This window comes from Monodelphis domestica, chromosome 7 (genome assembly GCF_027887165.1).
Source record: "Monodelphis domestica isolate mMonDom1 chromosome 7, mMonDom1.pri, whole genome shotgun sequence".
NCBI classification, from domain to species: Eukaryota; Metazoa; Chordata; class Mammalia; order Didelphimorphia; family Didelphidae; genus Monodelphis; species Monodelphis domestica.
In genome coordinates this window covers 169,628,553-169,694,601 of record NC_077233.1, presented here as the reverse complement: position 1 = coordinate 169,694,601, position 66,049 = coordinate 169,628,553, and the positions used below count along the sequence as shown (strand labels likewise).

General features: G+C 44.8%; 3 protein-coding genes and 1 long non-coding RNA gene across 11 annotated transcripts; 2 read left to right on the top strand and 2 right to left on the bottom strand.

The window, feature by feature from the left end:
• Positions 1-20,674: 20,674 nt before the first annotated feature.
• On the top strand, positions 20,675-23,424 carry LOC130455549 (uncharacterized). The gene is made up of 3 exons (XR_008913603.1): positions 20,675-21,091; positions 21,949-22,002; positions 23,385-23,424. It is a non-coding gene; the product is annotated as an uncharacterized LOC130455549 (long non-coding RNA).
• Positions 23,425-25,478: 2,054 nt separating this feature from the next.
• Positions 25,479-32,671, top strand: LOC100028763 (uncharacterized). Its single transcript, XM_056806291.1, has 8 exons — positions 25,479-25,609; positions 27,942-28,010; positions 28,242-28,301; positions 28,563-28,748; positions 31,272-31,326; positions 31,623-31,722; positions 32,002-32,134; positions 32,249-32,671. The coding sequence occupies exons 2-8, from the start codon at positions 27,964-27,966 to the stop codon at positions 32,379-32,381; spliced, it is 714 nt and encodes a 237-aa protein (XP_056662269.1). The 5' UTR covers positions 25,479-25,609; positions 27,942-27,963; the 3' UTR covers positions 32,382-32,671.
• A 136-nt stretch (positions 32,672-32,807) lies between these two features.
• On the bottom strand, positions 32,808-43,961 carry IL11RA (interleukin 11 receptor subunit alpha). 7 transcript variants are annotated; one of them, XM_056806003.1, is made up of 13 exons: positions 43,808-43,961; positions 40,403-40,502; positions 40,103-40,187; positions 39,611-39,789; positions 39,301-39,415; positions 39,062-39,094; positions 38,759-38,925; positions 36,464-36,627; positions 35,484-35,625; positions 35,190-35,351; positions 34,925-35,021; positions 34,414-34,496; positions 32,808-33,412 (listed from the first exon to the last, which is right to left on the bottom strand). In XM_056806003.1, the coding sequence occupies exons 2-13, from the start codon at positions 40,500-40,502 to the stop codon at positions 33,396-33,398; spliced, it is 1,344 nt and encodes a 447-aa protein (XP_056661981.1). In that variant the 5' UTR covers positions 43,808-43,961; the 3' UTR covers positions 32,808-33,395. The 7 variants fall into 7 exon arrangements, with proteins under 7 accessions (XP_056661981.1, XP_056661986.1, XP_016279539.1 ...); XM_056806008.1 differs by having other exon boundaries at positions 40,103-40,163; positions 43,808-43,957; XM_016424053.2 differs by lacking the exon at positions 43,808-43,961 and adding an exon at positions 41,895-42,004.
• A 1,786-nt stretch (positions 43,962-45,747) lies between these two features.
• GALT (galactose-1-phosphate uridylyltransferase) lies at positions 45,748-51,594 on the bottom strand. Of its 2 annotated transcripts, none has more exons than XM_003341640.4 (11): positions 51,367-51,594; positions 50,866-51,035; positions 50,343-50,418; positions 50,198-50,246; positions 49,847-49,976; positions 49,347-49,403; positions 48,902-49,024; positions 48,437-48,569; positions 47,344-47,427; positions 46,091-46,245; positions 45,748-45,922 (listed from the first exon to the last, which is right to left on the bottom strand). In XM_003341640.4, the coding sequence occupies exons 1-11, from the start codon at positions 51,440-51,442 to the stop codon at positions 45,857-45,859; spliced, it is 1,119 nt and encodes a 372-aa protein (XP_003341688.3). In that variant the 5' UTR covers positions 51,443-51,594; the 3' UTR covers positions 45,748-45,856. The 2 variants fall into 2 exon arrangements, with proteins under 2 accessions (XP_003341688.3, XP_016279540.2); XM_016424054.2 differs by having other exon boundaries at positions 51,512-51,569.
• Positions 51,595-66,049: the final 14,455 nt, after the last annotated feature.

Here is a 66,049-nt window from a genome sequence, read left to right as displayed (position 1 = left end):
CTTCTTTTTTTAAAAAAATGTTAAAATATAGCTTTTGTGTGTAGTAGGGGAAAAATAAAATATCATTTAAAAAATGTTCACCTTCACATGAACCCAGCTGCTGATCCTGCGCAGAGTTATTTTTCCTTTCCCCATGAATAAATAGCCATCAGAAGTTTAGCGTCTCCCTAAATATTAGAGAGAGTAGCTACAATGCAGGGGAAAGAATGGCAGTTGAAATAAACAAAAGTTCACAGAAGACAATATCTAGGAAAGAAGCCTGTTGTGTAAACCCTGGTGCTATTAGTTAGTAGCTAAACTTCTGATGGCTATCGATTCCCGGGAAAAGGAAGGCTGCAAACTTTATATTCAAGGTGTGTCTACTTTCCCACCAAAGACCACTCTCCACAATGAATGCACACATGGCTAATAGCAAAGAAACCCGTTTATTCCAATTGATAGCGAAATAGCAATCAGAGAAAGTATACCTGGGAGAGTATAGAGGGGATAATACAGAGTGGAGGTGCTCTCTCTCCCCCCCAGATCTCAACAAGAGGGGAAAGTCTCTAGGGCAGCAGCTGGGGATAGAGCCATGATGAAGACTGCCAGTTCTTTTCATGTTGAGTTCTTCCCAGAATCTTTTCTCCCTTCAGTACTGGAAGTGGGATTAGCATCTCTCTTGGCTATCATCTCTCTTGAAGCTGGAATCTAGAAGAGCCCACAGAGACTCAAGAGACCCAAGGAAAATTAAGAAAGCAGAGCTCTCAGAGGCTCTCCTCTTGCTCATTTTAATCTGCCCCTCACCAAGGTGTGGGGCATTGATGTCCATCCGGAAGAAGGAAAGCCCGTTATCATGGGCTGTGGGACTTGGGTTACACAAATAAAGCCTAGATGTGGCTCCAAAAAATGGGTAGCAGGGTCTCCAACTCCTACATAGGCATTCAAAGGACAATAATGGTTTGGATATTGGGTATGAGATAGACTAGAATAAATACAAAGAGCTATGTGACCCTGGGCAAGTCATTTTACCCCCATTGCCTAGCCCTTACTACTCATCTGCCTTAGAACCAATACACAGAATTGATTCTACGATGGAAGGTAAGGGTTTCAATATATAATATATATATAATGTATTAATTATTATTAATTAAACAAGTATATTGATTAATACATAATTAATATAAATTATACAATTAAACATATTAAATAAATATTTGTGAAGAATTTACTATATGCATCGGGCATTTTGCTTGTTGAGAATACAAATACAAGCAATAAGAAGGACAGCACCTACTGTCAAGGAAATTACAAAGTGAGGAAGACAATACTTAAAAGGGACAGGGAAAGAGTGTTGGGGAAGGGGGAATTACCTGCACAGGGGTAAGGTGGAAGAGTCCAAATGAATCAAGAGCTCACTCAAGTTAAATGAAATGAAGATTCCAGAGACAGTCTTTATTTTATCCTTTATAGAAAATACAGAAGACACAAAGGACACAAGTGCCCATGCACGTAAAACACTCAAGTAGCATATTTGATTCCTCCCTACAAGACAGAAACATTGTGGAACTGATGAACAAATAATTTTCATTCACCTCCACGTGAAAATTGAACAACTCACATTAATAATCTCAAGCAGTAATAGGGGTGGCAACAACAATTATAGGGAGAGCAAAATCTAGATCTCTTTCCTACCCAATTATATCATGGCTTTGGATTTTTAGCTGCAAGGCAATCATTTGTTAAGGATACTCTTCTTTTCCAAGAAACGTGTCAAGGAAATCTTCTCCCTTAAGGGAGTCAGTGCCTAAATTATGGAACACAGGAACTCTCCAACTTGGGATCAATTAACTATGTAGCATTGCCTATGGACAGTCCCTTCTCGAGTTATAAGACTAGATTTAGGTATCATGCCGCCTATGGAATTTGGAATTCTCTCTAATTTACCCCAACACTTTATTGTTGATGTTTAGGAACAGGGTAAAAAATGTCTACTAAAAAAAGAAAAAGAAAATATATGTACCACTGCTTCTATGTCATCACTGTTTCTCCTTGGGAAAGGGGGGAAAAGGGAGAAAGAAATCCCCTATTTCCATCTCCTTTGCTTCATTCCAGAAGAAGGCACCAGGGAAAAGACAAAGAGGGAAAGCTAGAAAGAGAGAGGGAAGGGGAGAGGGTAATGGAGAGAAAGACAGAGACAGAGAGAGATAGACAGACAGATGGAGATGGGTGGAGAGGGAGAGAGAGAGAGAGAGAGAGAGAGAGAGAGAGAGAGAGAGAGAGAGAGAGAATGTTAACTAGAACCAGCTTGCTTTTATTGACCCTAAAGAGGAGCATCTTATTACTGCCAGACAATCATTAGTTTTCTATATCACAATGGTCCAGACCTGATACTCTCATCAGATGACCAGAGAAAACTAATCATGGACTGCCCAGGTCCATCATCACCCACTCACCCCAGACTTCAAAAGAAACTTCCTAACTTCATCCAAAAATGAAATGGGCTGCCATGGAGGTAGTGAGTTAGTTCTCCTTCACTGGAGGTCTTTAAGCAGAGTCAGCCTATTTGTCAAGTATGTTATAATGTTATAATGAAGATTCCACTTCAGGTATGAACCAGACTAGATAACCACCAAAGTTCTTCCCAACCCTACAATTTTGTAAGGTCACAGAACTGGGAAATACTAGGGTTAGGGTTCAGACTTGTGCCGCCCCCCTCCCAGTCTGGCACACTTTCCTCTATGCCACCCCTAACCATATTGCCCCTCAAGAAACAGAATGGTGTACTCTCTTTCACATCAGTGTATCTGGTTTTATTTGGGGGGTTGGTTATGTGGGAGTGTGCTCTTAGAACAATGACTAATAGGGAAGTGTGTTTTGCATGTCAATAAAAATTAAATTTTAAAAAATATTATGGTGAGGAGATCATGAGGATCATGGCCTGTACTTTACAAGGAACTAGTGAAGGCAGAAGAAGAGAACTTCTTCTCAGGAGAGAACTTAGAGTTGTTTTGGAAGAGCTGAAAGAATGCCTGGTGGAAATAGATTAGAGGTGGATTTCGGCTTATCAATATGGAATCTAGAAACCCCAAACTTGTAGCCTAGTAAGATCTGATGAACCCCAAGTTTCAGGTCTAAATTGTAAATTGGAGACTCCAATGTTTGTACTTGTTCCCCGTTCCTATGAGAATCCACCCTGAAAGGAATCTCAGGTTCACAGTTTCAGACTGAATAATGGACCCTATTGTATCAGAGACCTTTTCCCAAGAAGACCCACACCTGGGCAGGGATCACCCTTTTAGTATCCACTGTAAGCAGCCCCTTCCCTAACACCCCTGCCTCGGGCTATGATTCCTTTCCCAAGCTTGATTGTATTCTGTCAGTGTAGTTTGAACATTCAGATTTCCTTTGTAGCTATAATAATGCCAATCATCTTTCCCTGCTCCTGGGTCCCCCAAATGGTATAGAGGTTCCCCAAATTCTTTTGTTCCTTGGAATTGTCCAATCTAGCATGGTTGGCTTTCCCAGTGTCCAGAGCATCCAGAGTTCAATCCTCGGACTCTGTGAGGATGTTAGTGCACAGCTCTGTGTGGAGTCCTGCTATCACACTGAACCCCTTTTCCTTAATTAAAGAGAGATTTTTCTGACTATTTAATAGTTCTGCGTTTTTGCCAAGTCAACAGGCTCCATAATATGAAAAAGAAGTTTTTAATAATTTAGAGTTGTTAGAACAAAAGGAAATTGGTTTGGTTTTAATTAAGGCAGAAAGATTCTAGGAAAGTCTTTGGGGTAGTGTGGGTGGGGCTTGGAATCAGGGCATCCTATCCCTGAATGACTCCATGTTGGCTGAGTCTGAGATGGAAAGTCCCTGAGCTCTGTTCCCTGTCCTCCTGTCCCAACTTTCTGAGGCAGGTATGTGATGGGACCTGGGAACCCCAATTGTCTCATACAGATCAGATGTCAATGATTGGGAGGGGGAAGAAGGAGAAAGAAGGGACTGGTGTCAGAATCCACTGGACTGTGACCAAAAAAACAAAAATTAATGTGAGAAAGGAGGCTCCTGCTTTCATCTTCCAGATCCAAATGTTTCTGTCTGCTAAAAGGGGCAATCAATCAACCATCCTGGGAAAACACACCACAATCACTTCTTCTCAATTGTGAGGAGAGAGCACCCTGGTCCTTCTCGGCACCCAACTTCTCAAGTTTAGTTTTATCCTCAACTTTTCACTTTCCCTAAAGTCCAAAAGACATCTTGTGGTTTAATGCCCTCCCAGTTGGCCTCCATGATTGATCTTTTCTGCTGAGAGAAGCTGAGAAAATTATTTTCCTAAAGCATGGGTTTGACCATATCATTCCTTTTCAATAAACTTTAATAGATTCCTATTTATTACCTTTAGGACCCAATACTGGTTTGGATTTTAAAACCCTTCACAATTCATCTTGTTATTCAACACTCTTCTTCCCACATCCTGCTGTCTTCCCTCCTCCCAGACTGACCTTGCTCTTCCTCTCCCAAGTTGTCCCTTCTGCTTGGAAAATTCTCCCTTCTTGCCATTTGATTGTGGACTCCATTAGTCTGAGGGAAGAGACTGTCTTTTTTTTTCCCTTTCTATTCATCTCCATATTTAGCAGAGTGGCTAGAACATAGCAGACATTTAATAAATGCTTATTGAAGTATACATGTAAGATCTTTGGGAAAGGAAAGATTTTAAGACCAAACAAGAGTTAGAAAAATCACAAAATGTAAAGTAAATAATTTTGATTACATTAAATTAAAAAGGTTTTGTACAAACAAAACCAATACAACCAAAATTAGAAGGGAAGCAACAAATTGGGAAACAATCTTCATAACAAAAACCTCTGACAAAGTTCAATTACTCAAATTTATAGAGCTAAATCACTTGTACAAAAAATCAAGCCATTCACCAATTGATAAATGGGCAAGGGACATGAATAGGCAATTTTCAGTGAAAGAAATCAAAACTATTAATAATCACATGAAAAGTGTTGTAAATCTCTTATAATCAGAGAGATGCAAATCAAAACAACTCTGAGGTATCACCTCACACCTAGCAGATTGGCTAACATGACAGCAAAGGAAAGTAATGAATGTTGGAGGGGATGTGGCAAAGTTGGGACATTAATGCATTGCTGGTGAAATTGTGAATTGATCCAACCATTCTGGAGGGCAATTTGGAACTATGCCCAAAGAGTGATAAAAGACTGTCTGCCCTTTTACCCAACCGTAGCACTGCTGGGTTTGAACCCCAGAGAGATAATAAGGAAAAAGACTTGTACAAGAATATTCATAGCTGTGCTCTTCGTGGTGGCAAAAAAAAATTGGAAAATGAGGGAATTCCCTTCAATTGGGGAATGGCTGAACAAACTGTGGCATACGTTGGCGATGGAATACTATTGTGCTCAAAAGAATAATAAAGTGGAGGAATTCCATGGCGACTGGAACAACCTCCAGGAATTGATGCAGAGTGAGAGGAGCAGAACCAGGAAAACATTGTACACAGAGACTGATACACTGTGGCACAATCGAATGTAATGGATTTCTCCACTAGTGGCAATGCAGTGATCCTGAACAATCTGGACAGATCTACGAGAAAGAGCACTATCCACATTCAGAGGAAACACTGTGGAGGTAGAAACACTGAAGAAAAACAACTGCTTGAATACATGGGTCAATGGGAATATGATTGGGGATGTAGACTCTAAACTATCACCCTAATGCAAACATCAACAACATGGAAATGGGTTTTGATCAAGGACACATGTAAAACCCAGTGAAATTGCACATGGGCTTTGGGAAGGGTGGGGAGAGGAGAGGGAGGGAAAGAATGTGATTCTTGTAACCAAGGAATAATGCTCTAAATTGACTAAATAAAATTTTAAAATAAAATAAATAAATGCTTACTGACTTGACCTCCACACCCCTTTAAAATCCCGTGTTTCTTTCAAAATTCAGCTTAGGTACCACTTAACCCTATTTGCCTTAGTTTTTTTCATCTTTAAAATGAACTGGGAGGGCAACTAGATGGCTCAGTGGATTGAGAACCAGGTACAGAAATGGGAGGTCCTGGGTTCAATTCTGGTATCCCATACTTCCTAGCTGTGTGACCCTGGGTAACTCACTTAACCCCCATTGCCTAGCCCTTACCACTCTTCTGCCTTGGAACCAATACAAAGTATTGATTCTAAGAAGGAAGGTAATGGTTTAAAAAAAAGAAATGAGCTGAAAAGAAAATGGCAAACCACTCTAGTATCTCTGCCAAGAAAACTCCAGACATGGTCTCCTGATCCATCCTGTCTTTTGTGCCTTTCCACCCCAAAATTGAGTCAGCTACGTATCAAAGTGGATAGATTGCTGAGTTTGGAATCAGGAAGACATCTTCCTAAGTTCAGTTCTAACCTTGCACACTAACAATGAGACCTTGGACAAGTCTCTTCACTCTGTTCACTTTAGTTTTTTATCTATAAAATAAACCAGAGAAGGAAATGGCAAACCAATTGAATGTCGTTCCAAGAAAACCTCAAATGAGATCATGAAGAGTCAGACACAATTGAAATGACTGAACAACCCCAGAAATTACCTTTATTTTGGATAGATAGATACATAGATGGATGAATGGATATAGATAGGTGGATGGATAGATGGATGGATACATGTCTTCTCTGATTTTATAAGCTCCTTGAAGATTAGGATTGTTTCATTTTCACCTTTCAGTACCTAGTACATTGGTGTAGTACCTAGCTGATTGGTGCATAGTACTACAAAATAAGTGCTAGCTGATTGATCAAATACTACAACTACCACTTTTAAAAATAATAACAGCTACCTCTCCAATTTAAAAAATGAAATAAAACCCCTTCCCTTCCATCTTGGAATCAATATTGTGTATTGTTTCCAAGGCAGATGAGCAGTAAGGGTTAGACAAAGGGGGGATTAAGTGACTTGCCCAGGATCACCCAGCTAGGAAGTGTCTGGGGCTAGATTTGAACCCAGGACCTCCCATCTCTGGGCCTGGCTCTCAATCCACTGAGCCACCTAGTTGTCCCCAATTACTTTTAAAGGTACCACAATCTTCTGAATCACACCAGTCTTGCAACTTCAATATCAGCTTCATCTCACTCCTCATTTGCTCTCATACCAAGTTTCCTTTCAGTTGTTGTCTTAACATGTCTACCTTTTTTTCATCTCTCATATACATTACTTCCTCTTTTCTTGAACAGCCACTGTCCTTACACGGGCTTTTATCACCTCTTGACTAGACTATTACTAAAAAGGTCTTTTAAAAAAATCCACTTTATTTCATTTGCCATTCAGAAATCTCTCCTTTCCCTCTCCCCCTCACTTATCCATTGAGAAATCAAGGAAAATAAATCATTACAAATATGTATAGTCATGCCCATTATCACCTCTACTATTTGACATTGTACTAGAAACACTAGCAGTAGCAATTAGAGAAGAAAAAGAAATTGAAGGCATCAAAATAGGCAAGGAGGAGACCAAGTTATCACTCTTTGCGGATGACATGATGGTCTACTTCAAGAATCCTAGAGATTCAACCAAAAAGCTAATTGAAATAATCAACAACTTTAGCAAAGTTGCAGGATACAAAATAAACCCACATAAATCATCAGCTTTTCTATATATTTCCAACACAGCTCAGCAGCAAGAACTAGAAAGAGAAATCCCTTTCAAAATCACCTTAGACAAAATAAAATACCTAGGAATCTGCATCCCGAGACAAACACAGGAACTGTATGAATACAACTACAAAACACTCGCCACACAACTAAAACTAGACTTGAGCAATTGGAAAAACATTAACTGCTCGTGGATAGGACGAGCCAATATAATAAAAATGACCATCCTACCCAAACTCATCTATCTATTTAGTGCCATACCCATGGAACTCCCAAAAAATTTCTATACTGATTTAGAAAAAAACCATAACAAAGTTCATTTGGAATAACAAAAGATCAAGGATATCCAGGGAAATAATGAAAAAAAACACAAATGAGGGGGGCCTTGCAGTCCCAGACCTCAAACTATATTACAAAGCAGCAGTCATCGAAACAATTTGGTACTGGCTAAGAGACAGAAAGGAGGATCAGTGGAATAGACTGGGGACAAGCGACCTCAGCAAGACAGTATACGATAAACCCAAAGATCCCAGGTCTTGGGACAAAAATCCACTATTCGATAAAAACTGCTGGGAAAATTGGAAGACAGTGTGGTAAAGATTAGGAATAGATCAACACCTCACACCCTACACCAAGATAAATTCAAAATGGGTGAATGACTTAAACATAAAGAAGGAAACCATAAGTAAATTGGGTAAACACAGAATAGTATACATGTCAGACCTTTGGGAGGGGAAAGACTTTAAAACCAAGCAAGACATAGAAAGAATCACAAAATGTAAAATAAATAATTTTGACTACATCAAATTAAAAAGCTTTTGTACAAACAAAACCAATGTAACTAAAATCAGAAGGAAAACAACAAATTGGGAAACAATCTTCATAAAAACCTCTGACAAAGGTTTAATTAATCAAATTTATAAAGAGCTAAATCAATTGTACAAAAAACCAAGCCATTCACCAATTGATAAATGGGCAAGGGACATGGATAGGCAGTTCTCAGATAAAGAAATCAAAACTATTAATAAGCACGTGAAGAAGTGTTCTACATCTCTTATAATCAGAGAGATGCAAATCAAAACAACTCTGAGGTATCACCTCACACCTAGCAGATTGGCTAACATGACAGCAAAGGAAAGTAATGAATGCTGGAGGGGATGTGGCAAAGTAGGGACATTAATTCATTGCTGGTGGAGTTGTGAATTGATCCAACCATTCTGGAGGGCAATATGGAACTACATCCAAAGGGTGATAAAAGACTGTCTGCCCTTTGATCCAGCCATAGCACTGCTGGGTCTGTACCCCAAAGAGATAATGGACGAAAAGACTTGTACAAGAATATTCGTAGCTGCGCTCTTTGTGGTGGACAAAAACTGGAAAATGAGGGGATGCCCTTCAATTGGAGAATGGCTGAACAAACTGTGGTATATGTTGGTGATGGAATACTATTGTGCTAAAAGGAATAATAAAGTGGAGGAGTTCCATGGAGACTGGAACAACCTCCAGGAAGTGATGCAGAGCGAGAGGAGCAGAACCAGGAGAACATTGTATACAGAGACTAATACACTGTGGTATAATCGAACGTAATGGATGTCTCCATTGGTGGTGTAATGTCCCTGAACAATCTGCAGGGATCTGGGAGAAAAAACACTATCCACAAGCAGAGGACAAACTGTGGGAGTAGAAACACCGAGGAAAAGCAACTGTCTGACTATAGCAGTTGAGGGGACATGACAGAGGAGAGACTCTAAATGAACACTCTAATGCAAATATTAACAACATGGCAATGGGTTCGAATCAAGAACACATGTGATACCCAGTGGAATCATGCGTCGACTACAGGGGTTGGGGGGGGAGGAAAAGAAAATGATCTTTGTCTTTAATGAATAATGCATGGAAATGATCAAATAAAATATTATAAAATAAAAAAAAAGAAAATAGAAGAAAAAAAAGAAAATTCATGTTCAGGTGCAAAATGAAAAAAAAACTTGGAAAGAACTACATGAGATAATGAAGAGTGAAATGAACTAAGAGAACATTATATACAGCTACAGGCTTAATACTTGAAGAATAACGTGTGTGTGTTCACCTCCAGAGAATGACCTGAGAAATAGAAACATGAAATAATCTATATATACACATCTATATTTGCAGGATGATGCCTTCTATGGAGTAGGGAGGGGAGCGAGAGGCTGAGATACCTGGAAATAAATTCTATTAATAAAAAAAGTTTGCCTCAAAAAAAAATGTATAGTCAAACAAGACAAATTACTGCAAATGACTGTAATATAGTATTGTTGTTTAGTCATTTTCAGTCACGTCTGAATCTTCATGGCCCCGTTTAGAGTTTTCTTGGCAAAGATACTAGAGTGCTTTGCCATTTCCTTCTCCAGCTCATTTTTCAAATAAGAAAACTGAGGCAAACAAGGTTAGGTGGTTTGCCCAAAGCCACTCAGCTAGTAAGTGTCAGAGGTAAGACTGAAATCATGAAAATCAGTCTTCCTGGACTCAGCACTCTATCCCCTCTCTTCCTCCCTCTGTGTTTGTCTGTCTATCTATCTATCTATCTTTTTGCCTGTCTACTTATACACACACACACACACACTGTGTGTGTGTGTGTGTGTGTCTGAGGCTGGATTTGAACTCATGAAGTTGAGTCTTCCTAACTCAAGCCCCAGCACTCTGTCTCCTGCACCACTTAGCTGCCATGCATACATATACACTGGACATACATATACATGCCATTTGTTCCCTATTACCTTCAGAATCAAATGTAAAAATCTTCTATTTGTCCTTTAAAGCCCCACATAAATGGTTCTGTCTCTTTCCAGTCTTCTTATACTTTACTGTCTTCCATGAACTCTACCACCCTCACTTACTCGCCGCACACAAGACGCTCCATCTCCAGAGCCTATCCCTCTGCTCTGGCTGTCCCCCAGCCCGTGATGCTCTCCCTCCACCCCTTTGCCTCCTGGATGCCCTGGAAATCTTTCATTCCCACCCTCTATATTTGATATGTAATATGTACATAGTTTTGTCTGAGTGTTGTTTCCACTACTAAAATGCCAGCTCCTTGAGGACAAGAACCATGGTTTTGCCTCATGGTACACAGCAAGCATTTTTAAAATCCCTTTTGAAGGGGCAGCTGGGTGACTCAGTGGATTGAGAGCCAGGCCTAGAGATGGGAGGTCCTGGGTTCAAATCTGGCCTCAGACACTTCCCAGCTGTGTGACCCTGGGCAAGTCACTTAACCCCCACTGCCTAGCCCTTATGGTTCTTCAGTCTTGGAATCAATACACAGAATTGATTCTAAAATAGAAAGTAAGAATCTTTTGGTCAACTGGCTGACTTTGTACCACCAGGGCCCAACACAGTGACTGGCACAGAATAGGGGCTTCATAAAAGTATATTGATTGGCTGATTGATTTATTTCTGCCACCATCAGTATGATTAGTAATGATAACGACAAAAGCGACAATAATGATAGCAATCATCTATAGCACTTGATGTGCTATATATTTCTATTTCTATATTTATTATTAACTTTTAAATATTTTACATAATTATATCACAGCTGTAATTCTTTATTCTATTTCTATAGTTATTTGCTGTTTTCACAAAGTGCTCCCATATCCATTGATCTTACCTGAAGTTCATAGGATAGGAATTATCACTATCACCTCCCCTCTGCAGTTTGTCTTGGTTTCAGTCCATGGAATAAGATGCCCCTGGATAAAGGAGTCTAATTTAATCTCATTTCTGATCTCACCAATTATTGTTTAGTCATTTTTTTTCAGTTGTGCTGACTCTTCCTTTTCCCATTTGGGGTTTTCTTGGCAAAGATACTGGAGTGGCTTGCAATTGCTTTTTCCAGCTCATTTTACAGATGAATAAACTGAGGCAAAGAGGATGAAATGACTGGCCTAGGGACATACCGGGGATAAGTGAAGCCAGATCTGAACCTAGGAAGATGAGGCTCCCTGACTTCAGGCTGGAGCTCTGTGCACTCTGGCGCCACCTAGTGGCCCTAATCCTGTCCCCATGCTGCTCACTTAACCTTGGCTACTCAGACACTTTCCCACCTGTATCCCTTGGTGTCCCTCCTCCCTTTGACAGCTTCCTTTTGTGTGTTGTCTTCCCCTCTTAGAGTGTAAATTTCTTGAGGCTGAAGATTGTCTTTCTTCTTATTATTTGTATCCTCAGATACAAATGGCCGAAACCTAGTAATAAAAAAAAAAAAACCTTAATAAATGCTTATTGAATTAAACTGAATCCCCATTTTACAGATGGAGAACCTGAGGCTTAGAGAGATTAAATGATTTGCTAAAAGTCATAGGGAAGAGCAGAACCCCAAACCCAGTTTAAATTCCCAAGCCAGTCTTTTTTGCCTATACTCATAGTGCTACAATATGCCATAATCCTGGGATTCTCCGGCGCAGGGTATGTGACTTCACACAATCCAAGACACACTCAGAAAAACTTTTGTGTGCTGACACATCCTTAGAGAACCATTGCCTAGCCCTGGCTTTCAAATCATTTTTATCCCCCCCCCTTTTTTTGTTTTGTTTTGTCTTAAACCCTTACCTTCTGTCTTGGAGTCAATATTGTGTTGGCTCCAAGGCAGAAGAGCAGTAAGGGCTAGGCAATGGGAGTCAAGTGACTTGCCCAGGGTCACACAGCTGGGAAGTGTCTGAGGCCAGATTTGAACCTAGGACCTCCCGTCTCTAGGCCTGGCTCTCAATCCACTGAGCCACCCAGCTGCCCTCTTATTCCCCCCTTTGTAAAGAATTTCATGCAAAGAACTATTCTGGGTATATTCCTTAGGTCTCTCTTCTCTCTCTCTTCCCAGGAGAATATCCAGGCCAGATGAAGTTCTGCCTCTGGAATTAATGAAGCTTCCTGGGTCTCCCAATTACTCACATCTAAGCAGGTTGTGTAGTGGAAGTGGAGGGAAAGGGAGGAAGGGAAAGTGTTTTACTAAATCTTTCATTCACATCCCTAAATATTAGATGCATTTGAGCTCTACTGGGTTGTTAGAACCCTTACATGTTGAGAGGGAAGCTAGGGGGCACTTTGAATGAGTGTGTTGGGCTTGAAGTCAGAAAGATCTGAGTTCAAATTCTACCTCACCTTTTTACTAGCCCTAGGACTTTGGGCAAATCACTTATCCTTCTCTGGCCCTCAATATCCTCATCTATAAAATGGAGATAATAATAGCAGCTACCTCTCCTTGTGGTTGGTAATGCTCTTTTTTGGAGAAACCCAGAAGACACTCCCATCATCACAAATTACTTCAATTCTTCCTCTACAGAATGAGACTCCTGTGAGTTTATCAAGCCACAGTGGTCAGACAGTACAGAAACAGGACAGTGTAAAGGAAAGAAGTCCCAAGACTGGGAGTCAGAAGTCCTTGGCTCTAGTCCTAGCTATGTGACCTTGGACAACTCACTTCCCTTCTTTGGAACTAGATTTCCTGCCTTGTAAAAAAAAAATAAGAAAAATCTTTTGGGTGGGGCCGGAGTGATAAACTAGATTTGTTTATTTTATTTTTATTGTCATGCAAAACACACTTCCATATTGGTCATTGTTGTAAGAACACACTCATACTTAACTCAAACCCCAAAATAGAAACAAAGATACACTGATATGAAAGACAACTCCAAAAGTTCTTTCTCTGGAGGTGGATAGCATTCTCCATAACTCTTCCAGAATTGTTCCAGATCAGTTTATTGTTGAGAGTAGCCAAGTTTTCACAGATAATCATCTTCCAACATTGCTGTTACTGTGCCCAGTGTTCTTCCAGTTCTGCTTATTTCATTTTGCATCAGTTCCCATAGTTCTTTCCAGCTTTTTCTGAAATTATCGAGCTCATCGTTTATGATAGCACAATCGTATTCCATCACTTATGTATACCAGAGTTTGTTCAGTCATTCCCCAGGTGATAGACATAGCTTTAATTTCCAACTCCTTGCCACCAATACACGGTATTGATTCCAAGACGGAAGGTAAGGGTTTTAATTTTTTTTTAAAGAGCAGCTATAAATATTTTTGTACAAGAAGGACCTTTCCCCTTTTTCATTATTTCTTTGGGATACAAGATAGAGTAGATTTCCAGGGTCTTTTCCTGCTCTAATTTCCAGGAGCCTATGATTTGTTCATTCATTTTTAGTAGTGCTCAATTCTTTGTGACCCCATTTGGGGTTTTCTTGGCAAAGATACTAGATAATGATTTGCCTTTTGCTTCTTCAGTTCATTTTACCAATGTGGAAACTGAGGCAAAAATGTTAAGTCATTTGCACGGGGTCACTCAACTAGTTATTAAAGTCACAAAGTTGTCTTCCTGACTTCCAAACCAGTAATCTCTCCACTGTGCCCTCTAGCCACCCAGGAACCTGTGATTAGGTGATCTCTAGTGATGACTGGAAGGATGATGGAAATAACCAGAGACATCATTGTGATGGGTTAGTTCAGCACGACTGCCCTTCATCACATTCAACCAGTCTCTCCTGGAACAAGTCTCTCAATATACTTGGCCACTATGTCAGATTATAAATTACAGAGCAGTGTGAATATGAGCAAGTCAATTCATTTCTCATGCTCCTAGGCATTTCTGTAAGTCTTCAGGCTGCACTTTTTTGTGGTGGCAAAAAATTGGAAATTGAGGAACGGCTGAACAAATTGTGGTACATGTTGGTGATGGAATACTACTGTGCTATAAGAAAAGATAAGATGATTTCAGAAAAAGCTGGACAGAGCTGTGGGAACTGATGCAAAGTGAAATAAACAGAACTGGACGAACATTGTACACAGTAACAGCAATACTGGATGATGATTATCTGTGAAAACGTGGCTCCTCTCAGCAATGCACTGATCTGGGACAATCCTGAAAGGCTTATGATGGGGAATGCTCTGCACCTCCAGAGAAAGAACTGTTGGAGTCAGCTTTCACATCAGTGCATTTCTGGTTTTATTGGGGGATTTTGGTTGTGGATGAGTGTGCTTTTGCAACAATAACCAATATGGAAGTGTGTTTTGCATGACAATTTAAAAAAAGACAGTAGGCTACAGAGGAGTTACCAATCTATATCTAGGAGGGAGTTTCCACATAGAAGTCCCCCTAAAACCTCTTTCTAAAAAAAAAATAAGAAAGAAAAAGACAGAAGGACCTAATCTCTAAATCTTTGGATTTACTGACAAAATGTCAACATGGTCTCCCTCCTCAATTCCTCAAACAATAAATCTGCAGTCAATATAGAAATTAGGTTCTAGTCCAGAGAATACAGTGATTTTGAAAGACTTGAGCCAGGGCCCCACTGAGAGAAACAAGGTGTGTAGGGAGAGAGATCAGTTTCCATGTTTAGCTGCCTGGCGTCAAGAAAGAAAGAAATGTGCTGAGAGAACTTTTTTCAAGACCAGGGACCATGTCAGTTCACATAGGAAGTTGGAAGGAAGAGGGGGAAAGAAGTGGTTTTTTTCTGCTTGACTAAAGAGAATTATTTTCTCTTTCCTCGATGTCCCATCACCTGTCAGACACCCTCAGAGAAGAGATCAAGGTCTGCATGCCCAGACATTCTTGCTTTAGACACCATTAGTCCATCTGGTCTGGTTTGGCAGTTCTTCAAAAGGATCCATTAGGGAAGATGAGCCTGGAGAAGGACAGATTCTGAGATAAAATTCAGGAGATGTTGTAGTGTAATCTAGGAATGCTAGATCAGGGCTAGGAGACCTAGGCGGTCTTGGGGACCACCACCAGTCTCTCTGACAAATCATCCCAACAAGTCATTTCTTTATCCAATACCTCAGCATCCTTGACTGTATGTAATCTATAGATATAGGTATCAATATAGAACAATATAGATATGTTGTTCAGCAGAACAAACTGCTGAAGTTACATGAACTAACTGCGTTTCATTAGAGGAGTTAGAAGTGGGGGGAAATTCTCAAAAATTAAGTTCGTGCTCCCCCATACAGGGGAATATCAGAATTTGGCTCATTTTGCCTCCACCCATGGTTTCCACTAGGAAAATCAGAATTTGGCATATATCTAAGTTCCCACCAAATGACAGTTCCACAAAGATCATATGTAGTGAATAGCAAAAAAAAATCCCTCATTCATCCAAGCCAACAGCAAACAGAAATCAGAGCCGGTATCCAGATGAGGAAATACCAAATAACCCAGAGAGTGAATGAGCTCTTGAGCTCTCCCACTAAAAGTGGACTATCTCTCAGCTCAGCTAAGAGTTCAGGACAGAAAAAGAGAGAGGAGAGATTGAGAGGGAAGGGAGAGGTATCGAGGGGGGGGGGGGGAGAGAGAGAGAGAGAGAGAGAGAGAGAGAGAGAGAGAGAGAGAGAGAGAGAGAGAGAGAGAGAGAGAGAGAGAGAGAGAGAAAGGGTGAGGAAGGGGGAGAGAGAGAGAGAAATTTTAGATACTCAACAGGAAATCTCTAAAATCTCTAGTGTAGTAATCTGGGAATAGGAACATGATGCCAGCTTTTTCCCAGGGTCTTTTCTTTTCTCTCAGCTTCAGGGACTTCAAGAAAATATGGGAACATGTCTTCTCTTTCAAAGCTAGACAAACAAAATCTCTCTTCTCTCTGGTTATCAATAACTCTTCCCCTACTGAATAATTTACCTATGAGAAGAATATTTGTTAGTGGGTTTTGAGCAGGGGATTCTATTCATTCTACCATGTTTGTATCCTCTCAAAGAGGAAGGAACTTGAAGCTGAGAGAGTCAAGCTCCCTTTTTCCACAACCCCTATCAGCACAATCTGAACAATTACAGGACTAATAAAGAGCAAAGTACAAGTTTGTTTCTCTACGTGTAGTTCCTGTTTAGTCCTCATTTGATCTGGGGACTAGGATTTGTCCAGAAATATCTCCTCTTCTCTTCAGGAGTCTAGGAACTCCTCCTCCTCTCTGTCCAGGAGGACCAGCCCCAGAATTTCTCTTTGTTCAGAAAAGTTCCTCCATAACTTACCATTCCTACTCCATTGCTTGCTGATTTGAAATCCTAATGCTTTGAGTCATTTCTCACACACTGTTCTGCTGATGCTTTATTTATAATTGTCTCTTGGCCTATATAGCGCTCTCCTTTCCTGGAGGAGTTTATTGACACACTTCATTCCATGGACTGGCCAGTTGGTCACACAGGCTTCTTGGGAAGTGGAACCAGTCAACCGTTCTCTAACCATCTCTTGTTCTCTTCTAACTATAGCATTCCCTAACTTAATTGAATTACTTGCCATGATTCAATCAATAATCTCTCATGTATGATTCAAAGAGTGTCCAGTGCAAGGAGTGAACCTTGACAAAAAAACTAACCCTGGAGGTCAGATAGGTAGCTCAGTGGATAGAGAGCTAGAGAGCCAGAGTTGGAGATGGGAGATCCTGATCCTGTGTCCAAGTTTGACTTCAGACACTTCCTGACTGTGTGACACTGGGCAAGTCACTTGACCCTCATTACCCAACTCTTATCACTCTTCTGCCTTGGAACCAATACTTAGTTTTGATTCTAAAATGGAAGGTAAGTGTTTAAAAGGAAAAAAGAGCTGATCATATCAAGAGAAATTCAGAGAAAAGCCTTGAGGAAGTTGAACTTAATAATCTCCAAGATCTTTTCCAGCTCCAGCTGGAAGCTTTTCATCTTTCAAGTGAAGGGCTGGAGTGGGAGTAGAGGGTAGTGGTGGACAAGTAGGCAACACAGTGGATAGAGTACCACTGGAGTTGAGGACCTGAGTTGAAATTTGACCTCAGACATTTCCTAGCTATGTGACCCTGGGCAAGTCACTTAACCTCAATTGCTTAGCCCTTACCACACACTTCTATCTTGAAATTGATATGAACTACTGATTCTAAGACAGAAAATGTTTTTTTTATTAAAATTAAAAAACAAAGTGAGGTGTTGAACTCACTGAACTCTTAAGGTCTCTTCTAGTTTTATCTCCTAAAAAGGAAGACAAAATTAAGATACATTCTCTGATTTTAGGAGTCCTGGTCTATTGCAGGTCTGTGGAGAAACTGAGTCCAAGAGCAAAGTTCCAATGAAGCAGGGGGAAACACCCATCACTTTGTTCCTAGGAAACTCCACCCAAGTCCTTTTTCTGGCCTCCTCAAAAACATCAGGAAACCCCAAAAGCATTCTGGAACTCCCTGGAAGTGATAATATCAGAAAGGAGTGGAACTTGCCCAATGGGGGTTTTCCTGTTAAGGATCTGTCTCTTTGTTTTTACATCTGTCTTCACCTCTATCTGTAGCAATAAAGGCCAGTTCCCTGGATGGAAGATTAAATCATGTGCTCTCTCCCTAAGGGGCTGGCATTAGGACTCATCATATCTAGCACAGAGACATCTCCACGTCTGCTCTGTGAAGGAGAAGACTTCAGAATTCTGTACAGCAGCACAGTGATCAATTATGACTTCAGAAGGCTGGGGGTGAAGCGTGCTTCCTCCCTCCCAGCAGAGAGGTGATGGATTGAACTAGAGGGACAGAAGGTGGCTTATATCTTCAGATATAGTCAACTGATTTGCTTTGCTTGATTAGAACTTGTTAAACTTTGTTACAGCAAAGGACTTCTTTGGGAAAGCATAGAGGGAAGGAAGGAATACAGATTTAAGGGAAAAAAGAAAAGAATAAAGCAATACAAATGGCACGGGGAAAAAAAGTTCAGGAAGGAGACACAAACAAGAAGGGTAATAATTTTATTCCTATTCTTTTAATTTAATTCTTTTAAACTGGACATGTCATGGATGTATCGAGCTTTTTGTAACAATGAGACTGACACCTTCTCTGTGACTTGGAGTCTGAGTTTCCTTGGGCATTAAGGGATGAAATGACTTACCCAGTCACACTGCTCAAATCTAGCAACAGATGGACTTTGGGTCCAAGGTTTCCTGATTCTGAGATCAGCCCTTTATCCATTAAGCTGCATTCCTTTTAATAAATACCCTTTTTAAAAAGCCACCAATACATAAAATCATGACTTTATGAGGCTTTTTTGGGCTTTCCTTTATGGACTGAATTGTCAGTGTTTTTGATGATTTAAATTTGCAATTAAAAAAAATAAGCTCTTGGGGGCTGCTGGATAGCTCAGTGTGGAATGAGGGCCAGACCCAGAGATGGGAGGTCCTGGGTTCAAATTTGGCCTCAGACACTTCCCAGCTGTGTGACCATGGGCAAGTCACTTGACCCCCATGGCCTAGCCCTTACCACTCTTCTGCCTTAGAACCACTACACAGTATTGATTCTAAGACAGAAGGTAAGGGTTAAAAATTGCAAGTGCAATCACCATAGAGGGCAATTCTGTTCAGAAAAGGGATTGGACTAGATGAGGCCTCAGATCCCTTCTAACTCTGAGATCCTATGATTTTAGCTGGCAGCTACCCTTAAATATTTTATATGAAGAGGCAGCTGGATGGCTCAGTGGATAGAGAACCAGGCCTGGAGCCAGGAGAACCTGGGTTCAAATCTGGTCTCAGATACTAGCTGTGTAATCCTGGGCAAGTTCACTTAACCCTGTTTGCCTAGCCCTTGCCCTTCTGTCTTGGAGTTGTTACAAAAACAGAAAGTAAGGGTTGTTTGGGTTTTTTTAAAAGCAGGGGGGGGCCTCAGGGAAATAATGTGGCATCCTCCTTTAAAAAGAATAGGAGATCTAAGCTCTCAGTGAAGAACTGGGTCCTGGGGCTTAACATAGACTGTTCCAGGGATGTATCAGCCTGATGACCTGGGATGCTGTAAGAAGGCTGGACCATCAAGAAGGTCTTGCTCTGCCTTTGTGTAGTTTTGTGAAGAGGAACTCCTAGTCTTAGCTCCTCATATAGCTTTGGGAAATTTTAAAAACTTTTTTTGGCCTCAGTGTTCATATCTATAAAATGAGGGGTTTCAAGAATGTCAACATTTTTGAGTTAGAAGAGTCTCAGTAGCAATCTGGTCCAACCAATGGCCAAAAAGGGATTCCTTCTATGACACATTTTGACCAGTGGTCATCCAGACCTCATCTGAAGAGATTATTTCATTCTTTGTACTTATTATGTGCCTGGCACATTCTAAGCACCTAATAAATACTTGATTGATTGGGGAACCCGCTGTCTTTATAGGCAGCCCATTCCACTTTGAGATAGTTCTGTTTTTTAAGTCTTATTTTCTGTCTTAGTAACAACTCTAAGACAGAAGGGCAAAGAGTAGGCAAACAAAGTTAATTAAGCCCAGGGTCACACAGCTAAAAGGTGTCTGGCCCAGATTTTAACTCAGGTACTCCCAATTCCAGGTCTGGCACTCTATCCACTGTTCTACCTAGCTGCCTCTTTGGGATTGTTCTAATGGATAAGATTTTCCTTATTTTAAGCTTAAATTTCCCTATCTAGAACTTCCACCCATTGGCTCCTAGTTCTGCTTTATAGAGCCAAAATGAACAACTCTGAACCATCTTTTGAATAACATTCCTCCAGTTACTTGAATATATAAATCATGGGGGCAGTTAGGTGGTTTAATGGATAGAAAATCAGACCTGGAGGTGGGAGATCCTGGGTCCAATTCTGACCTCAGGCACTTCCTAACTGTATCACCCCGGGGCAAGTCACTTAACCCCATTGCCTAGCCCTTACCACTCTTCTGTCTTGGAACCAAGACTTAGTATCCATTCTAAGATAGAAGGTAAGAGTTTCAAAATATATGCAGCCATTAAACCAATTCAAAATCCATCTAAGGCTACCATCTCTCCACATTTTCCAGAAAAGTAGCATTGAGAGACTTTATCAATGCTTTGCTAAAATTTAGGTAAATTGTATCCACAGCTTTTTCTTGATATACATCAGTGATAACATGGCCTCCAAAGATGGTACTCAGAGCACTCTCTGTGGGCAAACGTTTGCCCTCCCCCACTCAGAGTTTGTTACTAGAAAGGCAGAGAGACTCAGGCAGAGCTGCTCCCCTCCCTCTCACTGCCTCTCTGCCCAGCAGCCCAATGGGAGCACTTTCTCCCTCCCCTGTGTGAGGTATGGGGGGGGAGCAGGATATTCCGGACATTCAGTGGGAGGACAGTAGGGCACTCAGTGGGGGGGGGGGGGCTGGCATTTCATCTCTAAAAGGTTCACCATCACTGATATATACGTAACTTAAGTCCTAAAGCCCACTGGTGTGGGACCCTCTCCTTTCATGGTGAAGATCAATGCCCTGTGTCTGCTTTGAAGAAGAGAGCATAGTTAGTGAGAGCAGGAGAAAAGACTCTCTTCATTCACTTCTAGCTTTCTCGTCTCTTCAAATCTTTTTAGACTCTTTATATTGCTTTGAGTCTCTTTAGGTTCTTTAGAATCTGCAGTAGCTTCAGGCATTTCAGATTTGCAGCTTCCAGAGAAAAGAGAGAAGTTATTAGTCCCCCTTCAGTTTGCTGAAGGGAAAGTAAGACTTTGAGCAAAACCTGGCATGAGAGAAGCTGGCTGTCTCCACCATGTTCCTGTCTCCAGGTTGTTATGCTGGAAACAGGGGAATTTCTCCTTGGATGAGATCTGAGACTCTACTCTTTCTCTTGACCGAACTTGAGTTGTCTTGCTCCCAATGGGAGAGTTCCTTTACTCTCTGTATTGTCTGGTATATGTTCTCCTATGTGTATTTTCTCTGACTTCGGTTTTGCTATGGAATTGGAAAAATGGGTTTTCTTTGCTAATTTCTAATTGTGTTCATCATGGAACTGGTATTTGGTGAGAAAGAATGAAGTATTGGATATAAATCTTGGGTTCTTGCTTCCCCCCATTACTATAACAGTGATTGGAAGTTAGCCTGAACCTGAAAACCACATCCTCTAGAGTAACAATGTGTAAAGAGTAGATAGATATCATTCCAGCCTAGTATCTCATCTATCTGAGGAGAACAGAATGAACATAAAAAAAACAAGTGACCTCAATATCTTACTTCCCCACCCCCCCCACAGAAATTTTATTCTATTCTGCCTTTCTTTGAGCACACCCCATTATTCCTGTTACATATGGGGTTCATTTTTAGTATAATTAAGACAATTTTAGTGACTTTGCCAAATGATAAAATAAGATTGTCTTAGCCTGATCTGTTCTTGAAAAAGTCTTGCTGGCTGTTATCGTTACCTCTTTTTTTTTTTAGATATTTAAGAATCTCTTCTTTAATAATCTATTTTACAATTTTGCCATCAGTCTAAGACAAGTTCACTGGCCTATAGTTTACTAATTTTACTTTCTCCTTTTTTTGAATTTGGGGTCTTTTTCTTTCACTAGTCTTCCAGTAACTTTCCTTTTCTCCATAATCTTTCAAAAACCACTATCTCAGGCATTACATCTACCATTTCTTTCAGTATTCTAAGTTGTGGTTTATCTCGACCAGGGGACTTTAGTTTATCAATGTGCAGGTAAGTACTATATTATTGATGTTGGCTATCTCTGTTAGTCATTTTTGTTCAGTTCCTTCCAATCCAAAGATCAGAGCAGAGGAGCAGAAAACAAAAGCAAAATTAGAATTGAGGGCCTTCTCTTTGTCATCCGTTCTCATTGTCCTATCCATCTTGAACAACAGTCCTCTATTCTTTGTGATCCCCTTCTTTATTTCAATATGAAACTCTTTTTGCCGGCCTTAGCTTTCCTCATCAACTTCAGTCCATTCTGAATTTTTGCACTTTGGACACTATTCTTATAGTACCACATCAAGCTTTTGTATTTATTCATCATTTGCTTCTTGACCTTGCTTCCATCCTCAAGTTTCTGACTTTTAAAAATCTAAATTGATTCATGAGTTGCTTGTGCATCCACTTTGACTTATACAAATAGTTCTCTTTCCCCACTCATCATTTAATATATTTCTCTTAGTGCCTTTAGAATTTCAATCTTGAAAGTTTAACCAAATGTTTTAGGTTAATTTCCCCTACAGAATTTTAGAATTACTATATTTCCTTTGAGTTCTGTAAAATCTACTCTCCTAAAATCTGTGTGTGTGTCACACTATTCTTGGCTTTCTTCTTTCCTTCTATCACAAATTCTAAGATGGAGTTGTTGCTTCTTCCCAAGATTCCCATCATTTCCAAACCAACAACTAGTTTTCTTCCTCTGTGAGAATCAAACCTAGAATAGAATTCCCCTTGTTGGTTCCTCTGCCTTCTGGAGATAATTATAATTAAGGCAAGTCAAGACATCATTAGCCGTTCTGCTTTGGACAGAGAGGGCTCTAGCAGATATTTGAATAATTGAAATTCTCTCATCTCTTCTATTTTATGCCTCTCTGCCAGGCTTGTAATCCCTTTCTCAAACTCATCTTTTTCCTCTTTCTGTACAGGCACTCCAGGGTATACTAAGAAGGCAATCTTATTTCTGTACTTGTTCTGTTGCTCTCTACTATTCTTCCCCTTCTTGTTCCCAGATCTCCTCAAATGAGTATATCATCTTAATATACAATGCCTCATACATCCTCTCATTACCATCCTCTGGTCTTTTGGTTTTGTTTTGTTTTGTTTCCATTCCAGAGCCATATCCCTGTCTGGGTCTTATTCTACCAAGTCTCAATGATACCTATGAGGTCAAATTTGCTTCCTTGCATTAGGAACTTGCTTGTTTATCCTCTGTGCATTTGTAAACAAATATCTAAGACTGGTTTTTGCATCAGGGTCCCATCTTAGATATTGTCTTCTGTGATCTTTTGATTATTTCAACTACCATTCTTTATCCCACATTGCTGCTACTCTCTATAATATTTACCTTAACAAATAAATATAGGCACTTTTTCTCCTCTCTTCCTTTTCAGCTTAAAGCCTTTTAAATTTGATTTGCAAGACACCAGGCAAGTACAATTTTATCATCCCTTGTTGATGTTGTAGAGACTAAGTTAGAATTAGACACTTCCAAAGGTCCCTTTCAACTCTGAAATGCTATATCTATGACTATAGGAGACAAGCATAGCTCATCCTCCCTTCTTAGACACTAGGAATCTGAACCTGGGATTACCTCTTAGTGAGTCACATCCAAAATAAAGCCCTTAGAAGGGTAAACTCAGTGCAGTACATTTCATGATTGTGGAAACTAGGAGGCCAGGAAAGGGACATGGTCAAAGTCTATGATAGCATGCATGAGTTGGAGGGGGAGGGACAGGCTTTATTCTTCAGATCCTGAACACTTGGAATCTGATTTGCCTTTGAGGCTGAGAGAATGGAATGTGAAAATAGCAGCCCAGAAGAAATAACTATGAGGGCTTCATCTGCTTGGTACAAAGGGAAGAGATGGGAGAGAGAGAGAGAGGAGGCTAGGAGAAAAAAAAAAGGATACAGGAAGGAGATAGGGAATTCTTAGGAAAGGATGGGAAATGGGTTGAAAACAAACAGATTTGGTGATTTGGAGAAATGCTTGTGGTCAGGATTCCTGACAGGAAAATTGGGAGGAGTTGGGGTACACGCCTGAAAGCACCTAGGACTGCAGTCTTGCCTTCTCTCAAATTGCAAATGCTTGCATTTTAACTAGGATCTAAGACTAAAAAGATTTCAAGGAAGATCTGCCCACTGGGTGGGTGGTGTGGGGACTCTGTGTTCTTTGTGTTTTCTCTTTCTATCTATCTCTATCCCCCTCCTCTTTTCTCATCTGTCTCCCTGTCTCCATCTTGTTCCATCTGACTTTTTTTTTCTGTCTTTTTCAATTGGAGTATGAAAAATTCCAGAATAACCAACAGCCCCTCCCTTAGTCTTTTGTTTTGGAACTAGTACATTCTGTTCCTCCAGTCCTCCATTTTCTTCCTCTGCTCCTGCCCAACGCCTCTAGTAATCTTAACCCTCCCAGTACCCTGCTGTAAGGAGCCCAAGGGTCCCTCTGATTTGGGGAATCATCCCCTGAAATATGCCTCTTTTGGGCTTGAGTCCATCATTAATGCTTCTCAGCCAACAATTGCTGGGCAGCGCCTTGTGTGGGAAAAGAAGGAAAATCTGGTGGGGAATTTGAGGGAGAATGAAAGTAGAAGTGGGGGAGTGGATTTTCGGAGATAGAAGGAAAAGGGAAAACACAGAGGGGATGGATTTGAATCCTCATAGGTCCCTTGGGAGGCTGATAAAGGGGAACTTGAAAGCAGACTTGGAACTGTGCTTTGGAAGAGTTATCAGGTTAGTGAGAGACCAGAGAAGTGGAAGCAACTTCACTGTTTCTTCTGTTCAAATACCTAAATGAGTCTATAATCTCATCGATTTGGAAATTCCTTTTAACGAAGTAGACTGTAACCCATCCCTATTTGTTCTTCTTGTGCCACTTTTATCCATATCCTCCAGTAAACTACACTTAGGGGTTCAACTGAAATGGATTTGAAATCACTCAAGAACTTCGAATACCCTCTAGGTAGCATGGCTAGTAGAGATTGGTAGCATAAGGGGAAAGTGACTGAGGGAGGGGAACCAGAGAGATACACGTGATGCTAGTAGGATGCCTATCTGGGTCATTTTCCCAACTCTGGCAATGACCAAACTCTTCCTATATGTATATATTCCCTCTTGTATGTACATACATAGAATAGACTCTTTCGCTATCTGCACCCTCCCTGGGCTGAGGGCCCAGGTCTTCCTTATAACGATGAGCCTGAGGGAGGAAGCGAGCCAGCTCCCTGGGTCTAACTCTCCTGGATTCCGAGGGCATCTTGCCCCCTAACTGGGACATTTCTGCTGCTTGGAACCACTGCTCCCCAATGCCCTCTGTTGAATAGCACCTCCTCCTTCTCCTTCTCCTTTTCCCCCTTCCCCCTTCCACTGCCTGCAGGAAATTGAAGTGACACACACACTCCTGGTCCCTCTGATACGCAGTGGGCACAGCTTCGGAACCCCGAGCCCGCCCACGTGAGAACCCAGAGACGCATCCCTGGTGAGTGTCAGGTTCCGCCCCGCCCCCCGCTCTCCAGCCAACCCCTGTGACGTCTCCGTCACTGTGTAACGGTCTCTAGGGCGAAGCTAGGGAGGGCGGGAGCTCAGGCTGCTGCGCAGGCCCTCAGGCCCCTCCTCCCAGGTGACTCCCCTCCTCCTTCATCTCTACCCTCGCCCTCTAGCCGAGCCTTACATTCGTCACCCCACTCATCCCCTTCCCTCCTAATTTTCCAGCCCCCTCCCCATTCAATGATCACCAACCCCCTCCTTCCTTGTAATTGCTCATCCTTCTCATCCCCAGCCCTTCAGGGCTCATCTCCCATCATCCCTCTCGCTGCCCATCCTACCCCATCGCCCCCCCAATCCATCCACCGCCACCACCCCTCACTGATCAGCCTCCTCTTTCCCCTAATTTTTCATCCTCCCTTCTTTCCCACACCCTGTTCCCCATCACGCCTCACTGCTGATCCTCCATTCGCCATTACTTTTTTGAATCTTCCCCATCATCCCCTTGATCTTCATTCTTCAATCCCCTCCTAAAATCACATCATCCCAACTCCATTCCACCTCAACCTTCACCTTCCCCTCTCCTCATCATAACCATTCCTCTCATTCCTAAACCTCCCATCATTCCCTGAGCATCCCTGATCAGTACCCAAATCTTCCCACCCCCACCCACTTCACTTTAGTTCTCATTTCACCTCCTCATCCCCCCCCCCTTTTTTATTTCTGGGCTCTTCCTTTATTCTTAATTCTCATCACTTTCCATCAATTCCCAACTTCAGTCGTCCTCCTCTTTCCTAACCCTCACTCCTCTCAGCTCCCTCACTCCTTATCCGCTACTTCCCTTCTCATCCCCATTTATTTCACTCTTCATCTCTACCATCTCTCTCACATCCCTCCTTCACTTAATTCATTCCACCTCTCACTGTTCTCACTGTTCAGCCTCCATTTATTCTACTCATTCTCCATCATTCTCCAGTCTTTATCCTTTCTGTTCCCCTTCTAACCATCCATTATTCCCATCTCATCATCGAATTTCTTTCACTCCAAAACCCTCCCATTATCCTCTCCTCTTACCCCAATTCCTTCATATCTGATCTCTCTTCACTTCTCATTTATTACCTTCATTTCCTGTTCCACATCCCCCTTTTTGTCCCTCAAGTCTAAACCTTTCATTTTTTATTCCCCATCACCATTAGCCCACTCTCTCTTCCATCTTCCAGCTGCCTTAATTGCTCATATCCTCCCTTTTATCCTTTATTCTCCCACTCTCCTATCTACCTCTCCCCACCTCCCCATCCCACTATACCCTTTCACTTGAAGCCACTTCATTCTCCCTTATCACACCCAAGTTCCTCTTATCCTATCACATCCTTTCTCAACCTCTCCCATTCCCTGCTCCCCCCTCATTTCTTTCTTTAATCTACCTCATACTTTCCATCTCTAGTTCCTATGCATCTGTTTCCCTCAGACTTCATCCTCTCTCTGTCTCTTGTTTCTGGCTCTCTATACTGTACCTTATCCTCATTTTCTCACTGCTCATCCTCCTCTCTTCATTGTCCTTTATCTCCAACCACTCATTGTTCTTGGGTCCTGCCCTTTCAGTGTATGGACCCTCATTATCTTTCATAAGTCCTCATCTTCTACCTTTAACTGTTCCTCATTTTAAATCCAAAATCTCTCAAAACCAGTTATTCCATGCCCTCTCGTTATGCCTCAGTCCATTTTACTTCACTGTTCTCTCAGGTCTTACTCCTTCCCTAACCCTCCCTGCCCATCTCTTCATTATATTCATCTCTCATTTCTTCACTTGTCCCTTATCCCTATCTCCTTGTTCTTCAGTTCCATCCCTTCAATATCCCTTACATTTCGTTCTCTTAACTCTCATGTTCATCTTCTTACCTGCCTTTCCCAGTGCTTCTCATCTTCACCCTCCCTCTCCATCAAACTCCATCCCCTGATTTGTCTCACAGTCTAATCCTTCCACTGTGCATCAACTCCTCTTCTCACTACTTCACAGCCATCATCTCCTCATAGGACGATTTCTGTGAGGGGCATTTGGGGTGTTGGTGGGTAGGATGCAGTCCTGGCTAGGATTTCTCCTCGAGGCTACAGTTATAGACGCTCCTTCACCCCAGGCTTAGCTCCTTGGAACCACCTATAAAAGCTTCCTCTCGCCGTGGGCACCTCCTCTCTTCTGGGCCTCTCGGTTTTACCTAATTGAGAACCCGCCAGAGGCGTCTGAGCAAGGAGGTGGGGAAGTGCCGGTGGGGCCCCGGCCGAGGACCCTCCCTCCCTTCTCCTGTTTTCAGGGCAACTGCCGTTGGACCTCGGTGAGGTGTGGGACGCAGTAAGGGCCCGATTCATAGAAAAGGAGGGGGAAGGGAAAGGAAAAAAAAGGAAAAGGGAGGGGGGAAGGCAAGGGGCCTTGGGACCCCCAAAGGCCCCATCCAACGATGTCACATCCTTAGGACTACGGCTGGAGCCGAGGACATGCCGGGGTTGAAGAGATACGAAGTGGCGCTGGAGGCAGAAGAGGAGTGAGTTGGGGGTACTGGGCAAATGGGCGGCGGCAGCGGCGGCGACGAAGGGGGAATAGTGGAGAAGGGGGCATGGGAATGAAAAGAGGTAAGGCGAGTCTCTGGACTATGAGACGGTGTGAGGAGAAATGGCAGGAGGGTGGATAAAAGGACCGACCCCAAGGGTCGAGGGGCTGGGCCTTGCTGCCCCTCCCCCAATCCCTTCTTTTCCCGTCTTGGCTTCCTCTTTAGGATCTATTGGGGCTGTTTTTACTTCTTCCCCTGGTTGCGGATGTGGCGGAGGGAAAAGAGGTGAGGTGGGTCTGGGAAGAGCCTGGAAAGGGGCTGGGGGCGGTTCTCAGAGGTGAGGACTCCCTGGGACGCAGTCCGCCTACACCTCTGGAGTGGAGGCGCTGCCTCATTTTCTCCCAAGATTCAGAGGTGGCTGGGGTGGGGATTGTGGGAGGAGGACTGAATGTTGCCTGCACCCCGCCCCTCTCTACCTCACTGCCCCCTCCCCCAGTCCCCTTCCAGCCCCAGGCCTCTGGAGCCTTGCCCGTGAACCCTCCACAGCGCAGCACCCCCCCCGGGGCAGAAGCTGGAACCCCTTCCCCGCCTAGTGAGCTGCCTGTCCAGGGGCTTGGGCCCCCACCCCTCCAGGCGAAGCAGTCCCCGCCGTCCGGCAGTGCCGCCCCGGGGCACCCAGCAAGCATCGGTCTATCGGGCCGGGGCCCAACCGCTCCCCAGCAGTACCGTGGAGTAAAGGATTTAACCTGGATCCTGACTCTGCCAGCCAGTCTCTGCCGCTGCCGCTGCCGCTGCCGCTGTTGGGTGGGGGGAGGGAAGAGGAAGGGAACCGGCATGTATGCGGACTGGGTTTGGTGCTTACGTTTCCCTTACCCCAAGGGGAAGGCTGTGGGTTTGGAAGGATCGCTACCCCTCTTCATTCACTCTTCTCCTACCCTTTTGAGCCGCAGCAGTCCCCCGTCCCTCCCAAACCAATATCATTGACCCTCCCCGTCAGGGACTCCTCTTCAGTATCAGGAATCCCCCATTAAGGGAGGGGGCCACCGATCAGTATCAGCTACCGCCCTCATCCGTGATCCCCAGTTAGTACCAGCAGCCCATCAGTGACACTCATCAGGAACACCCCATCTGTGAACCAGCATCAGGGACTTCCAATAGCAAATAGCCAGTCATGGAATCCCTGAGTGAGGAACTTCCGTTGACCTCAGTTTCATCATCAATAAAAAAAAGGGGGTTGAATTAGACTATCTTTAAGGGCCCTTCCAGTTCTAAATCCTATAATTATATAAAACGGGGGGGGGGGGGATGAAACACGTCTACACCCGACTGGTACCACATTTCTATCCATTCTCTAGCCCCGGTATTGGCAACTTGCAACCACTACCAGCAATGGCCACAAGGAGCAAACCAACCTTTTTTCTACTCAGTTCCTGGAAAACTATTTTTGTTTAAAGTTTTTTTTTTTTTTAAGCGACCATTACTTTAAGAAGCTAAAGTAAAACAGATGAAAAAAGCCAAAATACACAAAACTTACTTTAAAATTCATGGTTCTGAATTGTTCAAGTTCTAATCCAGACTATGTTGAAACCCTGGTTACTGGGCTTAATGCATCTCTCCTCAACCTTAATGGATCTCCTCAACCCATCCCAAGGGTCCAGATGCACTGTCCTACCTTAGTTATCCTCATTCAATACCCTGTAGGGCTGGTCATTAAGCCCATTCAGATAAGGAACCTAAATCTTACTACCATACGAATTCCTGTTTTCATTGTTGTTCCTGCCTGCTTAATCATCTCTATTGATAAAAGTTATATCAGAAGGCAATCCTACTTTATCAAAAACTGTAATTGTTAGAAATTTATTGAGCAGAAACCTGCCTTTAATTTTCATCCATTTGTCCTGGTTTTGCCTGGAGCCATACACTGTCTTAATTCCAGCCCCTTCCCATTCTTTCAAGCTATTAAAATGTTTTTCTAAGTGTTATCTTTTCCAAGTTAAACAATCCCAGGCCTTTCAACCATTCCTCTTAGAAATGGAGATATATCGGTTGTACTTGAGCTCTGGAGTCCTAGGTTTTGTCCTTACAGGTAGGTGACTTGGGTCAGAGTTGGGGTTGTTCCCAATTCCTTTTAGAAACCTCATATCTCCTTGTTCAGGCTGACACATTCCAGGGACAAGAACCTCATATTTTCCTAGAGTGTGTACTTCTATGATTTACCTGGCATCAACTTGGCCCTCATCTCTTCTTGGACCTACCCTCTTTGCTACATCAAGAACTCAGTTGTCCCCAAAATGCCAAGCCATAGGCTTCCCAGGTTTAGATTCCTGCTACTTTTGCCCTGATTCCGGAAAAGGGACCAAATCGGGCTCTATCCCTCAACGTTACCAAGAATAAATTACTGGCATTTCCCTTAAAGCTCTTAACCCCCCAACATGGAGAATCAAGGAGGCAAGTTTAGTTAGCTTTCCACATTTTGAGGAAAGACAAGAGGATCTTCAGGGCTATTGGAGGAGGGGATAGGGTTGGAGCTCAGAAACAAGGCAAAAGAACCACCATATTCAATCCTCTAGAAAATAATCTTTAAGACGAAGTTCTATCTTGTCTGTCCCCTCTTCCCATTCGCTCTACTATTTTGAAAGGGAGAGAAGGGTGGGAATTAGCTCAAGTCTGTGCCTTGTTACTATGATAGTCACTTTTTCCTGATAAGAGACATGCTGGGGCAAGAAATAAAGGGTGGAAAGGAAAGATCTGCCAGATCTGCTATCAGTCTCGGTTTGCATCCACTTATGAGGGTATTTCCCATCCAGAGGCTCTTCTCATAAGGGCTTATGAATGCAAGTGTGTGAGTGACTGTCACTTTCTGTGATGAAATGCAGTTTTTAAATGCACTAATGGAAGTGACAGTGATGAGAAGTGTCACAAAATGTCACTGTGTAGGAATCCTCATTTTTGCCTCTTAGTGTGTTCAATCATAGGCTAACCTCTCATCAGGGAATAAAGAAAAGAGAAATCCAATAATCTGGGAAGAAGCTAGAAGTAGGTCAGGTCATAGGAGGAAAGTTTTGCCCAGAAAACAGTAACACATCCAGGACTAAAAGGCCTCTCTTCTCCTAGCCCTAGGATTCAAGTCCCTACTAAAAGGGAGAACCTACAGTTAGACAAAGAATAGGTGCACATGGGGATAGGGACTTAGGATAGCCATTTAACCTTCTGGAGGAACTATATGGAAACACAAGGACACAATGACCTCTGAAGATCGTCATCCATTGGTTGTTTTGAAGGAACTGGGATGGGAGAAATGGACTACCAGGTGACTATACTGGTCAGGGAGGTCACATTTGGTCACAGGACCATAAAGGAAAGAGCCCGAGTCCCACCTGTTCATGACTCATCTGAAGCCCAGGGGCCCCTCTTCCCACTCCACCACTGAAGGGGTGGTGAAGAGGAGTCCTGGGGAATGAGAACTTCCACACCCCTACCAAGAAGAGAGGGAGGGTGGAGCCTCCAAGAAATGCCTTCACTCAGACCTTGGGTACAGGGGAACCTCACTCCTCCCCTAAACCAGTCCCAATTTAAAAGGCTGGGCCACACGGCATGTGTTTTCAGAGGCTCCCTGCACAGCCTAAGCTCCCTAGAAGCAGCATGAAGGGGATGGAGCTAATCCTAATTCTGACCCTGGTGCTATTCAACTTCAGCCCCAGGAAAGGTGAGATGAGTGATCTGGGTAAAGACTGAGGTATGGAGGAGGGTTTGAGAACACAGTTGGGAGGGGAGTTGTCCTCTTGGATTGGGGGAGAATGAAGTTGTCTTTTAGGTTGTCAAATTCAAGTGTCTGCTGAAGTCTCTTAGATTGTAGGAAGAGGTCCCTCAGACTTGTGGGGAGAGAGGTTCTCAATTCTTAGACTGGAAGGACATGGGTTCTTGGGTTGAAGGTCTCCAGTCCCCTAAGATTACTCAGCACATTTCTATTCTTTACTTCTCTCAGCACTACCCCCAGACCCCAGCATCTCATGCTGCACCCAAGTCTATCGAAAGAATCTCCCCAATAAATTACTACGGAATGTCATCCGGGTAGACCTTCAAGAAGCCAATGGTGACTGTCATATAAAGGCTTATGTGTGAGTCCAAGTCAGACCCCTGAGATCCCTGACCTCACCTTTAAGACTCATCACTCAGTCCCCTCTTCATCATTGGCTTGCTCTCCCAACTAATCCCTTATCCTGTCCCCTCAGGCTACACCGAAATCATCATCGAAGACCTGTTTGTGTTCACCCAAACAACCGTTCTCTAGCAAGGTGGTTGTACCGAAACAACATGAGGCCGAAGGATCTTGGTCCCAGCCCTGGGCTCAACCCAACTCCCTAAACCACCTTGCCCCCTCCATTCTTCCAGTCTCCTGTAAGAACTGATACATTTCAGTTCAGGTCTTTTTCCTAAAAAACCCAACCCAATCTACAGCCTGACCTTCTGGGAGTGGAGTGTTGGTCATTTCCTTAGAGGCCCAAGGTGGGGGGGGGAGAGATCAAATGGACCTATGGTTGAACTCTGCACAGGAAACGGGAATTTGGCCCTGAGGATCAGACCTGATGGAAAGCAGCCCCCTTCCCATTGCCTTCAGGTAACTTTTTCCCCTAATAAAGCTGAGCTGGACAGAAGCCTTTGGTAGCATAGCTCAAAACATCAAGGAGGGAAACTGGGATGAGTTGGAAAAAACCAGGAAATAACTTTCTCCATTGATCTCCAACACCTTCAGACTTTCCTTCTCTTTCAGAAGAATTTATGTAGAAGGAATGACAACTCCTAATTCCCTTTATTCACATAGATACATGGCAATAATACCCTACTCTCCTCCAAGCTTCCTCTCTCACCAATGTCCACTGTACACATACATGCACACACACACACACACACACACACACACACACACACACACACACACACACAAATTAGGAGGCTTATATAGGTACGTGTCCAAACAACCACAGTGGTGCAGTCATCAGAAGGACTCATATTCCTACACATAGGCACACAAACACACATGTACACAGAAACACCTCACCTTGCCTTGGGTGTATTTCAATGTATGTCCCTTATGGCCCCAGATGTTTCAGAGGGAAGTCTGTTCCCCTTATGCAAAGCCAGGTTGGGGTGGGAAAGGGAGGATGTTGCATGAACTCCATAACTAAGGAGTCGCTCATCCACACACTGAAAAGCAAATGGTAGCGATACTGCGAGTCCCACAAAAATGGACCCTAAACAATAGCCCCTCAGAATGGTAGAGTTCGAGGGGGGTTATTGTCTTTCCAGAAACTCCAGCTGCCTCTCCACACTGGTGCTGATTGTAAAGATCTTACTAAGAGTAAGATCATCCAAAGTTCACTACAGGATTTGAGCCACTGTAAGGAAGCAAAAGAAAAGGGAAGTAATTGGAGGAAGGGTCTCTGCAGGCACCCCTGGCCCATCTTTGGACTCCTTGGCCACATCCCAAAGGAAAATATCTTAAATGTTACAGCAAAGAAGACCAAAGCTGGAAGAGAGGGAGGGGAGCTAAGTATTTTTCTCCTCCCACCCCAAGCCCCAAATGCTTGAGGTCCTGTCTGCTGCTCTTCCCTATTTATCTCCTGCTCTTAGCTAAATCATTCTCCCCTCTTTCCCCACTTCACACTATGCTTGAACTATTCTCCCAGAAGAGAATGCCTTACCTAATCCTTTTCACCAATCCACATCTTACCATTCCCACCAGGTCCTGCTTAAATTCACCATTAAAGCTTCCCTGACTATTCCAGCTCACATTGACCTTAACCTTTCCCAGCTTCTCCACTCTGAACCACACATTCACCCTTGATCACACACTGTCCCATCCTGTTCTCTGTTCAAATTCTTTTCATTTTCCCAAGCAAATTCTATTTCCTTCTTGCGATAGCCCAGCACAAGGCTAGGTATGCAGAATTCCAAACATACTTGTTTGATCACAGGAATGATCTTCAGAGTCCTCTTCCCAATCTCCTGACCCTCCCCTAATACCACAGGTGACTATGAAGCCCAACCAAAAAGCTGAGGCAAAAGAGGAAATGTTAAGGGGACAGAGCTGGGATCCTGAAAGGGGAAGAGTTTGGATAGTGGAGATATTTACAGCCTCACTGTATGAGCCCCCAACCTGGGAAATAAGGGAAAGAGCCAGAGGTCAGGGGTGGACTGAATGAGATTGCCTAGGAGGATAGGAACTTGGAACCGAAAACCCAAGGGAAAGACCTGAATAGGGGAGATGTGATAAGGAGAATGGTGAGTCACAAGATTAGAGATCAAGGAGGTGACTTGGATGGGAATAAAGATACAGATGAGGAGCAGGAGGTTCCCTCTTAGTTTTCCCACCCATGGAACCATCCATGGCACTCACCAGGCATGGTCTTCACTTGCACCATAGGAGCCAAGAAACCAGGCTTCGGGGCGGCCCCTTTTCTGTTTCCTCTTAGTCTTAGCCTGTCATGAGCACAATGAATGAGTTTTCCCAAGTCTAGGATATCTCAGTCCTCCACAAGGGTCAGAGTAGTTGGGTCAGTTAGTAGAGGGGTCAGTAGGTCTCAGAACCCCCGAAGAAATGGGGAGGTTGGTCTAGAAATGATCTCTAAGGTGCCTTTGATCATAGATTAAGAGCCAGAAGGCTCTTACCCTTCATTCTATAATTAAAGCTCAGGGTATGACTTGAACTCAGGAGTCTTCTAACTCCAGAACCAGTGTTCTTCCACCTATACCATAAACCAATATTTTGTAAAAGGGAAAAGTCCAAAGGGAGTCTGTGGCTAGATAAGCTATAAGAAGGGAGTCAGTGGAGTGAGAGAGGCACCTCGAAGGTATTTGACGGTGAGGAGATGGTGTGCTGACCTAACCCTGGGGCTGGGGTCACTCACCAGAGCAGGAGTACAAGGGCCCCAGCAGCCAGACCCACGAAAGAGAAGACACCCAGAGATGTTACCACGGCCACCTGCTCCAGAGGATCCCTGTGGTCTGGTGGTGGAAGGAGAACCCTCCTGAGAAACAGCTTGGCCCCACCGCAGCAGGTGGAGGTCCTGGGGGCGTTTGGGGCAGCCCCCCACAACTTACTGCCTCTTTGGGGGTTGTCTATCCCCAGGGGGCAGCAGTCTGTGACCTCCCTGCCACACCCAGCCCGCTCACCCATTAGCGGCTGAGAGTCGGGCTGCAGGGAAGGCTCAGGGAGAACGTGTCTCTCTGGCTTCATTTCGGTCTGCGCCTGCACCTTGGTGTGCACCTGCGTCTGCGTCTCTGTCTCCGCAGGCCTCTCGATGGGTCTGGTGCTTGGGCCAGAGGTCACCAATACTAACGGAGCAAGAGCAGCCTCTGAAGGGCAGGCCCCACGCGCTGGGCTGCTCCCCAGATCTCCTAGGGCAGGACTTGGTTCCTCCTTCCCCTCCATCCTCCTGCACCCAGACATTCCCCCTTTCCCCTCACCAGGGCTTGGGGTCCCCCAGGCCTCCTCGCTCCAGTCGCTCCAGGTGCCAGCATCAAGGAAGTCTCGAGCACTCACACGCACCGCATGGGGCAGCCCAGCCACAGCGTCCGTGATCACTTCCTCTAGCCCGGAGGGCTCCACCTGTGGGGTCACAGGGAGGGACCTGGGGACATGGGGTGCTTTGGCAGGAACAATCCATGAGGTGGGGAGGAGGAGCACAGGGAAAGAAGCCCTGTCCTACACCAGGAAATGTCTGCACGTAGCTCTGACATCTGATCCGGGCCTGGATGGCTCAGAGTGGGCGGCTTTCCTGCTCCAGCATCACTGGGGGCACGGGATGCCCAGACATTCCCCTGGGGCCCATAAAATAGATGGTGTCTGCGGCCAGGCCTGACATTAGCTTAGGAGCTGCAAGTCTCCAATGTTAGTGGTAGAAGGGAGTGAAGAACGTGCCTCAGGGAGCCCGTGGTAGAGGCCACTCCCCTCCCTTTACAGATTGGGAAACTGATTCCCAGAGAAGTGATTTGCCTAAGGAAACAGAACATTGTTGGTCAAGCCCAGATTCCATCTGGCAATTGACCTGCAAATCGACACCCCTGATTCTTTCTTGGCATCATTCTATGTTGGGGTGGAGGTGGGTAGGGCAGGTGCTCAGCTGGCCTAGCAAATATTGTAGCAATTCAGTAGCGGCGAGAAGCCACCATCTACTTGTAAACTCCAGAGAGGGGAGCAAACTAAAGAGCTGAGAAACGGAGACTGAATCGGGTGGGAGGACCAAAAGCCGGGGTACACCCGATAGGCTGAGCCCACGGGGACAGGAGGTTCACTGGGAAGATAAGAATCCTTAGCCATAAAGACCCCCAGAGCGGAGGGCACCCATCCTGTGGAAAAGGCTCAAGTGTCTGCCTCCATTCCATTCCTTCACCAGGTCCCCCTTAGCCTGGCCTGACTAAGCCCTCCATCCCACGTTTTCTCTTACCATGGACCAGGTCAGGTGGCGCACAGGGCGGTATTGCAGTCGGAACTTGAGCAGAAAATGGGGTTGGAGAGGCCAAGAGTTTGGATAGGCCCAGCGGACCAGTAGGCGTCGGGGAGCCCCAGGAACCGGTTCCACTCGAAGTCCCTGGGGTGGGTCTGGCCTTACTGTGAACATGGAGGATGGGCTCAGGGTGAGGGGGTGGAAGGGGGTGGGAGGATGTGTCAGAGGTAAGGGTAGGATGACGTTCCCCATACACGACCGGCATGCTGGGAGAGGTCCGCTTGTGTGTGGGGGCACTGCCACGTAGGCTTGAGAATTGGGCCACAGCTCTCTACCTAGTTGGGCGTTGTAATAGGTATCTATGTACGTAATATATATCAATGGTATAGACGTGTGACTCACTTCACTGTGACTTTCACGTCTTGGGGTGAGCACAGAGCGGGTGCCCCCCAAGGCTTTGGCCTTCACCCTCTATACTACTTGACTTGGTGAATCCGCTCTCATGGATCCCACTATCCTCCATCAGTGCAGATGAGTCTTTAATCTACCTGTACAGCCCTAACCTCTCTCCTGACCTCCAACTGCCGTCTAGACAGCTCAAATGGGATGCCACATAGAAATCGTAAACTCAACAGATCCAGACCGGAAGGACTCTTTCCCTGGAAGCTCTCCTCTCTTCCTAACTTCCCTACAAGTATCAAGGGCAACACTGTACTGGCAGTATGAGGACATCCTAAGCCTCACTCTGGACGCCTTCCTGTCTGGCCTTCCCATATTCAATCAGTTGTCAAGTCCCGTAGATCCATCTTCATGTCGCCTCTTGCATAACCCTTCTCTCTTCTGAAGAGAGGCCTTGTGCAGGTCATCACCTCATACCCGAATTGCTGCAGTAGCCTGATGGTTACTCTCTTTGCCTCTCTTTGTCTTTCCCCTTTCCAGTCCATCTTCCATTCATTTGTCAAACGATTTTTAAATTCAGGTCTGTCCTTTGGGGTAAGCTCTGGTGGCTTTCTAGTACTTCCAGGATCAAATAGAAGAGTCTTTTTGACTTGTAAAGCCTAACTTGACCCTTTACTACCTTTCCAGTCTCCTTATTCTCCTCCCACTGCAATTCAGTAATACCTCCTTGCTGCTTCTCATGTATAAAATTCCATTTCCCTTTGGCAAAAAGAAATAACTCCAAATAGCTAGGTGGCTCAGCGGTTAGCCAGGCTTGGAGATGGGAGATCTTGGGTTCAAATCTGACCAAAGACACTTCCTAGCTGGGTTACCCTGCCTAGGCAAGTCATTTGACCCCAATTGCCAAGCTCTTACTGCTCTTCTGCCTAGGAGCTGATGCTTGGTGTTGATTCCAAGACAGAAGGTAAGGTTTAAAAAAATCAAAACAAAAAGCTCTTTTCCCAGTCCTCCTTAATCTAATATGGAGGTCAGAGAAGAATTATCCAAAAACACTCTACCCTGATATGGTCAGTTTTTGCAAGGAGGCGTCCTAGGGGCCCCTTGTGGGTGGGTATTGGTAATCTAGTCTCCATGTAAGAAAGGCTGGTGGGAAGTCTGATGACATTTTCTGCAGAATAATTGGTTAGTGTGCCTGCAGTGTCTGTCTTTTTGTGGGAACAGTATGGAAGGTGACAGATACATTGGGACAGGGCGATGTTGAGACGATTCTTAATAGAAGTCAGTGCAGGGGGAGCAGCTAGGTAGCACAATGGATAGCATACCAGGCCTAGAGTCAGAAGAACCTGGGTTCAAATCTGACATCAAGACACTTCCTAGCTGTGTGACCCCTGGCAAGTCACACAACCCCAGTCGCCTAGCCCTTATTGCCTTGGAACCAATTCTTGGTATCCATTCTAAGACAGAAGGTAAGGGTTAAAAAAAATCAATGCTAGGGGATCATGGACAGGAGACCGTGTGATGACAGAGTTAAGACAATTAGATATCAGCAGAGTGCTGGATTGGGACTTAGGAAGACCCGACTTCGAATACTGTCACTGGTACTTCCTCGCTGGGGAACCCTAAAAAAGAGCATTTATCCCCTCTTAGTCTCAGTTTCCTCACCTGTAAAATGAGGGGTTGTACTCAATGGCGTCTGAGGCCCGCGCTAGCTTTAAATCTATCAATCTGGGAGTGTCAGTTTCTGAGGGAATCGCATGAGGTCACTCCATGTTCTAGTAGTCACTGAGGCCATTCTTAAATGGACTTCCTTGGCCAGGGTCAGCATTTGGGGTGTCATTCACAGATGTTTCGTGATAGAAGTCAGTATTTTAGGTGGCATCCAAGGGGCTTACTCACAGATACTTTGCATGCTCACATCCAGGAGGCGGGCACTGGCCCCCAGGGGGTTCACCTCAGTCACATTAATCCGATACTGGCTCCAGAACTCTGAACCATGGACCACACACCGGGTAGCCCCAGGAAGTTCTGGTAAGCACGGTCGGGGCTCTGCAGATAGCGCTGGTCTAAATATTAGGGGGAAGAGCACAGTGGGCATCAGGAACACCAGTCATACTGTGGACCCCACATCATGAAACTCTGCCCACATCACCCTTCTCCACAGAGTCCACCAGGGAATAAGGGAGGATTGGGGCTTCTTACCTTCCTCTTTCTGTTCCAAGAATGATTTTCTTCCTGTGCAAGAAGGAAGGAGAGAAGGGCTGCCTTGGGCTGCCTGTGGGCTGCCAAAGGAAGGGATATCTCCCCAATCACTACAACCTCCCAGTTGGCATTTCCCTACCTGGAGACCTTTCATAAGGAGGTCCCAGGGGTAGTCTGTCTACCCCCAATTTTCCCTTCTCCCCATATCCCCTGTGCCCATTCCATCCATGTTCACGCACCTGTAGGAAGTAATGTATCGTGTGGGGAGCCCACTGACCCGGCTGGGGCTCCAAGAACAGGAGAAATTCTCATAGTCTGATGCCCGACAGGAAACCATGGGACGAGATGGGGGGTCTGTGGGGATGGGACAGGAGCTGGGGACGCCAGGGAGGCATCAATTACTCTACTCCAAGTTTCTTCCTTGCTATGGTCCCACCTCTTTCCAGTGCTTCACAGTCCCACTCAACTCCATCCCCACCTCCCCATCAAGGTCACTCATGCCATCCCTTAGGTTATTACAATTACCCTCAACCCCCAAACACCACTCACGGCCTAGTTGAAGCGTCACAGAGCCTCTGGTATCCCCATCCTGGGATTGACAGATATAGGTGCCCTCGTCTTGGCTATCTACCCGCTCCAGGACCAATTCCTGTTGTCCCAACCCTAATTCTGACCTCGATGTCTCCAGGAGTGCATGGCCTTCTGCTCGGTGCCAGGAAACCAGTGTCCTGAAGATATAAGGTATGGGTGAGGATGGGTTAAAGATGGAGCAGGACGGAGTTGGAGAAGGAGCATGGTTGAAGTTAGGAGAATCAATCTAGAAACATTAATCCCCTACTATGTGCCAGGCACCATGCTAGGTGCCAGACAAGGGATAAAAGGTCAAGTGCAGAAGTCAGTGCATCCTCCACCCAAGCCCACCCTGCTCCCTCAGCTCCTGACTCCAAATCCCACCTCTTCACTCCCTGAAGATGAGAAAGTTATGATGAAAGCTGGAGGACAGTCAGGATTAACAAGAGATAAGTGAGTTGAGATACTTACCCAGGAGCCACTCCTGGACACAAAAGCACAATGGTCTCTCCAAGTTGCCCGTACTGGACCCCTGCCAGTGGGGATGGTATGAATTCTGAGGAGAAAGCCTCCCCATGCTGACTCCTGAACCCTCCCCCAAATCCCTCCCATATCAGAGAATGGTGGTTGCTGGGGATTCCAAGAGTTGAGCATCAGCCCTTAGGTCCTAGGGAACACAGGTTGGGGGCCCCTGTGTCATCCTAACTCAAAGGTCAGGTAACTCCCTTAGGTCAGTAGTTGGGGACCCTGATCTGAGCCATGCTTTCTCACCTGGGGGACCCCAAGACTCAGAGTCAGTGGTAGAGACAGACACTAGGGCTGCAGCCACAGTCACCAGGACCCTGCCCAGCCCAGAGCAACCGTTGCTCATCTGGAAAGAGAAAGAGGTACATGGTCATCTCCAGGGAAGGGACTCTCTAGGACCCCAGACACCAGGAGTGCCATTTTCTCCTAGGTATCTTTCCTTCCTCCTTGCCTCCCTTCCAGGGATCTGTCCAGGATCTGATCTGTTCCCAGGAGGGAAACTAAGGTTGAAAGTAGAAAACTGAAAGGAACTTTCATTTTCTGGGGCAAGGGGACAAAGCATACAAAGGAACTGGCATACATGCAATGACACACACAAGACTACTGCCACACTCACATATATAAACAAAGGCAGAAATACAAATTCACAAAAATACACATATGCATACTTGATGTTAATACTAATATATATACTGAGGCAGACTCATATACTCATAGTAGTCCTACCTCCTCTTCACCACCACCCCTACCCCCCAACCTAGCCCCTAGGAGCCCCAGTTCTGGGCTTGGGGCCGAGAACAAAAGCCGGAGGCGTTGGGGTCCGTGCCAGACCCTTGCCTCCTCCTGACAACCCTTGGCACTGGGGCTAGCTCAGAATTTGGCACTGCTATGGCAGTGCCCCCCCCCCCCCCCGCACTCTCACTTGGCCCAGCTCCACTGTTAACCCTTTTCTTCTTGATGCCTGGACCCCCAAAAAAACCAGACCCACTTAGGAAAGAATGGATATATGAACCCTTCAGCCTAGGAAACTAATGTCTTTGGGAATCAGTCTGGACACCCAGGCATCTCCACCCCCCATCCCCAGCCCATGGTCTGTCATAGAGAAAAGGAGTGTCTACAGATAGGACGGAGAGCATCAGGGTGCAGTCACATTCTGACCCCAATACAACCCAAGCCAACCATCATGGGTGCTTCATCCTCTCCCATCCTGGGCCAAGTGGGCTGAAAGGGGACTATCTGGTTCTAAACAGACCCTGGGCCACCGTCCCCCTCTTTTCTTAGTTTGCTTCAGGATCCACCGAAGGAAGGAGCCTTAGAGGCTTAGGGAGAGGGAGGGGAAGCAGGGGAGGTAAAGGACTAACCAGATCCAGATGCAACAGCTGCTGCCAGAGGCCCAGAGACAAAAGGGCGTTTGGGGGAAGGAAGGGGGTACCCTAAGGAAAGAGGAATGCAGAATGGAGACTGGGAAGCAGGATCTGGGAAATATAGCAGAAAGGTGAATTGAGGGTGCTAGAGATGAGTGGGGAAGGGGGGGTAGAGAAGAGAGAAGTCCAGAGGAAAGACAGTTTCAAATATAGGGCACTGGACACATGTAAATGCATGTTTCTCTCTACATGTGTATACAAGTCTATGTATTTGTATTTGACTGTGTGTGTATGCAGATCCCTTCCCCATAGAGTGGGATATAGGACTTCCATCACATTGCACCCCCTCACCCCTGCTTTTTATTCCCCCCTACCTTAGGTCCTGGAGCTCTCTGTGTCCATAATCCTGCCTCCTCCCTCCAGCCCTCAGCCAGCTCCTGCTCTGCTTCTGTTCTCAGCTCTGAGCTCTGGGAGTTTAAGGCAGCCCCCCTCTCTCCACTTCCCCTAGCCTGGCTCCTCCAATTCCCACCCCTCTTCTCCCCCCCATTCCCTGGCAGAAAGTAACTGCCCCTCAGCCAGGCCCCCTTCCCTCCCCCTTCCTCCTACTCCTAGCCCTGGAGGTAAGGCCAGAGCTAAGGAATGGGCCAATTCCACAGCCAGGACACCCCCAACCCCCAACCCAATCCTACAGGCTGGAATGGAAGCCTCAGGTCTACCCTTTCCCTAACCCCCATTCCTCTCCCTCAAGAATGTTGGGCATGGGTCTGTGAATATAATCTAGTAAAGGTGCACTGAGGCTTTCTGTGTGCCCACATGGATGGGTTCATGCATGTGTCTGTCATATGTATGTGTGTACTAAGGGGGAATGTAAAACAGTTCACATGCTGTATCACCCTCCCCCCAAAACAGATGGGACGTTGGCTTGTCACACTGGATTTCCGAGAGGGCAGTGCACAAACAGATCTGCACAAACTAAAGCAGGCACACAAATGCACAGACACAAAGATGTGTATAGACAAGTCACCAATATCCATAAGCCCTTGGTTACATAGAAACAAACAAGCATGTGCATAGATACATATTCATAGAGACTGCCCCGGCACTCAAAAGAACAGACAACAGAGAAACAAATAAGCAATTCCAGGCAGCCAAGCCCCTCCTTCCACATAGATAGCCCGGCATAAACAAATGCAGGCATGCACTGTTTCTATGCAGATAGAGATCTGATCACAGAGAGAGACAAAGAGACACATACAGATTCCCCCCAAAACCTCCCCTTTCCCTCTCCCCAGTTCTCCAACTCCAGATGTTTCTCCACAACTGGGCAGGGCTGCTCCCCAGAGGGTGAGAGCGAAGGGGGAAGGCCTGAGGCTGAGAAAAGTGGACGGAGAGTTCTGGTTTGGCTGATAATCCATCCCCTAAACTCCTCCCTCAGGAAACTCTGGCTAGTCGCAGCCCCGCCCTCCCACCGAACCCCTCTTCAGGCCCCTCAGTTCTAGCTCAAGCCCTTCTCCCTCCTTTCCTAGTCCCCAGTTGACTCTTCCCTCCTCCTCCCCAGATTTCTAGCCCCCTACTCCCACCCTCTTCTCCCGGCTTCAGTCTCTCCTCCCGCCTCTACTTTTCTCCACTCTTCCTAGAGGCTCTTCTTCCCTCGATCAGGTCTCCCATATCCATCATTTTGTCTCTGTCTCTCTCCCTACTCCTGGAAAGCAGAGTGGTGTGTGGGGCGCAGAGAGGGGGTCCAGGTTCAGAAAACGTCGTTGGCGCACCAATCTGGACCCACACACATATACTCGCGCAGAGCCAGCTCACCCACTCATCCCCACTGGCACACTCTCCAACGGGCACATTTACGCCTAACATAGTTTGGCACCCATCTCCCATCGCAGCCCCCTCGCCAGTTGGGGTTCCAGGCTTCCCATTTCCCCCATCATAAACTAAGATCCTCTCTCCTTTCCCCAGTGTCCTTCAAATGTCAATTGGCAAGCTCAGGTCCTAGGGAATCAGACACAGGGGGGAGGAAGTGACCGAATAGACGCGGAGAGACACCGAGAAGAGACAAGCGTGCACAGAGAGAGACATTTAAGAGTCAGCTCGAAGGGGGCCTGGGACTCGGGGCTGGGTGGGAAGACAGACCCGCGCTCTAACACACCAAACACATTCTCCAGACAGGACTAGAGACACGCAGACACTTGCACTCTCCACCCAGCCGAGAGAACAGCGCAACAGGGCCCGAGGGGCGGCCGCGTTTACCCCGCCCCCCCTACCCCACCAGACCGTTCCTCACCTTACGCGGCCTCGCCGCCAGCCCGCCCGCTCCCTACTCCGCTACACACTCTCCGGCCCCCCGCCCCCCAGGGCAGAGCGGGGCCGGCTCGAGCCCTCCGGTCCCAGCGGAGTTGGGGAATGGGGGTAAAGGGGTGGGCTCTGAGGCCCATTGGAGTCCCGTACTGCCAATCACCGGCCTCCACCCAGGCCCCCACCCCTGCCCGGACACTTCCTGTCCTTGGAGCGGGAGAGGCAACCGACTGGTGGGAGGGCGGGAGCCTGGTCATTGACACTAGGGAAAGGAAAGGGGCTGCCCAGGGAGGGAATGGTGCGAGGCTCAGAGGGTCACGTGGGTTCGGAAAGTTGATTCCAGACTCAGATATGGGGATGGAGTTGGAACTCTAAATGTTCGGGAGACTTCTGGTCTTAGCCAGAAGAAGGTATGTGCCTTGATTAGAGACCACGGGAAGGATGAAGGGACTATCTATCCGATGTTCCCTTTCATACCGAGGGGCCCCAATGGGGTGTTATATCAACCTATGACTGCTGGCAAGATGGGGAGAGTGGGAAGACTTAAATATTCCTGTGGGTTGATGAGGGAACTGCTACTTAAGATAATGAAGTGGCTGGCCCTTCCCGGTTCAGAAGTGTAGTGAGGCAGGGGTATTTGAAGGGATTCAGTTCCAACCCAAAGAAAAGCGCTTTGAGCTTCCGGCTCTCATAGGTCCTACTATCTCCATATTCCTCCCATGTCCTAACCCCTCTACTTTATGGTAGGACACACAAGTAAAGAGTGCCCCACAAAGAAATGAGGCAAATATGGTGCAGGAGAGAAGTGGTCCCAGAATCCATCCTTGGATGTCAAAGCTGAAAAGAACCCTAGATACCATCTATAAAGGGGGGGGGGGACTTATTTTATATTCTGGACCCCTCTGGCAATCTGGTTGTGACTGTGGACCCCAACCTGTCCACATTCATAATTAAGGGAAATTCTAAATTTCATTTGAAATTGATGGACATAAATGTATCTTTCCTCCCAAGTTCAGACCCCCTGAAATCTATCTAGAGTCCATGTTAAGAACCCCCAATTTAGCACAAGAAACTCATTTTACATGAGGAAACCAAGAACTAAGGAGGTGAAATTCCTTTCCTGAAGTCTGAGTTGAGTTGGCTCCTGAAGCAGAGCCAGAACTTGAGACTTGGAAAAGGCTCATAGTATAGCGGGAACAAATCATATGATTTACAGCTGAAAGGGTCTTAAAAGATATAATCACTTCCTCAAAACCCCTCCCCATTTTACAGATGAGGAAAAGCAAACCAAACCCCCCTTTCTGCATGAATTACTACTGCTAAGTGGCAAGGTTGGGATTCAGACTTTTGCCTAATCCAAGGATTTTTTTCCTTCCACCACCCTCCCTGCCCCACAAATCAGAAGTTTGAGCCCTGGACTGGCGATTTGTGTAAATGCACACTCATATTTCCTTTCCTCCCTTCCTCACCAAGCTGTCCTAAGGATTCAGTGAAGTTAGTGTGAAAGTGCTTTGTAAAAGTCTGGAATCCTTCCCCACCCCAGCCCCCCATACCCCCTTTCCAGGCACGCTGCCAGAGAGACACAGCAGGGCATGTGGCTCCCTTCAGGCTCATAACTGATCTCTGTATCAGTATGCCTACAGCACGTGGGAGGGCGGGAGTAGCTCTGAACCATGTGAACACCCATGTGAAGTGTCTGCCAGCAGAACTGCACCGCCGCCGGCTTGTCTGGGCCCCCTCCCTGAAGGGCTGATACAGGGCCAAGATTTAAAAGAACCTGGCTCCAGCATGGCTACGATTTGACTACTGTCCACCAAAGCTGAGGTGAGGTTGGCCCCCAAGATACCGGGTTCCCCTCAACTCCAGCCAATCCTCAGACCAGAGGAAGCGCCAACAGCCCTCCCCCAACTCTCCAGAGCAGCCTTGAGAGACAGGGACAAAGGATTTATTTGCCAGTTCAAGACCCCTCCTCCCTCCTTCGAGATAAAGGGAGGACAGTTTGGAAGCACTTCTAATTTCAACTCCTTCTGAGGGCCAGTCAGGAAGCATCCTTCGGTCGAAGCCTATAATGATCTTCTGGTAGCGCCCTCAATCGCTGTGCAGCCTAAGAGGGAAAGAGTCAAGGAGGGGGGCACAAGCACAAAAGAGCCCTTCCCAACCTCCCGAGATCCTCTTCTTCCCTTCTCTATTACTGCCCCCCCCCCCCAAGTAATTTCACGGACTGACCCTTGAAGTGATGGAAGAGGCTGTTATTAAATTATTGGAGGCTAACCTGTTCTGGGGTCAGGTCCCTCTGAGACTGAGCCAGCATCTCATAACCAACCATGAACTTTCGGATAGTGGCTGATCTCAGTAGTGGTGGATAGTAGTGGGCATGGAGCTGCCAGTGACTGCAGTCAGCCTCAGCCTCGGGCCCTGTAGGAGCACCTGGGAAGAGAGGGAAATAGGCTAGGTGTGAGCCATTTTCATTCTCTCCTGACCAGTCAGAAGTTTACTCCTCTGCAGCATCAAAGCAGTCTGCTCCAGGACTTAGATGAATTAATGTGCAATGAAGAAAGCAGATCCAGGAAAACAACACACTTAATGACAATACAAATGGAAAACCCAAAAACCCACATTGAATGGGACACAATTATGATGAAGCAGCTTAGTCCTAGAGAAACTAGAAAACTATATCCTCCTCTTCTTTGCAAAGGGAAGAACTATCATAGGGCATGGTAATGATATACACTCTATCAAACTCAGTTTTTGTATTAGTTAGCTGTTTACTAAATGAACTTTCTTTCAAAATTCTTTTCTTTATAAATCATATACATAACATATATAAATATATAAAATATGAATTAATTAAAACAAATTTTAAAAATAAAAATAGTAATAATTCTTTATAAACAAAATGACTTGCTAAGAAAATAAGATATTACCCTGTTTTTAAAATATTAAATTTTTAAAAGCCCTGACCTCCTGTCTTAGAATTGATACAAGTATTGGTTCCAAAGCAGAAGGGCAGTAAGGGCTAGGTAACAGGTTAAGTGACTTGCCCTGGGTCATAGAGCTAGGAAGTATCTGAGGCTACATTCGAACCAAGACCATCTATCTAAGAGGTCTATTTACTAAGCTAGCTGTCTCTAAAAAAAAAATTTTTTTTAAACATGCACTGCCATGGAAAGCTTAGGATTGCTTTTCTGAGCATATCTTACAGAACTAAACCTCATCTCAGAACTCCCACATGTTTTATATCAGCAAATAGGATGCAGGACAGGATGATGGGAAATGTAGTGAGATAATTACATCCAAAGACCACAACTCCCAGCATGCATGTCCTGCTCTGCAATACCCAGCTGAAGTATTGGGCCCAGCAGAGACCACAACTCCCAGTATGCCTTGAAAGGTTTGATGGGAGATGTGGTCCTTGCTGGACAAAACTCAACAGGACTCAAAAGGCAGCTAGAGCTAACACCCAGATTTCAGTTCTCTCTGGGGTTTAGGTGCCCCTCATGTTCTTGGAGTGAGGATAAACCTTACCATGCCAGCCCATGGAGTAGGGGAAAGATGTCTCAAACAGATTGTCATATTTGGTCAGGAGCTTCTTCATGATGCAGGCCAGATCTAGAACAGAGTTCTTGTTAATACCAGAAACTCAGAACCTAGGACCCATAGAGCCTAGAATTATAAATTCAGAATCTAAGACATTTAAAACTCAGAATCCAAGGAGGCAGCTGGGTGGCTCCGTGGATTGAGAGTCAGGCCTAGAGATGGTGGGTTCAAATCTGGCCTTAGAGACTTCCTAGCTGTGTGACCCTGGGCAAGTCACTTGATCTCCATTTCCTAGCCCTTACCAATCTACCTTGGAACCAATACATGGTATTGGTTCCAAGGTAGAAGGTAAGGGTTTAAAAAAACAACAACTCAGAATCCAAGCTCTAATTGCTCTGCTCCTTGCCTAGAAGACAGGACCCCATCCCCCAAAGTCAAAGGCCTACAACAATACTTTTTATTGTTTCAGTTGTGTCAGACTTTGTGACCCATTCATTAGGGGTTTTCCTGGCAAAGATAATGGAGTGGTTTGTTGTTTCCTACTCCAGCTCATTTACAGATGTGGAAGCTGAAGCAAAGATGGTTAAGTAACTTGTCCAGGTTCATACAGCTAGTAGTACCTGAGAACATATTTGAACTCGGGAAGATAAGTCTTTCTAGCCCAGGCTTGGTATTCTATATCCACTACACATTTAGCTTTTCTACTACAATGCTACTACTACTTCCCTTTGGGTGTTTTTCAACCATGTCCAACTCTGACCCAGAGAACCATACCATCAATGGGGTTTTCTTGGCAAAGATACAGGAGTTGTTTATCATTTCCTCCTCCAGTGAATCAAGGCAAAATGAAATTAAGTCCAAACTTGACCAGGGTCATACAGCTGGAAGTGTTTTGAGGCCAAATTTGAACTCAGGTCTCCCTGTCTCTAGGCCCAGCACTGTATCCACTGAGTCATCCATCCAGCTGCTCCTAACCACCTCTCTAAGCCCCTCCAAATAATCAAAGGGGCAGAGGAAAGTTCCAGAGGAATAGACCAGGGGGAATAGGTAGGGCTCATCTGAGGAAGTCAAGTCTTCTCACCATCCCGCTCCGCAGAACTCAGTTCAGGAAGTCTCTTCACATGTCTTCGTGGCAGCAACAAGGTCTGGAAAGGCCAGACCGCCCAGAAGGGAACCAGCACCAGCCAGTGTTCACTTTCTAGGACCACTCGCTCCTGGGGATAGGGAAAGGAGTTGTTGGAGGCCAAGTAGGAGCTAGGGTTCTTAGAAATCAGGAGAAAGTAGGCGTCTTGGGAGCTAGGGACAGGGATATGCTTCCTGGTCGGGGAAAGGGGAAAGGGGCCCAAAGCTGGTCCTGCCTTTGCTTCGTTTTCCTGGCATTCATAATCTACCAGCAGAGTTAGGGGTGGAGGGGAAAAAGAAGGAATCATGTACTCATAAGTGTTAGGCTCAGTTTCTGACATGCGGCATGAAGATATGTCCTAAATGAGCCACTCCTAAAGTTTGGGACAAGAGGTGCACCTCAGGTTCCCAACTCTTAACTCACCCTTCTCTCAGCTTCCTGACGCCCGTACTCCAGAAGCATGGGGCTTCCATGCTGCTTCTGATAGGCCTGCTGGCTTCGTTCCTCCCGTCGAGCCACATCTGGCAAGAAGCTACTGGCCCACACCTGGAAAGTGGTGCACCTCTTCACTATGCAATCCCCACTATTTTATTACAGCCCTTCTCCCCCTGTCTTTCCTCTACCGGAGGCTACATCTCGGAATCTCTGCACCTCTCTCTCAGGCCCTTAATTTAAAGGGACAATAAAATAGGTTAGAGTAAGATAGAGCAGAGGGATAAAGGACAAACACTCATCAAGCATTTAATAAGTATCTGCAATGGGCCAAGAACTGTATCAGGCCTCAGACACAACCCCCTCACCCAACAAAACCATTTTGACCTCAAGGAGTTTACATTCCACCTGAGGACAATGATAATGAGAAAATTACCTGACAGTGGGGGTGGGGGTTGGAACAACCCATCATAGCTCCTTTGTTCTCAAAGATCTGGGGGGCAAGGAGAAGAGTTTAGAAGCTGGTGGATCACAGAGATAACATATGCATTAATGGAAGGGACCTCGGAGACCATCTAGTCTAAAAGTGGTATTCTGGCTACCTTGAGGAAGACCCTCAATGAGGAGGACTCCACTACCTCCCAAACAGAAAGTTTGTATCTAATCGAGCCTTAATGTGCCTTTCTGGCCCTTTGATTCTGAGACCTACCAACCAGACCCTCTTCCACCTTACAGCCCTTCCAATACTTCCAAGACCAGGGTACCATGTTCCCCACTAGGAGAGGGACCCACAAACCAATCCTAATCTGCAATGAGTCAAGTACCTCCAGAACTAACCACCCAAAGCTGTTCCCCTACTACTAGAGTCAAATCATCTCATCTCTGGACCCCACCCTCCTTTCTCCTGGGACTGTGATAAGTAATGACCTTACTGACCTGGACCCAGGGGTACTTGGAACCCAACTCCTCCGTGACTGAGGCCCATGTATCAATGACAGCTCGGATCTCAGGTATAGACATGAGCGGCAGTGTGATATCAGACCAGGGATGGAAACACAGGACCTTACTAATGGGACGGAGGGAGATGACACAGGGTGCCTTACTTGGGAGAAAGGAGGAAGGGGAGGGACACACGTGGAGGGGGAAAGGGAGACTCACACTTAAGGCCTTATGGGGGGGGGTTGGGGGGTATGTGTGAAAGGCAGAGAACCAGCCTGAAGAACAGGATTGAGGACACCCTCCTCCCAAACTCAGCCCAATACAGGAGATTCTGAGGAGTGCCATTACCAAACTCCTCGAGCAGCTTCAGCTTGGAATAGGGGATGATCACTGGGTCCTAGGGAGGATGTGAGAAAGAAAAGTCTAAGTCTAAGAAGGAAAAATTATTCCCACCCCCAAACCATTTTCCCCAGGGGGTAGGGTATCTATTTACCAGGGCTGGGGGCATCAGGCTGCAGGGCAGGGAAGTCATTGTTGAATAGGAAGGTGCCCTCATAGTGGGGATTGACCTGAAAGAGGCAGGGAAGGGAATAAGCATTCGTAGAGCACCCCTATGTGCTAGGCACTCCAGGAGATGCATTATAAATACGATAGCATTTGATTCTCACAATTCCGGGTGGTAGATGCTATTATTATTCTCCATTTTACAAATGAAGAAACTAAGTCAGAGCTAAGCTAGTGTCTGAAGTCACATTTAAACTCCTGTCTTCTTGACTGCTGACCCAGCTATTCTATTCACTGGGTGGGGCTGACCCAAGGCTCTTGTTCTCCCCTACCCACAAGCCAATTTGGGGATTTATGAAAGAGGACCAGAAAAGAATCTCAGGAGGGAGCTGAGGTGAAAGTGGGAGGAGGGAAAGAGCTATCTAAGAAGTGCCCTAGGAAATCCTAAACTATTATGAGGAAATCAGGACAAGCAGCACAGGCATGGGGGGGAGGGGGGGAGGTCAGATTACCTCTCCATTGCCCCGAGTTGCCCCGGGACAGAGGGGGTTTCGGGGATCATGGCGAGGCACGTCATCAGGGGGAAGGGGGTCCACCTGCCCCTGCCAGGGGCGCTTCATTCGGTGAGCAGATACCAGTACCCACTCATCCTGCAGTGGGTTATATCTGATGTGCTGATGCTCTGGAGCAACCGGAAAGGAAATCAGTCAGTAACTCCTCCAGGAAGCCCTCCCGGAGTGAGCTCCTCCACCGCAACCCAAAGCTTTCTCCACTAACCCTAACCGGGGGTGGTGGGGAAGGGTCCCTAAGTAACCCCAGGTCTCGCCCTAGCATGCCCGCCTAGCCACGGGGTTGTCCTCGTCCCCATCCCTAGGGCAGGGTTCACTTGTCCGCCTCCCAGTCCCGAGGACTAGGGACTTTGAGGGCGAGGGAGGGGCCCCTACGACCGCGGGGCCCCAGACTCCCCCAGCTTCCGCCCCGGCACCGGTCCCAGGCCGCAGCTCCGCCCCTACCGCTCGCCTGGAAGGCCACCTCCTCCGGCGGCCGCCTCTCCTCGGAGTCCCCACCGGGGCCCACGCTTGCGGCCATACCACCACACCAACTAGCCGAGCACCACTGCCCCACGCAGACTGAGGAACCTGCACGCCCGAGTCGTACCTGCAATCGGGAGCCCACCGGCCCCGCCCCTCCCTCTGCCCATTGGACCCGCGCCAGCACGTGACACGTGACAGCCCCCTGGACAAACCCGATTGGATTCTGCCTTGAGGCTGGTTCAGACCAGTTCAATTCGATTCAATTACCTTTGGCAGATTACGAAATTAAAGTCTCTAGACTAGAATTTGTTGAGAGACAGGCTGGTGTAGAAATAAGTAATATACCACCAGCCTTCAGCCTCGTAGATCTTATGGAGGCCAAAGGCAGAGGACGAAGTCTCATACTGACAAAAATAATTATAGCATCACTTCTCTTAACAACTGGTAATTTTTCTCCCCATTCTTCATTCGATGGGCATCCTACCCTGTTTACTTTTCTTTGCTAGAACAGAGTTTATAGGAAGACTTCAGTCCAGGTTTTCCTGGAAGACCAACCCTCTTATTTCCTGCCATGCTATATAAATTATTTCAATTTTTATTTATTTATGGATTACTAAATTTGTTATATATACTTATATACCTATATCTTGATGTACATCTGATATATCTATCCATGATATATGTATATATAATTTATCCATGACATGTCATGTCTGTCCATTATATGTAAAACCTATCATGAATGTATAGCTATCCATGATATATGTATCATATCTATCCATTTGTGTGTGTGTGTATATAATACATATTATATATACATATATGAGTTCACTAGGGAAGAGCTTACTTAGAAGTGAAAAAGACCAAATCCGTTCTAAAGATAGAGAGATATAACATATTTTGCCTTTTTTTTTTATTTTCCCAGCTGCTAGTGCATTCCCTTCTAAAGTTACCTTATATGGACTCTATACATCTCATACATATCTATTTATGCATATGTTATTTCCTCCATTACAGTATAAACTGCTTGAAAGCAGGAATGTTTTCAGTTTTTCTTTGTAAAAAAAGGATTTAGCAGGAAGCAAAGCACAAGCACATAATATGGGGTTGTTGACTGATTGACCTCAAGGCGCTCATAATCTAATAAGAAAAAGACATATGCACAAGTGAAGATGACCCAAAGGATAATTTGATGTGCACAGAAGAGGGATTTAGAAAAAATGCTATTTTAAAAAGTTGAGTTCAGACAGAGGATGTCAGAAAAGGATTGTGCCAGATAGAGACTTTGAAGAAAGGGAAGGGCTTTTAAAAAGATAGAGAAGGGGTCAGCTAGTTGGCATTGTGAATAAGGTGCCAGGCCTGAGTTGGGCAGATCTAAGTTCAAATTTGGCCTCAGACACTTCCTAGCTGTGTGACTTTGGTCAAGTAACTTAATTTGCTTAGCCCTGTATGGTGAACCTATGACAAGCATGTCAGCCCTGACATATGTAGCCATTTTCAATGACAACGTGGCCACATGCAGTCTCAGAGGCTCTCAGGGGCCCAGGAGCCACCATACCCCGGCCCAGTGGGGAAGGCTGCTCCACAGGATGACCTCAGAGGCTGGGGGGCGGGGGTCAAGCATCGGGCACACGTGCCAGGCAGCTGGGGTATGTGAGACTCCCACAGGGGCCAGGAGGAAGAGCTTGCGCAGAAAGAGTATGCACAGAAGGAGCATGCACAGGCAATTAAATAATATCAAAACCAACAAAAGAAACAGATTGATGGATGAATTTAGTTGTGCTTGCTTGGGCTTGAAGTGTACAAAATACCAACCTTCAATTGAAGATTTAGCCAATGAAATTCAGCAACAAAAAAGTCACTAATAGGAAGATTAGTTAAAGAATTCCCCCTCTTCCTCACTTATCTTAGTTCATGGCACCCTACACAAATTAAATAATATCAAGATTAGCAAAAGAAACTGACTGGCAGATGAATAAAAAAGTCACTAAGCAGGTAAGTTAAATAATTCATTTTTGGTTTATTAAATATATTACAATTAAATTAAATATATTACAATTATATATTTTTGTTATTTAACTATAAATATCATGAAATTATGTTTTTGTTGTTTTTTTTTCTCAAAGTGACACACCACCTGAGTTATGTTCAGTCTTTTGGCGAATTTTGACACACCAAACTCAAAAGGTTGCCCATCACTGGCTTAGCCCTTGTCCTTCTGTCTTAGAAATGTTACAAAGACAGAAAGTAAGGGTTAAAAAAAAAAGACAGGGAAAGAATCCATCTCAAGTATAGAGGATGTTGTAAACAAAAAAGAAGTGTAAAATGAGAAACTTTAGGAGGAGTCTAGAGGTTATCAAGTAGACCAATTTGGCTGGAATGCAGAATAAGTGAACAAATGAAAAGGTATGTTGGAACTAAATTATAGAGGGTTTTGCATGCCAGAATCTAGCATGTATACTTTATGCCAGGGGTCCCCAAACTACGGCCCATGGACCACATGCACCCCGCAAAGTCATTTATCTGGCCCCCACCACACTTCCGGAAGGGGCACCTCTTTCATTGGTGGTCAGTGAGAGGAGTACTATATGTGATGGTGCCACAAAGCGCAGTGTCACTCACATACAGTACTACTTCTGGTGACATAATCCTTTGTGCAGTGCCTTGTTCTGTGAGAGTAACTGAACGAGAACAAGGCACCAAGCGAAGGATTATGTGACTGCCCAGTGGAAGGCGTCAGCAGGGTGAGGGGCGATCTGGGGGAGGGGATTCTGCACTGTGTATACTGCTGCCCAGTATTGTAGTGGTGGTGATGGGCCTGTGCAAGATGTGACAGGCTCATCACAGCCAGCACTACAGCCTCCATTATCCCAGACAGCGGTATACAGATTTGTTCATAGTTTTTTTATAGTCCGGCCCTCCAACAGTTTGAGGGACAGTGAACTGGCCCCCTGTGTAAAAAGTATGGGGACCCCTGCTTTATTCAGTTAGAAATAGGGAGCTGCTAGAAAGTTTTTTGAGCAAAGGAGCAAAGTGGTCCAAACAGGGAGTTAGAGAAATTACTTGGGCATCTGGGAAAGAGGAAATATAGATCAGAGAAGGTAGAGATTGGATATGGGAAGACCAATTAGGATTTTTTTTAACAATGAAGGAAAAGGTAATAAAGTGATTTTTCTTTCATAACATCATAGTGTAAGGATAATTTTAAGGTTGTGACCTAATCTAAATTAATTTGGTTGCCAGAGAAAATCCCAAATACAATACCCAAGTCAGTTTGAAAATTTATGGTGATTTAATTAATATAGGGGGAAGAAATTAAAGAGAAGAGAGAGGGAAAGGGTAGAGGATTTCTCCCACCTGGCCTGTGCCAGGGGGAGTTCAAAGACCTTCAAAGACCAAAGGTCTTTGAAGAAGATTAGAGGCTTTTCTAAGAGGATAGCGTTTGATAGGTAAAGGAGAAAAGAATCCGCCTAAACCCCAAGAAAGCTCAGTGACGATGCCTCACCTGAACTAGGCTACTAAGCTTCTCCCAGTATAGTATCAAGGAAAACTCACCACCAAACCTGGACAATAGCTTCCAGCACACCAAGATGCTGAAATGCAAGCTGCTGCCAGAGCCACCTCTCCATGGAAAAAGCCAGAGAGAGGAAGTGATGTGAAATATATAGACGGTTTTTATATCACTTTCTTGCATCTCACATGTACCAATGGTAGCTTAAGCTTGACTTAGGACAGCCCAGGGGTCTGTCAATTGTTTCTGATTTGTCATTTGCTAACACATGTCTATCATAGGCCATCCTCCTAAATACTTAATTCTTAAGTATGGGTGTAGACATTCCTGTTTTTGTTAGACTAAGTGGGGTGGAGTAATCTAAAGTTCACAATAGATTTAGAGTTAGTAGGGACCTGAGAGGGCTCCTAGTTCAGCTCCTTCATTTTATTGATAAAGAAACTGAAGATCAAGAAGCCATTTTTAAGGCTATGCAACTGGTATTAGAGATGAGGCTTAAAAGTCAGATTTTCCTTTCTCCAAACCGATCACTCATTCCTCTGTTCCATACTGCCTTGTTTTGGTGATGGGTAAAACTAAAACTGGAAAGGAATGGGCAGGTTCAAGAGATTTTGCCAAGCTAGCACCAATAGGACTTAGAAGCTGTTTGGAGAAGAGATTAATGGAAGGAGGAGTTAAATATACTCCAAGTGCTGGAGTAACCAAAATATTGAAATAGAAAAATTAGGGGAAAGGTAGGTTTTAGAGAGTAAATTATGAATTCAACATTGGACACTTTGTATTTGAGGTATTGGTGGGTTTTCCAGGTAGACATATTCATCATGTAATTAGGGAACCCTGGGAAAAGGAATTCAGGGAGTAGAAATATTTGATTTGTTATTTGAAAGTTATTTATTGGGGTTAATTGAAATCATGGGAATAGATGAGCTCACTGAGGGAAAGATTATTTAAGAGAAGTGTAAAGAGGACCAAGAAGAGAACTTCTGGGAAATACCAGTTCTTTAAGGGACTGTAAGAGGATGAAAAACCAATTAAAGAGCCAAAGAAGGAATGGTCAGAGAAAAAGAACCATGAAAGCATTGTGTCACAGAAGTTCAGGGATTGAGAGTATCTTTTCAACAACAATAACAATTCAAGAATATTTTTTAAAAGTGGCTCATGAATAGCATTAACTGCTCTAGAGAGCTCCAAGAGAAAGAGAACAGATTTACAATCCTTAATAACTAGGAAAAGATTGCATACAGTTTACTCCCAGGCTGAGGAAGGTCCTTAGGGGAAAATTCCAAGATTCTCTGAGCTGGGCATCAGAAGGAAGTGGTATGCCAAGTAGAGCTGGAACTTTAAAGTTGTTCCATTAATAGAAAAGTCTCAATTGGTCAACTGGGGGTACATTATGTCATTCCCAAAAAGCTAAAATCTGAGCCCCAGATTAAAATTAAGAAAGGCAGAAACATGCTCATAAACTATTAGAGCCAGGAAAAAAACCTTGAAAATAATCTAATCCAGCCCTTTCATTTTATAGAAGAGAAAGTTGAGGCCCATAAGAAAGGAACTAACTTGTCCAAAGTCTTGTTGGTAGCTCATATCTGGGCCAGATCTAAAATTCAAATCAGGATCTCTTCTTATACATTTTTATAAAGGAAACAAAAAAAGAATGAGGATGCCGTGGGGTCACTGGGAAAGAAAAGTGGATGAAATTTATTTGTTCTTCTCTTCCCACCCCCTCAGCCCCTACAATCAAAGATACAAGGTTATATCTGAGCATATATTTACTTGATCTTTGTCCACAAGCTCTCAGCCCCACTATTGCTCCTGGGGCCCTGAGGCCCATGTTAGGGTTGCTAGAGGACTTCTGAGAAGAAGCCAGCCAATTGTTTTTAGTCTATTGCTAAGTGGAGAAGAGGTATTCTCTCCAGAGCTATGCTAAAGACTATACTAGAAACTTATTGTGGTGTGGACTAAGTGCTGCGGTTCAAATACTACCTCAGACAATTACCATTTTTGTGTTCCATGGGCAATTGAAAACTCCGTTTTATCACCTCTAAAATGAGGGGGCTAGACTTGCTGACCTCTAAATAGCTTTCCAGTTCCATATCTGTTCTGTGTCCAGTTCTGATTCAATGAAACTATCCTGGAAGACAAAGGGGTAAAAAGAAATTTAGTTACCTTAAGGCTGCTAGATGGTGCAGTGGTTAGAGTAAGTGGCATTGGAGTCAGGAATGTCTGAGATTGAATCTCACTTCAGACTCTTAACAGCTATGTAATCCTGGGCAAGTCACTTAACTTCTATTTACCTCAATTTCTTCCATGTGAAATAATTAAAATAGCATTTTTATGAGACTTTAAGATTTGAAAAGCACTTTGCAAATATGATCTTATTTGATCCTCACAACAATCCTAGAAAATAGGTACTATTATTATTTATCCTCATTTTATAGATGAGGATATTGAGGCAACTGAAATAGAGATAATAATAGCACTTGCCTCACAGGGTTGTTATGAAGACCACATGAAATAATAGATGTGAAGCACTTTGCAAACCTTAAAGCACTATACAAATGTTTGTTATTCTGTCATTTTTCAACCATGTCTGGCTCTTCATGACCTATTTGGGGTTTTCTTGGCAAAGGTACCAGAGTGGTTTGCCATTTACAGATAAGGAAACTGAAACAAATGGGGTTAAGTGATTTATCTAGCATCACCTAGCTAGTACATGTCTGAGGCTGGATTTGAACTTAGGAAGCCTCCTCTTCCTGACTCCAGACCCAGGATTCTATCCGCTGAGCTATCTAGCTCCCCATTTATATAAACACAAAGAAACTGGCGACCTTTCTGTGAGGGGAAGAAACGCAAGCAAGGGCTTGAGATTTGCCTGAATTCCTCTGGTGGGTCAGCCATATGGAGTGTAGCCCCGACTACTAAAACAACTTAAAATGAGCAGCTTAACTCCCAAGAATGTCATTGAGGGTGGTCTCAAGTATGGGTGATAACATCCGCCGTAAGGCCACATCAAGATGGTTATGCAAGGGGGGCAGCTGGGTAGCTCAATGGATTGAGAGTCAGGCCTAGAGATGGTGGGTTCAAATCTGGCCTCAGACACTTCCCAGCTGTGTGGCCCTGGGCAAGTCACTTAACCCCCATTGCCTAGCCCTTACCACTCTTCGGAACCAATACACAGTATTGATTCCAAGATGGAAGGTAAGGGTTAAAAAAAAAAGATTATTATGCAAGGTGAAACCAAGAAAAGGCAAGGCCCAGCTGATCACAGGAAGATGGAGCCTCTGAGGCACACCAGATACTGTTCCTAGCCTTAGAGTACTCACTTCTCTCCTGACATGGAAATCTGTGGGAAATGGTACCCTTTTGTATATGGGGAGAAGGGGCTGAGAATTATTCCACGGATTTTCTCTGAGTTACTTTACTATTCTCTCCTCATATAAATGTTTTACTATTTTATGGAGGGTTCCTACTTGGTTTATTAATGAACTTGGTTAAAAAATGAACTGGATGGCAATTCATGTCACTTTTGCATCATGACGTGTAGGAAGGTTGTTTCCCCCCCGCATCCCCCATGTCACGTGCAGCTTGAAGAGAAGCAAGTTTAGACACCTCTAATATTTCCTCTCTCCAGCTCCCTTTTTCAAGGAAGTTTTTAATTTCTACCTGGAGGAGAAGTAGGAGCCTGGGGCCAGATTCCATTCTGCTTCCCAGGCTAGAATGTCATCTATCTGCTCCTTTAAATGTTATGCCTAGGGGAAGCAATTTTTAGGTTCAAACTGAACTCTCCCTCACTAGTCTTTTCATTTAAAAAAAATCATACTTTCTATCTTTGTAATAATTCTAAGGTCAAAGAGTGGCACGGGCTAGGCGATCAGGTATTCCGGGTAAGTGATTCGCCCAGTCATACAGCTAGGAAGTGTCCGAGGCCAGATTTGAAAGCAGGTGCTCATACCTCCAGGACTGACACTATCCACTGTGTTACAGCTGTCCTGTTCACTCTTCTTAATGGAGAAGGGGATCCTCTGGCTCTGTATCCAAGCCTGGTCCCCTTCCCACCAAACACTAGTTCTCTAAGAAACACACAAATAGTAAACAGCAAAGAAATCCAAGTTGCTAGCAAAACAGAAATCAGAAAGAGCACACATCTGAGAACCGATATGAGACAAGACAGAATGAAAACGATCTGATCTCACCAACAGGAAGTCTCTAGTGTAGTAAGCTAAGAATAGGGATGACAGGACTGCCTGCCGGCTCTGCTCATGTTGCCTTCTTTCCAGAATCCTTTTCTCCCTTCTTGGATGTGAAGAGAGGGTATAATCCTAACCAGAAGAGGAAAATTATTGGGCAATGCCAACTTTGGGAGTTACCTTTAGGGTAGCCCTAAGTTTGAAACTTCCTGACTTAAACCTGGAAGCCAGCAGAACCAAAGAAAGTGAAGAGAAGGGGGGTTAGGGTTCTCCTTTCCCCCCTCAATTGGAGCAGACAGATTATGATTTGGGAAGCCGTACAAAACCATAGCACTGGTTCACTGGAACACAGCTCCACTGAACTACAAAAAGGAGGGCTTAAATAGTTTTTTGGAAGGGAAGGAGCAACAGCCAGGTTTTTTGAATTCACGAAATCCCTCAGGTTCAGGGCAGTGAGTTCCATCAATGAATAAAGTCCTATGCCATTGGGCTTGGGGGTTTAGGCAACATAGAGTTGGATACAAGACTCCCATGCTGAACTTGGGGGTCAATTCTGTTGATTCATTTTATTAATTAAATTAAATCAATTAACTTAATTAACTATTAACTAAATTAATGTTTTAATTGAATTAATAATTGAATTAATTATTGATTAAAATTTAAAAAGAAATTATTTTATTAATTAAAAGAATTTGGTTATTTCTGGGGACCAGTCAATTTTGCTGAGTATAGTTAGTAGTCCAGCAAGGGATTCAGGGTTGGGTAAGATCCCTCTCACATTATTTTATACTTAACATAATACATTTTTATTATGATTCAGTGTGGGGCTGGTTATGGTCTTGGTGACAGATTGTGTATATTGTCCAAGACCCAACCTAGCCAAGTATGGAAAGGATCCTCACTAGAAGACTGGCAGGAGGATGTGAATTCTTTGGACATAGCCTCACAATAAGGAAAGGAAATGCAAAATGACCTCAGGCCTATTTCAGTGGAAATGGTGACAGGGTGGTATAAAAGGAAAATAACAAATTAAATTTAAAATTACAGTTTTTAGACTGTCAGTCTAAATAAATATTAATTTAAATGAACAACTTAATTTTGGTACTCCAAGTTCCTTGTCCCATGACCAACAAGTTTATATCACTGGTGGAACTGAATCATATAAATATTGATATTTTAACCATGAATGAAATAAGAAAACACAAGAAAGTTATCACTACAGGTCAAGATGCCACATGGGTTCTCATTGGAAAAGCAAATAAAGGAACTGGCAAGTTGGTTTTGTTGAATGTCCATAAGCAATAAAAAATGTCATTTCATGGGATACTTGGTCTGTCTTGTCAACTGAATACCTTTTATGAGCCAATAACTGGGTCCCAGGATGAGGAGTTAGGGGAAATTCTATGACCAACTAGATAAAAGTTCCAAAGGAAATATGAATCAACATACTTTCGTACTCAATGATTCAATATAAAAGTGGAAATAGGAGTGAAAGGTAGAAAATATTATTTAGAATCAAGAAACCTGGAAAGGACAAAGGCATGGAGACTACAAAGACATAGCTTGCTTAAGGGGGTAATCAAATCATGGGAGTCACTGAACAATTTGAGTGTACCAATCAATGTGATGATATTAAAGGCCTGTGTTGGCCAACTTATGGCACTTGTGCCAGAGGGGGCTACTCTGCCACTCATCTCCACGTGTGCCTGAGGACGTTTCTCACTTCACCTGCCCCCTCTGCCCAGCAGCCCAATGGGAGCACTTCCTCTCTCCCCTCTCTGGGGTAAGGTGGGAGGCTCACATGCAGTGGGAGGGTTGCAATTTGGACACTTGGTCTCTAAAAGATTTGTCATCACTGTTATAGGCTATGTCCTGTGGTTCAGAAGCAGATACCAGGCACCTCTGGTTGACCTGGAAAACATACCACAGTAATTATAATAAAGGGTTTTTCTTCCCTTTTTTTTTTTTGTAAAACCCTTACCTTCCATCTTGGAATCAATACTGTGTATTGGTTCCAAGGCAGAAGAGTGGTAAGGGCTAGACAATGGAGGTCAAGTGACTTGCCCAGGGTCACACAACTAGCAAGTGTCTGAGGCCAGATTTGAATCTAGGACCTCTCTAGGCCTGGATCTCAATCCACTGAGCCACCCAGCTGCCCCCAATAAAGGGTCTTTCATCAGAGCCAATAGATTATAATAGAGATTATAATTTGGGAAGCCCTACAAAACTGTAACACTGGCTCACTGGAAAACAATTTCACTGAGCTACAGTAAGAGAAAGATTAAATAGTTTTTTTGGAAGGGAGGGGACAAAAGCCAGGTTTTTTGAGTTTATAAAAGCCTGGGAAAGATATAGCACCTAGAGAATAGGGTGGGTGGAAGTGAGTTTCTTGTTCTTTAGATTTGATTGTCCTCTTTCAAATTTAATCCTACAGTTTCTGGGAACTGAGCAAGACCTATTCAGTCTACTCAGAGTTATTATGGCTTTTGAGTTCTTTGTTTTAACAATGGGAAAGTCCTTAAGGGGATTATCTGAAAATATCATTACTCCTCATAAGATATAAGCATGCTTGCTATAGGTAAGTATTTGCTTACTGGAGGATGCCACACTGAATTTTGGAGACTTCAGCTGCTTCTTGATGACTGACTATGTGATAATCAGTCTTCTCATTCTGTGGTTCCTCTCTAATTCTTGGGTTTCCTTTCCTTCTTTAAAAGAGAGCCCAGGGCCAAGCAGCTTAGTCCTGTGGTGGGGGAATAAAGGAGCTTGTTCCCATGTGCAGTTTCCTCTTCATCCTCAGGGGCAATAAGAAGCAACTTGCAGCAGAAACACGTAGCAATGGTAGATTTGTACTCCAATTGGGACTGGAAAGATGTGTGAGATAAAAACTACCACCCACAAAAATTAAAAACCTGGAGTCAGAAAGTGAGAGTAGAAGAAGCAGCCTTTATTCTTTCTCATGAGAAAGGGCAAGTGCCCTAATGTGGCAAATGCAATTCATGGGCACAGAAACAAATATTATATAGGTTCCTGAAGCTATACCCTCTCCCTCTTCTGTCCGACTCCTATTGTCAGCGGCCAGGACTTATAATCGAGACACAAAGTCTACCCCAATCAGAGCAGCAAGATAGGTAGTATGAATTCATCATGAGCTCCTCCTTAGGAGGGGTAAGATTATGGGGAGGTAACCATGTCCTACGGTTGGGAATACAAAACTTAACTTGTTTTGATGGAAAAGCTCCCTGACTCCATCTTACAGATTCATTGAGAGGAATCCACCATCATTCTGAACTTCATCTCATAAGACGTAAGATAGTCTTTGCTCCTAAGGTCACATACTTGTTTTAATTTTTTTAAACTATATCATTTTATTTAAGAGACAATTGGACCAAAAGCAGGATTGGTTTTGTTAAGAGGCCACAAGAGGAGAAAATCTGTTCCTAGGAAGGAATTGGAGGAGGCCAGATTATTATAAAGGCCAGAAATAAAGCTAGGAGAATTCTTAGTCCATTAGAGTTATCTCCTCATTCCTACTTTTGAAGCAATACTTGCCTAAGAGAAACAGGACAGAAAGAATGTGTGCTCCTGAGGTAGAAGGATACTGGTCTTTGGTTTCTACAAAACTTAAAATGGTGGGGGCAAATGGGTGGCTCAGTGGATTGAGAGCCAGGCCTAAAGATGGGAGGTCCTAGGTTCAAATCTGGCCTCAGACACTTCCTAGCTATGTGACCCTGGGCAAGTCACTTAACTCCCATTGCCTAGCCCTTACCATTCTTCTACCTTGGAACTAATACACAGTATTGATTCTAGGATGGAAGGTAAGGGTTTTTTAAAAAACAACCTCAAAATGGCAAGACTTATTAGACCCTCAAAGAGGCCAGTATTTTTCTCAGTTGCCTGCTTCAAATGGGTGTCTTCCTTTCCTAGATTATCAAACTGACATAGTATCTCATAAGTGCTCAAGACCTGGCATGATTTCTTTATATCTTGCTCCTGTAAGCTGTCAACCTGGAAAAACCCAGAATCACTAAAGTAGTTAGAAAGAACTTTTAAATGGGATAAGAGAAACAGTGCTCTTATGGCCACCACACAGAGTCATATGCACACACAACACCAATACCACACCAAGCTAACTCTGGGAACAATGTCTCCAAGAAAACACCTCAAATGGGAATCTTTGTCAAACTAAAGAACTTGGGGTCTTAAATACACTTTAGGGCCATGGTGGTAAACCTATGGCATACATGCCAAAGATGGCACACAGAGCCCTCTCTGTGGTCATGCACACCATAGCCTGACAGAGTTTGTTACTAGAAAAGCAGAGAGACTCCTGTAGAGCTGCTCCTTTCTCCCTCTCCATCCTTTCTGACATTTTTTCACATTACCCATCCCTCTGCCCAGCAGCCCAATGAGAGTGCTTTCTCCTTCCCCTGTGTGGGGTAAGGAGGGGGGGGTGGGGCACATGCAGCACTTGCTCTGGGAGAAGTCACTCAGAGGGGGGCTAAGTGGGTGTTTCCATCCTTCCTGGGGGGCCACTTTGCAACCCCCGGTTTCCACACATGATCGTGTCAAAGAGCATGGGTATGATGGCTCCTGGCACAGACTTTCTCTGATCCCAGTTCAGATTCAATGATAGTGAAACACTGAAAACAGCAAAGGTATGGCTGCTGGCAGACATGCTGTGCTGACAAGCGAGACGTAGGAGGGCCAGAATACCAAGAAACAGCAGAAGGAATAGACCAGGGGTCCCCAAATTTTTTACACAAGGGGTCAGTTCACTGTCCCTCAGACCATTGGAAGGCCGGACTATTAAAAAACTGAACAAATCTGTAAACCGCTGTCTGGGATAGCAGAGGCTGCAGCACTGGCTGTGATGGGCCTGTCACACTTTGCACAGCCCCATCACTGCCACCACTGTACTGGGCAGCAGTATACACAGTGCGGAATCCCCTCCCCCAGAACACCCCTCACCATGCTGATGTCTTCCATTGTGCAGCCACATAATCCTTTGCGTGGCGCCTCGTTCTCATTCTTCCCATTCATTATCTGCCAATGCCGACACACCCAGTGAAGGACCCCTGCAAGTCTGGGATCTGGTAACAGAACTGAGAGAAGCACTTCTTGAGTTGTTCCTCTAGGCTTGGCTGGAGATGCTCCATCATTCTCACAAAATCCTCTGAAGGGGGCATCAGCTCCAGCAAGGCCGACTTCTGGCCCAGCCAAGGGGGCATCTCTTTCTCTTGGCTCAGATCCAAAAGTCAAGTCAGTTCAATCCCGAGTAACCTCTGTTCAAGGGCTACGTAAAACTTCTTGTCCTCTGGGATCCGATTTGTGCTGTGTGTCTTCATGTAGGAAAATCTCCTGCAGAATCTCTGCTCTAGCTTTACATTGCCTTTTGCAGCCAGACATCCTTCCAAGCCTCAGCTTGCTCTTCTGCAGAGGTGGTGCTTACACCTCTCTCATCCACGTTATTGAGAGAGACTTAGCAGAAGCTTGCTAATTGGAGAGTTCTGCAAGAGATCTTCAGTCAGGTTACAGGGTGGCAGCTTTTGCAGCTCTCCAGGTAAGCAGAAATCTCCAGACACTATCTCTTCCTTGGTACTTAAACCTCAGAAGCAAAAACCTGGTGACCTCGCCGCTGAGACAGTGAATGGGGTTGGTTCTGGGTGTTGGTGGCTCCCCCAAAACCATTCCAAGTTCCCCCTTGTCCCTGAATGTCAGACCAGAACGGTCCTCATAGACCCTGAGTAGAAGTGGTAAAGTGGAAAGAGTGAGAAGACCACCCTTATATCCCACTCATGCAAGCCCTGAAGGGATCCACAGAGCTCAAGAAGAGGAAGCGCGAGCTACCTACCTGCAAGGAGGAAAATTCCAGAAGTCCATATTCTGACAGGAAAGACAACACATATGGAAGGTTTCAGCTGCAAGTCAGATGGAGAGGTCTTTAGGATTCAGAAGCAAAACAGATGATAATGGCCTCACCTAAAATATCATTATTATTTTTGAGTGGTAAGAATAGGCAATGGGGGTGAAGTGACTTGCCCGGGGTCACACAGCTGAGAAGTGTCTGAGGCCAGATTTGAACCTAGGACCTCCCATCTCTAGGCCTGGCTCTCAATCCACTGAGCCACCCAGCTGCCCCTAAAATATCATTATTTAATGTCACTCTTCCCAGGACTTTGGGGTTTAGGGCCCTGGGTTGTCCCCATCTGGGGGTCAAGGTGGTGTTGGGTTTGACTTGCCAGGTTCATGCTGCCTCTTGTCTCTCCCTTCAAGTAGGCTAGCTTGTTTCCCCTTTCAGTGGCAGGAAGATGGTGGGTTTGGCTGGTCCCTTTTCTAGGAGAACTGATTTCCCAGATGGTGGCTAGGAGGCCTGGGCTAGAAGCAGGCCTGATGTCTGGGAGGAGGGAGAGTGGCAGTACTATAATTAAAAGAACCCTTGAATTTATATGACTATTGGTGTTAGTTGGTCAGCAGTTGTTATGGGGGCAAAGAAACAAGGTCCTTTCTCTTCCTTAATGATGGCTGTAGGGGGTGTGCTCCAAGTGATTTTGGTGATCCATGGTGTTATGGGGTATGGATGTGTACCCCTGGGGTTCGGGAAGGATACCTTTTGCAAGCATGCAATGACTCCAAAACTTAGCTTAAAAACAAAAAGAGAAATTTATTAATTTAGAAAGTAATGTTGAGAATGGCCAGGAGGATAGCAAGGTGGGGAAGCAAGATGGGGAGCAGTTCCTGGAAGGACAGCATGAATGGAAAGGCTGTTCCCCATGAGGACAGCATAGATGGGAAGGCTGTTCCCCCCAGGGAGGACAGCATGGATGGAAAAGCTGTGTATTTTAGACTCTTTACAACAGATGCTATGTCCTGGTGTGGATGTGACCTATAGTCCCTCAGATATTTGGTGGGGTGAGGTGGTCATCTGATTGGGGTCTGCCTGGAGGCATAAAGATTCATCTCT

Coding starts and splice junctions, on each gene's coding strand:
- IL11RA (XM_056806003.1), bottom strand. CDS start 40,502: ATGAGCAACGGTTGCTCTGGGCTGGGCAGGGTCCTGGTGACTGTGGCT. Junction 39,095..39,300: donor CGATACATTACTTCCTACAG/GTGCGTGAACAT, acceptor CTTCTTGCACAG/GAAGAAAATCATTCTTGGAA. Junction 38,926..39,061: donor CTTGGAACAGAAAGAGGAAG/GTAAGAAGCCCC, acceptor CCTAATATTTAG/ACCAGCGCTATCTGCAGAGC.
- GALT (XM_003341640.4), bottom strand. CDS start 51,442: ATGGCCGCAAGCGTGGGCCCCGGTGGGGACTCCGAGGAGAGGCGGCCG. Junction 50,419..50,865: donor CAACTCGGGGCAATGGAGAG/GTAATCTGACCT, acceptor TGCCTCTTTCAG/GTCAATCCCCACTATGAGGG. Junction 49,025..49,346: donor ACCCCCACCCCCACTGTCAG/GTAATTTTCTCA, acceptor ACCACTTTCCAG/GTGTGGGCCAGTAGCTTCTT.
- LOC100028763 (XM_056806291.1), top strand. CDS start 27,964: ATGCCGGGGTTGAAGAGATACGAAGTGGCGCTGGAGGCAGAAGAGGA. Junction 28,302..28,562: donor ATGTGGCGGAGGGAAAAGAG/GTGAGGTGGGTC, acceptor AACCCTCCACAG/CGCAGCACCCCCCCCGGGGC. Junction 31,327..31,622: donor TGGGAGAAATGGACTACCAG/GTGACTATACTG, acceptor ATGTGTTTTCAG/AGGCTCCCTGCACAGCCTAA.